Raw genomic sequence first — 59,312 nt, 5'->3', positions numbered from 1 at the left:
TATTTTTTCAGAATTTTTCATTATTTTTTGCTAAAACAAATATTCATACATGATGTTAGATACGATGTTCCAACATCCTAGCACGATTTAGTGTACCCTGTTTATATGGCAAGATTTACGTGCGCTTTATCTATTTAAGGAATCCACGTCTATCTACTTGTCGGCCAAGACACGTGCTTTATGTCCAGAATCAGCTGTGCGATTTGTTCCTAAAGTAGTGACAACATTTTAGGAAACTTTGGATGTGTATTTGTTGTTTCTAAAGATGTGCCAACATTTTAGGAGACTTTGTTTATTTCCTAAAGATGCTCCAACACTTTAGGAAAGTTGTGATTTGGTGTGATCCTTGTGAGCAGATATTTTGATGGACCAACATTGTTTTTTGAAGCCCAATAAGAAGGTCAAGCCAGTACTGCTTCAGACTATATAAGGAAGGATGCAAAACTTAATTCTTCACCGAAGCCGTCATATAAAAAATAGAGTTTTTAAGGTTTTGAGTCTGTGTTAATTGTGAGCCTTTCTTGTGTCTCCTTGGTACAAGTTTAGGAATGTGTTTATTGAGTTGTATTTGTGAATCGCTCTAAAGCTTTTAAGCAAAGAGTAGGTTCTGTTTATTGGAGTGTGATCCTTCTTGTTTGTGTTCAAATAATTACAGGGGTTGTGATTGATTGAGCGAAAGTGAGATGGTATCTCAGATCTAGGAGTTCCTAGGTTGAAGTCAATACGGGTAGGTCCTAGGTCTTTAAGTTGTAAACTTGGAGTTTGCTGAGAACTTAGAATAAGGACTACACTAGTGGATTTCCTTCCTGGCTTGGTAGCCACCAGAGTAGGTGTGTTTGTCACCGAACTGCGTTAACAATTCACCTGTGCCATTTACTTTCTTGTCTTTTTCGTTTGCATCTTTTGTTTAATTCTGCTAGCACGATGTTCTAAACATTACATTCAACATTTGTATTTTGTGTCTAGTGTTGGAACATCATATAGAACATCTGGAAGCTAACGCGCCATAATTTCAAGTTTATTTTTTTGTAAAAAAAATAAATAAATAATATGAGTTTATTTTGGTTCCATAAACTAACGTACTAAGTTACACATCCATATACGATAAAATCGTAGTTTGATCAAACGATGTATGTAACTCCCGTGCAAAAACCAAAATATTACAATTGATACAGTTTTTACTTAGTTTAATGGCATTTAATCTGAGATCGAACTACTCGCATGATAGTTATACAATCACTAAATTAATTATATATAGGCTAAAGTGCACTTTTCCCCCCCTAATTTTCAAAACGTTGCGATTTTGGCCCCCCATGTATGAAAACCACAATTTTGGCCCCCTAAGTTTTAGCCCCTTTTACATTTTTGGTCCTTTTGGTCAATTTTGACCGGTCAAAGCCTACGTGGCATGCCACGTGTGTAATTATTTAATTAAAAAAAAATTTAAAAAACAATATAATTATTTTTTAAATTAAATAAATGAAAAATTAAATTAAAAAATTAAAAAATTCAGAAAACAAAAAATAATTATATTGTTTTTTTAATTAAATAATTACACACGTGGCATGCCACGTAGGCTTTGACCGGTCAAAATTGACTAAAAGGACCAAAAATGCAAAGGGGCTAAAACTTAAGGGGGCAAAATTGTGGTTTTCATACATGGGGGGCCAAAATCGCAACGTTTTGAAAGTTAGGGGGGAAAAGTGCACTTTAACCTTATATATAAATGATCATGATCGTTGCCATGAGATTAAAAAAAAGATCCAAAATTATAAACAACGGTGCTATATATCTCGCGAAACAAAAGTTTTTAGTGATATCTTATATTTCTTCACACTAACTCTATAGCAGTGCTACTCTCTTTCAACTGACATGGGGTGATTTTAAACCTAACAACATCACCCCTTTTTCCTCATAAAACTTAACCGATCCATGATACACTTTGCTTATGTGGGCAAATTTTGTAATAAAACTTAAACAATGTTACCTATTCTATTTGTTGGGCAAATTCTGCAATTTTGAAGCTTTGCTCTTTCTCTCTAAAGCTGGATTCTTCTTCTTCACGTTGTTTTGGTTCTGTAATTTCTGGAGTGGTTTTTTTCTTCTTTTTAAACAGCAAAATTTATTACGCCAAGTGAAAGAATCACTAAATCAAGGACTAAAGGGAAAGGAATACAAAGGTGCCGTATATATGCGAAACACCTAACTCAGGTAGGAACGTATATATGTGGAACCTCTACGAAATAAAAAACACAGCCCAACACCACTAGATGGCTAAGTGGCGCAACAGCACCCTAAAATCCAACAAAGATAGAACAGCACCATCAAATCCCATCCTACCAAAACATGGCTAAATGGAACCCCAAAAGGTAGGCAGCAAGGAACCGAAAAAACAGCAAGCAGTGCAAAAAGCAAAAAATTCCCCCACAGGCCAGAGAGCAGCTGCTACACGGGCACATAGCAGGCACCTGCAGCAGGTGAAACTGACCACACAGTAGCACCAAAAAACTCTTAAACTGAGCCAGCTGCACTTCCATCACACCACGCCCCCATCCCAAAGTTACCTTAGAAGGCAAGCCTTCAGATTCCACTTCCATTCATAAAGCATACAAATCGAAGATTTAATCCGATTCAACAGCCATCACCAAGACAAAACTTTAATCTTTTCTATAACTTCCCCAACGTTCCAAGTCAAGTTATTGAAAATTTTAGACTAAAGTGCAACTTTGGCCCCCCTATCTATCAAAAAGGTGCAATTTTGGCCCCCTAAGTTTGAAAACTACAATTTTGGTCCCCTATGTTTTAGTCTCTTTGCATATTTGGTCCTTTTGGTCAATTTTGACCGGTCAACGCCCATGTGGCATGCCACATGGGTAATTATTAAATTAAAAATAAATAAAAAAAATTATTTTTTAATTAAATAAATGAAAAATCTAATTAAAAACATTTAAAAAATCAGGAAAACTGAAAAATTAATAAAAAAATTGAAAAAAATTCTGAAAATATTAAAAAATTCTGGAAAAATGAAAAGTTATTTACTTCCTCCGCACCTTTATATAGGATTAGTTTACAAAAAAGTACAGGTATTAAGAAAAGTTATTGGAGTTATAAAGTTGTCTCAAATGTGTATGACTATTACTAGATTACCCTTAATTAAATACTTATATATTTAATATTAACTTTTCATATACCAAGACAAATTAGTAGTATTAATGGAAAAAGAGTAATCAATGCATCTAGGAATTTGTATGTGATCTTATATTTAAGGACAATTTTTTTTTTAAACTACTCCTACAAAAAGGGACGGAGGGAGTAATTTTTATTCAAGGATAAATGTATTTGATATTTTGCTTTATTAAAAAATTGACAAAAATATTAACAATTCATACTATTAATAATTAAAGGCTATTACTTTTTCCACCGTAGTTGTTTTTCGCGTGCTCTATTTTTTTTTACCCAAAATACTCTTTGTTCGAATTAAATAATTCGAATAATGTTTCGGCTTCTAGAATCCGAACTATGTAAAAACTGAAGGCAGACATAGAACTATGATGATGCTTGACCAGAGCTTGTAAAAATGTTGTTTGGATTGTAGAATCTGAATCTTTTATAAAACATCAACATATATAATCTCATATGTTTCAAACCCCTTAGAAGGCCATGTTGGAACAAAATGTGTTTAACAATGAACCTTAAAGAGTTTTGATGATAACAAGGTATTAAAAATTGTAAATTTGACTAGCTAATATTTGTTCAAGTGTACAGGACCATAGTTAAATTTTTACATCATTAATTGGTTCTGAATGAGCAAATAAAGAGCAAAAGAAATCAACAAAATTGAAGCTTAGGCGCTCCTGAAGGCAACTTGCTCCTGAAGAGAATAAGCGCTCCTGAAGTAAAGCCGCTCCTGAAGTTAGTAAAGTGCTTCTGAAGACAAGAGGTCCAGAAGCTGCATCATCAGAAACTGCGTTATCAAAAGCTGCATCATCAGAAGCTGTGTTATCAGAAACTGCCTCATCAGAAGCCATTTCACCAGAAGTCGAAGATCAACTGAATTTGAGAAATTCAAGGATTCAAGATTTGTTTCATGGATCGAAATTCATCAAAGGACAACAAAAGATCAGTGGAATTTTGCAACGGTCATTTCAAGGGTGTTTGAAGACATGTGCTTGCAATTTGGACGAAAGCGTTGACATTGTACGAACTGTACAACCACCTTCTCCACTACTCTGTTTTGTGTCCACGCTACAAGACAAGACAACAGCTCCAGAATACGGCTTCGCCTGCAAAGATGTTCCTTTGGATTAGGAATGGATTTCAAATTTGTTCTTCATAGGACAACAACCAAATCAGGCAAAAGATCATTGGTGAAAAATCAAGCTTCAACAACGACTCTTTGATGTGCTGGCAATTTCACAACGTCTCTTTCACACCTCTATATAAAGGAGTAAAGACTTAGAGAATTGGCAATGCTGAACGAAAGACTCACAACATTTTTACAAGTGTCAAACCTCTGCTGAAATTGTTCTGCATTCACTTAGAATTTATGTGTCTCAAGTTTCATCTTAGAAATTCTTAAGTTATTGAGTCTGTATCTGATTTGTATTGTGAGCACCTCTGATTGTATATCAAGTGTTCAACCTTAAACAATTTTCTGTGTAATTTTGTTTAGTTAGAAGTCTCTTGCAGTTGTGCTTGAGCAGGGAAGTCTCTTGATTGTGTTCTTGAGCATAGGAAGACTCTTGCAAAGTGTGGTTGAGCAAAGGAAGTCTCTTGCAGGTGTGCTTGAGCAATTGTAATCAGATATTACTCTTAGTGAAATCTCCTTGGAAGTGCAAGGGGGACTGGACTACTTCCGGTTTGTGGAAGGAACCAGTATAATTGCTTTGTGTCTTTCTTCTTCTCTCTCTGTTTTATTTCGCTGCATTTAGATTCTGATTACCACTTCAGAAGCTGTCTCACTTAGCTTCTGACCAGTGTATTCAGTTTGTAGGAGAAACGAAGAATTTTCCAAAACAAAATTCAACCCCCCTTCTTGTGTTTTTCTCACCTTCAGGCCATGTTAGAGGAAAATTGTTGTGAAAAATACACACATTTCAGATTCTAAAAGCCGAACGTTTACTACAATTTCGATTTTAAAATATAATCTGAACTGTGTAAGGATTGAAGGTTGATACCTTTGTTTTCACAAAACGACAAATCTAGATTGATTTAAATATGCATACAATCAAATTATAAGCAAATACTTTAAGGTAAACAATATGAAATAACACAAATTAAACATAGGATGTACAAAGTAGCACCAATATCCATAGGTTACATCCACATATTCAAACACAAATTAAAAACATCAATTGTACAAATGTTACATTCATAACATAAAACTATTGGGCACCCTTAACACACCTACGACGATAAATCCGCCCTCCCTGAACTCTTGCAGAATTGCTTCCAAACTCTCCCAAGATGTATTCCTGGGCTGCACCACACCACCACCCATTGATCCTAAGACATGGTCTATGATGTGCCCTAACTGTTCATTCATGTCTAGACATTAATTTTCTCCTTGCTCCTCGACAACAATCACATTAAAGGCCTCCAACTCATGTAACCTCGGGATATGAACATTCTCCGACAAAGGTATGGATGGTGTGATGTGAAATTGCCAAAAACCATCTCATGTATCTTGCATCAAGCTCTACACCAGTAGGAGCAAGCTGGCCCAAATCATGCGTTGTTAACACATGGTCAAAATAATGCACATAGTGTTGGCTGATCTGTTGTGTGGTCGTCTGAGGATTTGCATAGTCATGTGGATGCCTTTGGATGGTTTGGAGATAACCAAACTGGCGCAGTACCTGCTCCGGCATATATCAGATCCTTCGAGGTTCGTATCTGAGTCATCCATAGTAAATACTGATTCTCTCCAATAGACATATCTGATGGTGGTGCTCGTACGGGGTCATGGCAACATATCTAAGATCTATCTGATCTAGATGCGATTTTACAGGATCTACGACAACATGACTCTTTAAGGTAACATACATCATGGCATGTGGGTGACAATTCTCCATGTATCGATCCTAATAATATGATACACCGACTCCATGAAAGTGACGATATATTAAAGCTTGAAAAGTCAACAACATATAAGTATTCGTATAAGAACATCATGTCACGGTGGTCATAAGACTGCATTTTTAAGCTCTCTATATAAGTGGACAAGGGCAAACGATCCCCAAGCATAATCAGAAACCAGATCCAGGTCTCTGAAGTATTTCAGCTATGTCACATCCACACATGTGGCGCTCATGTCAGTGGAGAGAGTGACATCCACAAGGTAGAATAGATAGAAGCGGACTACCTGATCCCACTTCAGTCGCATCTCTACAACATCACCATCTTCCTCAGCTTCAGTTGCCTATTGAATATGTTTGTTAACATTCTCCCTCAACCAGCCAAAAAGTGATGAGCATTACTCGTCTTTCTCACCTGGTACTCAGCCTGGACCACATCAGCCCCCCAACACCTTCACCATCAAATCAACTGCATCAGACTTGGACAGAGGACCATTGTGGTCCTTGAGCGCCTGCTAATCGATGGGGAGATGCTGCAAAAATGACACATCATCAAGTGTCATTGTCATCTTCTCAATCAAAAGATGGAAGCTAGACGTCTCCTCGTGCCATCTTTCAACAAAAGCAAACAGCATGACGTGATCAAGAACAAAATAACTGACATTCTTTAGCCGTTGAAGACTAGTGGCTCGTAAGGCATCTTTGAATCATCGCTGTTGCATCTTAGCCAAATTTTCATTACCATGTATAGCTTGCAGTTTTTCCCATTGTTTACGCACCTTAAATGGTATGTCACTGCAAAAATTAAAAACAAAACATTAACGTCAGTTTAAATTAATTAAAAAAAACAGAGCATTCAGTTCACTTAAAATACATTACACAAAAAGATTAAAGTTATAGAATCTTAATAATCCATCTGACATTATCCTGCCTACGTGAACATGGTACACAGTGAGAACAAACAAGACACATGGGCCACCTGGATAGCCATCCAATGGTTGTGGCTCCACCTCTACCACCTCCTGCAGTTGCTCATCATCATCTGTGCTCTCAACATCCACCTTCTCCTCCCTCCATATGGTGCTTCTCGAGCTGGGGTTCAAGCTCGTTCACCTAAGATGATTCGGAGCCTTCAGTATGGCGATCCCTCCCCCTGCCCCTACACACTCTCCCTTGTGCTACATTCCTCTCCAACCACTCTTGTTTTACAGGTAGTCAAAGTGGCCCATATCTGAAACATACAAAATAATTGATTATATAGTTCTTGAAGAACTTAAAAAAAAAAAAAAGCAATTTTATTCTCTGAATTTTGAAAGAATTCAAAAGTGGCACATCCTTTTTTTTTTTTTTTTTTTTTTTTTTTCTACCAAAAAAAAAAAGAACTCAATTTTTATTCACCATGAATTTCTAAATAATTGAATAGCGATGCATCTTTGAATTGAATGATTACGCAAAGAATTGATTTGATTGTGTATAATTTCTGAAGAACTTCAACTCAATAGAGAGCTTAGCAAAATCAGAATTTCTTTCCGGTGAGATAAACTCATAATTTTATATGATACCAACTCATGAATTTCTAATGGAGTTATAATATGATTTTTATTATCTTACTTTGCATTTCAAATTTCTTAAACTGAAAAATACAATGGTCATATTTGGCTTCTTGACTTCAAATTTAGGTGTTCGCACTCACACTCAGTATCTAAAGTTGAATTAAATCTCTAAGATTAATTATGGGAATAGAAGTTTAATTCAAGTGAAGAAAGACCACAAACGGTTAGAGGAGGTTGATGACAACTCAGTAGCTCTAGATATACCAAGGAAGTTAGTTTGAGAAATAGTATCAATAGTTGTTACTTGTCATACAAGCTATTATACTATATGGGTTACTTAGCTTAGCTTACGATTTAACTTCCTTTTGTTAAAAACCTTGATCACTCATTCAATAAACAAAGGGGGGATCATTATCCATATTTTTGATTAATTAAATATGCTATACCATTTATAATAAACAAATTAAGCTCAGGTCAATTTTGTTCATCGATACTTGCTTTCATATAAATTCCACCATCCAAATATTATACATAAAGTAAAGTCCACAACAAAAATTATGATCATATCCATGTCGTGGGATATTTTGATTTTGGTCATGACATAATTTTATAAATTATAGTTGCCCTTTCATCCAGGCTGTAAGCATCTGAAGTGCAACATCAGGTTGATCCATAGGAACCATATGTCCAGCACCATATACCTATTGCACAACACATAAATATAAGTAACAAAAAATGGAATCAACTATGTCACACTTAAGAAAAATACACTTCTAATTTAGTTATAAATACTACTAACTATTGATAATTAACCTTTAGAAAATAGAGAGGTCCATAGGTATACAACATTCCTGCTTCCTTAATATCAATACCATCAACCAAAAATGGAACTCCTTTGAATTCTTTAAACTGCTTTTGGCCTGACCACTGTAAGAAACTAACCCAATTATAATTCCCTGACCAAACAAGAACAAAATAACAAACACATTAATTGGTGACATGTGATAATTTCCAAAATCAAATTGACTGATTTAAAAAACTACTAATTTTTACCGTCGATAATTTAGGGTTTGAATCTACGCACCAACATATCATGTATGATCAGTCTATTATAAGTGGGACAATAGATTTTCAAATCTAAATACTATCTTAAAATAATAACAATTTGTTTAACTAAAGTGACAATGTTAAATTAATTTGGTTTTGAAAGAAGACTCGCCGTGATAAAATTTAGACCCGCCAAAAAGGACAGAGTTAGAGTTAGGTCAGGACTATTTAACATTTAGTATAAAAAAAGAAAGATTATTACGGTAGAGAATTTAGGGTTTGAATCCTCGCACCAACATATCATGTTTGGTCAGTCTATATTATAAGTGGGACGAAAGATTTTCAATTTTCAAGACTATCTTAGGATAATTAGGGTTTTTTTAAACTAGATTGCCAATTTTAAAATAATTTGGTTTTGAAAGAAGACTCACCAAGCCAATTGCATATAAAATCAAATTCCCCAGCATATATAAGAACTTTGATACCATCCTCAAGTAGTGGAGGAATACCCAAATGAAAGCTTTTCATCAAATCTGCCCTCATAGCATCATACACTACTCTACTGCATGAAACAAACTTGTTTGCAACACCTATAACCCTAACTTCATGGTCATTTAGAAATTTCTCCAACTTTGAAAAGTCATAACACAATTCTCCCATACATTTCTTTCTAATGTCATACACCTGCATTTTACAATATACTTATTTATTAAACTCTATAAACATGGTTATTATATATGAATAATGGCTCAATATGAAAAAAGTTTTGTTGAGTTTTGATTACTAACATTAATGTTACCAGCAATGGACAAGATCTTATTTGGTATGGCTTCACATTTCTCAGTAGCTAACAAGCAATTTTGATCTCCTCCTTGAGTGTCTGATGAATCAAATTCACAAAAACTATCACAAATTCACAAGAAACAAGAACTAGAGATTTAAATTGTTTGTACTGGTCTCTGTTCGTCTTGTGCAGGGATCAGGTTTTTAATAAATTTTTGCCGATTCAAAAAAAAAAAAAAAAAGTAAAATAGGGATGTGATCGGTACCACAATTATATGTTGCTTCCGTACACCCTTCGTACAATTCATCATCGATATCCTTTCTTTGTTCCGATGTAATCAAATGATTATCCTCTGCAAATTGTGTGTAAAAAAGGTACTGAATTCTAGGGTTTGTAAGTCCATTACCAATAGCAATACCCTGTTATTGTATTAAGATCAAATCCATCAAAACATGCAAGACAATCGAAACAACTAATCATTCTTTTATAATCATAAACAATTCACATACCGGCACAAAACAACATTTTATTTAAATGTATGTTCATAAAATTGTAATATAAAATTGTTAGGAAAAAATGGAAGACCTTGAGGTTTATATGTATTTTTGGATTGCCTTTATTTTCTTGATGAATTCGGGATGCAAGAGCTGGAACATAGTGTCCTGCGTATGATTCTCCAGTAATATAAAAGTCATTCTTAAGAAACTCAGGGTGCTCCTCGAAAAAAGACTGTGATCATAAAAAAAACAAAAATAACTATGGTTAATTCTCATACTATATAATATAATTTATAGACAACATGTACTTCATCTTGTTGCAATTATTCTAAGAGTTGTGTTATTTGAACAATCATTTATACGACAACTTTTTAGACAACCAAACTTTTACAAAGGAAATTGGTACAAAAATCAAAACAATAAAGAGAGAAAGTAAAAACATAATGTGAATATGAGAGAGAAAGGTGTCAAAAAAAATTTCAAAAAATGGTTGTAGAGATATCATTTCTCTTATTCTAAATTTCTAATGTACCTGCAAGAAGACGTACAAATCATCGCTAACAACAGTTTCATTATGTGGAATATCGTTTCCATCATTAACGACGCTGAAACCGGTCCCAATGGGTTGGTCTACAAAAATAATATTTGATACCTACAAAATGAGAAAAAACAATTTTGGTGTAAACAGCACTACTAAAAATATTAAAATTAGTTCCTGATGAATCCTTCTTTAAAATACAAAATTATCATTGCTAAACAGATTGAACAAAGACGGATCCGCTTTCTTTGTTGAACTATTCGACCCTACGTAAATATATTCAATTGTCTCTGTATAGTTTTGATAGAGACAGAAGAGTATATTTACGTAGGGTCGAATAGGTTTTAATCACCTTGTCCCAGCCAAAATCATTCCAAACAAGAGACAAGTCATCGGCAATTTGAAAAGGACCGTTTTCATAAAACAAAGCTAGTTCACTGCCGCAACCGGGACCTCCAGTCAACCATATCACAACTGGGTCATCCTTAGGAGTGTCTCGTGATTCAAAGAAAAAATAGAACATCCTACAATTCAATCAAGAAAAAAAATGTAAAGTTCGATTCATAACCACATAGGGCAAAAATAGTTCAAAATTATGACGGTTATCTCAATGATTGGAATTAACTATCAAATCTTACCAAATTATGACAGTTATCTCTCAAACAATGAGAGTAATTACTAAATAAATACAGTTGAATGCATATTTTAATAATGGGTAATTACATAGGAGCTATCAAGAGTCGTACTTGTGGCCACAAACTTTTATTCTTTGTATATATATTCTCTATTTCTTAGAAGAAGAGATTCCGATAATCTAGATTTTGGTCAATGATAGTTCGACTTAAGATTAGAATTCGAGTTCCTAAAAATTGTTTAAGCAAACTATTAAAATTGAGGTTCGATGAAAGAAGATAGATAGATTTGTCTGTAACTAAAATTTAGGTTGCAAACTAACTCATCACAATGTGAAATTTGATTTTTAACAACTCTTTAAAAATGGTTTTATAAAAATATTCGCACTCTTGACATTGACATTAATTGCAAACGTTTTTGTACGAAATCATATTCGGACATTCAAACATTCAACTCCATGCATGCATGCACTTGGAACTGTTTGATCAAGATTGAACAAATCAAATTTTATGTTTAGAAATTAGACTGTAAAAAACTTGAAGTTTCGGTTTTAGTTTAAGGACCTACATCAGACCACAATTGCAGTGTAATTGTTGTGAATCACAAGAGAAAAGCACACACACAACATTGCAACGATAATAAATATTTTAGGTTACCTTGCACCTAGGGCACGAGGAATCGAATAGTATCCGAAATGGTGATTGAGATTTTCAGTTTCATTAGTATTATTAAAAAAGGAGAACTTCTTCTCTACAATCTTTCCAGGGACATAATCAAAAGATTGATTGCCATGTATTAGATTAACTGGATCCTTTGGGGACAAGTTAAAGCTTCTTACAAGCTTTTCAAATGTTGATGTTTTTGGAATCTGTTGATTATTATGTGTGGTACGAGAAGTTGCATATGAGGAAGAAAATAAAATGAACAACAACAAAAGAGACATAGAGGTTTTGGAGACTCCCATATTGTTGTTTGTGGAAAAAGTGAGGCAATGGCAATGTTTTTAAGCATTTTTATAAGGGTTTTAAGGTTACTTCATAAGTTTTCAGCTTTTTTGTGTTTGGAGAGTAATTTAAATTCGTTTTATTATAATTAATTTTAATTTAACTATGTCATGATATGTGCACGAGCATTCAATTTGGATTATGAAATTGATGATTTTGTCAACCTCTATAATTGGAAGGATATATTTTGTTTTAACAGGAATTGTCAACCTCTATAATTGGAAGGATATATATTTTTTTAACAGGAATAATTTAAAATATATCGGGTGCATTATACTATTGGGATATGTGTAGTTATATAAATTAAGGTGATGCTAACCAATCCAGAAGTCCTAGCTCAACTGGCAAAATGCCGAAATTGTTAGGCCGGATGCCATGACCGGGGTTCGAACCCCGGTACCTCCACTTGTGTGTGTGAGTTTATAATGGCTTTGTCATTTCGTCTATCTACAAAAAAAAAAAGGTGATGCTAACTAGCGTCTTGCTAAAAAAAAAAAAAAAGGTGATGCTAACCAACGTCTTGCTAATTTCGTCTATCTACCGTCTGTCTACCAAAAAAAAAAGGTGATGCTAACTAGCGTCTTGCTAAAAAAAAAAAAAGGTGATGCTAACCAGCGTCTTACTAAAAAAAACAGTGCTTTTTGGAGTTTATTAAAAAATTAGTGCTAACAAGTGTTATTTTTTTTTCTTGTCAAAAAAAAAAAACAAGTGTTATTTTTTAGGGTTTACTATTGAAAGATATATTTTACATTTTTAAGAGGTTGATTATGTAAGCTATAAGATATATTTATTATATTTTGTTTCTTAATAAATGTAATAATAACACTTGTTAGCTTGTTTCGTATTTAAAATATATGGAGAATGACGCATAACACATTGGTTAAAATAGTAAAAGAAGTAAATTTCCATGAGTTTTGTACTTTTTCTCACCTCCTCTTCTAAAAACTGAACCAATCATATCAAACTAAAAATATTTCATTCCCTCCCTTCCAAAATGCTCCAACTAAACGGACCATGAGATACTCGTTAACAAGATCCTTAAAAGCCGTTAAAAAAAAGACCATTGAAATATTTATTTGTTTCTTTTTTTTTTGTTGACAAATTTATTTGTTGCATAAAAAATGAGTAAACAATCACTTACCCGTTGAAATTGTAACTTTGTGCAAAAACCCTCTTGAAATTTTTGAAACATTAAAAATCTCTTGAAATTTGTCAAACGTCTGTCAAATACTCTCCTTTGTTAGTTTTCTTTGTCAGCCATGATGATGTGACAGCTATATGCGTAGTGGCACTAACAACGTCATAGGAGTTTTTGCTTCTTTTATTATTATTTTTTAATAAGAGATTCTTTTTAACTCACCTTATAATCCTATTAGCAAATACCCTTCTGAAATTTTACATTTATTTTCAAATTACCTCATGAAATTTTACACTTATGTTTAAATTACCTCCCTGAAATTGACAATAAATAGGCACATTGGTCCATAAATAAATAAAAAACTTAAATTGCTAAATACAACTTCAGTTCAACAATAATTCATAATCAAAATATGATAATTATAACAATAATGCTTAAATAAGTCTGCATAATTGAGAACAATGTCATCCAATTTGTGAGGCAAAAACGAGTTGAAGGTTAATTTCAACCACCCTACATTTTTGTTATGGAAATGAGAACACTTTTGATATGCTAACATAACAATGATAGTTGTAACAAAAGCAGCAATTGAAGCACGTTCAAGATTTTTATAAAGAATCAGCAATACTCTGTGACTTGCAAAGCTATACACTAACCACATATCATGCATGTTCCAAAGGGAGTGACATTCTTACCCCTTTTTCTATTGCTGGAATTTTGGGTCTTCTCACTTTCACTTGGGTGGAAGTGGAACCACTTACAGCATTTGGCAATAAGAAAACCTCAGACCTTGAGGATGTTCCTCAGCTAGATACTGGAGATAGTGTGGTTGGAGCTTGTCCAACTTTTAGAGAAAAACTTGAAGCTGATTGTGGTGCAGTCAATGATCACACTTAAGTTGGTTAACTCATTAATAATCTTAGGGTGGAAAGAGATTCTTTTCACTGTTTTTCTTGCATTGTTAAACAATTTTGCTTATGGTGGTCCTTGTCTTATTGACTTTTTGTTAAATACTTTGATGGAAAAAGGCTATATGAGAATCAAGGCTATGTTTTGGTTTCTGCATTTTTCTTTTCCAAGCTTGTAGAGTGCTTAACACAGAGGCATTGGTTCTTTAGGTTGCAGCCACTCAGACTTCGAACCCAAGCACTTGGACATACAATAAAGCCTTTAACACTTTCAGGTCAATCAAGACAGTGCCATGCTTATGGAGAAATAATCAATTTCATGACTGTTAATGCCAAACGAGTTGTAATAAATATTGGATTGCAACTATCATTGTCATGTTAGCATAACAAAAATCTTCTCATTTCTCATTTCCACTTCACAAATTGGATGACATTATTCTCAATGTACAGACATATTTAAGCATTATTCTCAAACTTAGTACAGTAGGCATAACTTTAAATATATTAATCTAAAAAAATTAGTGACTTTTTTACGCCTAAGACGATTAAGAGGTGATTTGTAATCTCTACCACAGGTCTGGAGTTCATTAAAATCGATCCTCAATCATGGATAAAGTTAGTATTGCGCTTAATCTTATAAACTTGAAAACTCGATAGCTTCATATACTTTCAAGAATTTCGTGTAATTTACATATTAGCTATGTTGCCATTGGTAATAAGTCACCTTTTCCAATACTAATATTACAAATGGGATACAAAGATGTCAACAACTCTCTTATAATATATATCAGGGCACAATGCAGAGGCTGCATTGCAAGACCAGAAAGTAGAACTTTTTATGACTGCGAAATTTAAATTAAAATCTATGTCTCGCTGTCATATGTTTTTTAAGTGACCTTTTTAGAAACTCGTTTATGACCTGACTTTAGCGAGTCTGGCCCTAATTTCTTCCATTTCTTCTTCATCATCAACACCCTCGGCTATAGCATCTTCCTGCAAATAATAATGCATTCCATAATTAGTGTGACTTGAGAGACGCAAAAAGAGCCTTGTTAACAGGAAATTGAACTGCACGTACCTCCTCTGCGGCACTTTGAGCAGGTTGCTTCACCTTTTGTTTCCTCACAGCTTCAGGAAGTTGTGCGGCTGTCTCACCAGCTAATTCAGTTAAGACTTTATCAACTTCTTCATCTATTTCATCTTCTATGTCCTCAGAATCTAATGCTGAGTCAACAGCATCGTTTACTATCTCCTCAATTACTCCTGCCTGAAACAGAATACATTACCAATAATTATCATGCAATTAACTTCTATGACTACGGGGAGAGGAGAGAGCAGGAGAAATGAAGTATGAAGGCATACCTTGGTCATTTCTTTGCTGAACTCTTGCATAGCAACAGCCATTTCAGGAGCCTTCATGAGGTTATTGACAAGCTTCATAACCTCGGCACTCTTTGATAGATGTCCCACAGTACGAGCAATTGCTGAAAAGGCAGCCAAAATTAGGAATTTCCAATGAACAGTTCTATTATCAAGTGATCAATACCTCAAATATCTCATGATGACCAATTGCAAAGGATTCTACAGATAAAACAATATATAATTGATTAATTTAAATATTACACTAACTTATCAATAAAACATGCACAACAGCAAGAATATATTTACACATGTATGATTCGTCATAATATAGTCATTGTACAAGGCCAAATAAATACTTGAGATAAGACAGCTGAACCAGACAATGCATGACTTAGCCAGTTACCCCCAAGCACCCTTTCCCCTCTCTTCCTGTTTTAATTTGGCCCTCACTTGACTTGTAAACCGCTCAGTAAAATTTTATCCCCAAAGTAAAACCTAAAAATGCACCACAAAGGAGGTGTCAATTAAAATGAAGTTTTATCTTTCATCATTTAAGTGTGATTTTCATACAAAGGATTACGAAAGTCGTTAAACAACTGATATCAAGAAAGAGAAAAGGATAGAAATATTCTTCTATTAGACACAATGAACCTTGCTAGTTATTTCGAGATCCCTAATCTCTACGTGACCACATACTTCCAATTTCCTCTCTAACTCTTACATACATTCTGTCGCCTCTGCTACCCACAACTATTACCTCCTGTTAAGTTTGTTATTTGGCTACAACTTCCCTGCCCCTTTGCTGACTTATTCTCTTCTTGACTGTGGAAGCCTATCAAAGGTTTCTTACCTACTAGTCAAGTTCAGTTATGCTTGGAAAATAGCCTTATAATTGTAAAACACCATACAGCAACCCTTGTCAATGTCATTCTATGGTGTTAATCTTGGATTGTGATGCAAAGAGCCAGACCCCAAAACCACTATAGCCGCCATTGTAAAGATTAAAAAATATCAAATCACATTAGCAGAACCGCTTTATCTTCTCAAAAGAAAAGAAAAACTAAAACCATCTAAAATGAAACAATTATGCCTGCAGACTAAACAATTCCTAGAGGTCGTGCTCATCATGTGTAGTTAGGAATCAAAATTGCTACTCAAAAACCATAAGCTTCTTACAAGCTATTCCCTGGAGCTTATAAAAATTAGCTATTAAAGCTTATGAGCCAATACTTTTATAAGCTCCCCCAAAAACATGCATAAGCACCAACACTAATATATACGCCTGAATAAGCTACTCATGGACCAACCCAAATGGACCTGTACAAGCTACTAATGGACTACTCATGGACCAACCCAAATGAACCCAGAATGCCTCGTGAATAAAATTCAGATTTGCAAGTTGCAAGCAACCTTTAGAATCTTTCCTAACTCGCTTTCTCTTTTTCATATGCCTCAGAAGTTCAGTCTTTAGAAGCAGATGCTCACCCATGACTAAGGAATGAATGCCTGGTAATATAAAAATATCCCCATTCCCCTTCCCCATATACGAGCTGGAGATTGGTACAAGCGTAAAAAAACGAAAGCATTCACAGATCCATCGGTCATGTTAAGTGCACACAGCCCCTCTAGGTTGGTCTCTTTTTGCTCTACCTCTTTTGCTAAGACCCTTTTCCTGTTCCTAGCTATAGCATGTTAAGATACCTATCCTAAAGATTGTGTGCCAAGAGTGGAACATTTATGTTGCATGCCATACAGACATCACAGTCAGTTCTTCCCTCAACCTCAAAAACCTATAAAAATCTGTAGACAGTTGCAGTTGAGTTTTCCCCATAACAAACATTTGATCATCAACAAATTCACTAATGTTGACAAGTTTACCTATTTAACTTAGGTTTTTTTTTTGTTAAGACCTATTCCACTTAGTCAACTGGAGGGAGTAAAGAAAAATTAAAGATATTCAATCAAGCCACAATTATCATACAACTGATATGAAGCACAAGAGCTAACTTGGACAGTTTTTAATTAAGAGTATGTTTGGTATCGCAGTGGGTACACCAAAATCACAGTGATCCACCGTGATTTGTCAAAAGTTGTGCATGTTTGATATCACAATGGGTTTGCTAGAATCACGGGGAGCCACTGTGATACCAAACATGCACAAAGCGTAGTTTTTGCAAAATCACAATGGCAATCCGTGATTCTGGCAAATCCACCATGATATCCAACACACACTAATAGGACAAATTAAGGCAAACAAAAAAATGCCAAAACCTACCGACACTTTCTCCAAGGTGCATTGATATTGAGTTCAGTTGTGCCTTATTTTCATGCAGACGGTTCACTGTTTTCCTAGATCTCACAAGTTCTGTAGCGAGTGCCTGTAAATTGAACAAATACCATGATAAGGATATTAGATTTTTATTTTGATGTTTCAAAATACCTACTTTATTCTATCGAACCTAGAAATCTAAACAAGAAGACTGCCTAAAACGTGATCCACCAGTACAAACCAAAAATAGCATTGGTTAAGAAGTTCTGACACACACAAACAAGACACGACACTAACACGCCAACCCCAGTAATAATTTGATAAGTGAAATATTTGAATATATCCACATGTGTCGGTGCCAATGTCTTGTCGGACACCGAATATGCCTTCAATTTGGTAGGACTGTGATCAGTCCTAACATGTATGGCATAATCCATAAAAACTTGTATTTACACTAACATCCAATTCCACCTTACATTTAGCATAAAGACAATACAATGGAATGAAGACAGACTGAAACTAACACCTGTTGTTTCAAAAGGCTAGCAGTTTGATTTCTCGTAACTCTTAAGTAAAACATCAGGTTCTAGTCATTCATAAATACACTATTGAGCAAAACAGCCCAAAATCAAGCTTTGTAGCATCGACAGTTCTAATCGAAGGTGTGCCTGGTGTCCGACATGTGTGCATATATGACACCGACACATCAACACATGTGATTACATTCAATTATGTCAACAACAATAACAACCAAGTCTTATCTCACTAGGTGGGATCAACTACATGGATCAACTAAGCCGTAATGTTCTATCATAAACCATATTTGGATCCAACTCATTAATCTCTAAATCATTCCTAATAGTTTCGCTTATAGTTTTTCTAGGTCTTCCTCTACCTCTACTGATTTGAGTACCCTCTATCTGATCTACTCTCCTTGCTACATAATCTACAAGTCTTCTCTCTACATGCCCAAACCACCTAAGCATAATTTCCACCATCTTTTCTACTATAGATACTACCCAAACTCTCTAATGTTGTCATTTCTAATTCTATCAGTGTGTGTCAGTGTCGTATCCGGTGTCTGTGACAGATCTCAAAATTAAATAAAAAAATTACCTTTGCAGAACCAATGTCATTCCTCTTAGCAGCTTCTTTAATAGCTTTCTGCACATTTTTCTCCTCTCTCTGAATATCTAAATCAAACAAATAAACACAAAAACCAATCATAACCACAAATAATCAGAAGAATCAAGTATCAATTAGGGTTTTAAGAGAGATCAAAAATGGTAATTACCGCGAATTTGACGTTCAATGTTTCGACACTCTTGTCGAAGCTTACGTTGCCAATCTCTTAATAACTGTTGCGGATTTGGTTTCGGTTTCAGAATGTTCATCACCTTCTCCATTTTTCACTGATCCCAAAACCCAAAAAATATATATGTACACAAAAAAAAAAAAAAAAGGAATTTTATTTGTTCAAAAAAAAAAAAAAAGGAATTTTTTTTTTTTGAAGATTGGAATGAATAAACGTTACCCAGAAAAAGGGTTGATTGAAAAGAAATTAGTTTTGGTTGAATCGAATCTATGAAGATCGGATACTACTGAAGCAATATAATTATCAAAGAACAATGATTCGATTTTTGGAACACACCCACCTTCAATATCCTCTCCTTTTTACCTTTCACGCGTATTCCCACGTATTTAGTTTTTATTTTTATTTTATTTTTTCATAAGGATTTGAGGAAAGGAAATAAAGTAGAAAATAAAAATGTACCAAAAATTCCTTCAAAAAATTGTACCAAAAATTCCTTCAAATATACAGGTATAGAAAATATAAGTGTTATGAAAATATTTGGGTTAAATATGTTTTTATCTCTATAAATATATCAACTTTTCGTTTTAGTCCCTCTAAAAAATTTCTTCGACTTTTAGTCCCTAAAAAAAAGTTATCTTTATTTTTGGTCTCTCCTTTTAAATAAACTTATATGTTTGACAAACTCATAATGCTTCTAGTTAATGCATCATGGGTTTGAGAGTAGGTGTTAGTTAATAAAATATTGAGTTTAAACTATTGAGCCTTTTTTTTGTCAAAGAAACTATTGAGCCTTTATATTACTAAGTTAGTAGTCCAATAGGTTTTATATATATTCTCTTATAACATTTTGTAATTTTAAGATATTGATATTTCAAGAAATCCTAACCGTCTTTGTTAGTATATTTGTTATTCTCTCTGATTATCTATATTGTTAACAATATTTACACAAGATGATTGAAAATTTCTAATTAAACATTTATATATAGTGTTTCTACAAGTGGTAATTCGCTAGGTAACGTGGTGCTCGCTAGTGAATCGAGCTTTCTTCAAAGAAGGGATAAGCCAATTGTCTTCTCATGTTTCCTGAAATCGCCCTAGTTCGCCTAGCGACCCGTTGCTCACCTAGAGAACGGACTTTGGCAAATATCCCTAGAACTCTCCATTTTGGCTTGCTTTCACTTCGCTGCAGCTCACTTGGCGAATCTGGTTTTTCCCAACTGCCTTTGAAATGCTCTGGCTTGAGTTCCAGCGAGTGTACTTGCATCGTGTTGTTCCGTTCTAATGTAATCATGTCAAAAACCTACAAAAAGGTGTGGGAAATAGAACGTAATGGCTTTCTGGCATAATTTATGATAAAACTATATTTGCATATATTGGGGTTTTTTTATACTAGATTACTTGCAAAACAAGTTAATAAGTGCTGAAGAAAATAATTGTAATTTGACGCTTATCACTGATGAATTGGAAGTCTGTTATCAGCCAAATCATTTCAAATGTCTCTATTACAAGGAGCAACTCGACGTTGACTGCTACCTCATCAATGTCAAACTTTGTAATCCTCAAAGCTTTGAAGGTTTCAATTCATCCGCAAAAGCTCCAATTATTAAAGAAATTATGAGACATCTTCCTATAATTCATTAGATTAAGTGCAACACAGATGGAGCTGCTTTGGGAAGTCGTGTCATCTCAGTTTATGGAGTTGTTTTCAGGAACAATCTTGCATATTTTATTGGTTGTTTTGCTTAAGGTTTAGGGGTTTCTAAATCCCTTATTGTAAAGCCTTTTATTGATAAGAATTGAAGAAAACTTTAGTTAGAAACTGAATCCATTTAGTCCTTTATGCTTTCATATATCTTGAATCAATTCCTTGGGAGGTGAGAAACAGATGGAGCAATCGTATGATGGTTTCCATATCCATGAACTTCATTGTGTCTCTCATATATAGAGTAGTCGTGCTGACAAATTGGCTAATATAGGGTTATCTCTTAACAATTTTGTCTTTTTTAACTATGTTCCTGTCGAAAACTGGGCAAATTATGTTAAAATCATTTTTAATTTACATTTACTAAAAGTTGACTTGATACTTGTTGACTTGATACTCCCTTCAATCTTTGAGGAATGAACGTATACACGTCCTCATCTAAGTCACGCCGAAGAAAAGCATTGTTCACATCTCTAACTGATGTTGATGGATGCCACTGCTATAAACCACAGTTCTGATTGTTGCCTTCTTGCCTTGATTTCCATATTATAACACGGTTAGTCTCGTTGTATTGAGATGAATATGGAGGAGACAGATGGGCCTGTGAGGAAGTGGGATGTATGATTTACGTGTAACTCTGTATTGTAGTTGTTCTTAATTACTGGTAAAAGTATGTATAGTGAGCAATATTGAGATTTATGTCAACATTTTATCAAACCACATAAAACAGAGTAACATCACTTTAGTAGTAAAATCACCCCATTAACAATTTTTGATAATTTAGCTTTGTGTTTTTTGCTGGCATTCATACTATAACCATATAATTTGTTTAATAAAAATGTTGACCTGGTGTTGGAGTTTGAGTAGGCTCAAATATCCCTACGTGCCTATACTATGAACGGTGTTGGAACCTGAAAGAGTGTATTTTGAGATAAAAAAAAAACTCGATTGCAGGTAACTGCGCACTATTTTGTTAGGCTGTGCTGTTTTGTTGTTTCTCCACAGATTGCAAGTGGGTTGGTGGTCTCAGCAGTTGTTGTAGGAGGGTCCATAATTGGGTGGTTACACTTCTGCCAATACGTGGATAGAGTGGTAATGTAGGTGATTAGCAAGGAGCTCTCTGGTTTTTCAATTGGGATGTCGGACATGCTTATGTTGTTACAAGTATCCTGTTCTGCGCATAATGTTGTCTTCTTCTGTAGGTTGCAGCGGCAGCTGTTCTGCGCATTCTTTTTGGTTGCAGAAGGGAGTTTTAAGGTGCGTTCAATTTTTTTACTATATATGGACCGAATATACATAGCTATGGACTGAAATCTTGTAGTTTTACATTAGATTTCAGCTTCATAGCTTACACAATTTCAGGATAGTTTTGGTTAGTTGTTTTTTTTTCTTTTTTGAGGGACCGTATTTTTGTTTATAGTTGTGTTGTGGTTGTTGTTTTTAGGAGAAACTCTTCCTTGGATACAAGCCCAACACATCAATTTTGGGCACAACCAATAAAACCATAACAACTCATTAAAGCTAGAGTTTTGTTCTTTTTTTTTTATTTTCTGATAAAAAATAATCTTTTATCGTTTTGGGATCATAACCCATCATCTCTCATCCATTTTACTCCATATGGTTTAATTTAAGTAACAAGCTAATTCAATGGCTCTTATTTTTTCCGATTTCTTTCTCCGATTGTATGATCCATCCATAAGTTGCAACAAGCTATTTCACTTGTTGGCCTCCCTTTCAGCATCAACTCATTTCCCTTTTCTCTATTTTGACTGTTCATCCTGTAAGAACTTCTTTTTCCTTTTTCATTCCTCTATATGTCACTTATTTATTGTGTGGAAATTATTTGTTTTATGATTTTGCAGAAGAAGCTCCATGTTATTCAATAAGTTACACTATTTTTTTAATAAATTTTTTTTTTTCATCTAAAGACGGTTCTAACATTTTAATGCATTTACATGTAGTTACTTGACTGATTGAAGGTTATCCTTATCAAATTTCTATGTAGAGAATTTATTTTGAAAGCTGTTTTGGATAGAACATGTTATTATGGATCAAATTAAAACGGTAGTACAGAGGCATTTTTAATATACATCAAATTTCTCAAGTTTTATGCAAGTTTAAATGATGACTTTGATTTGTTTATGATAGTTATCACTCAATGACTCACTTGCATTTATAATTATTTGTAGGATAAATATGGAGGATTCTGAATGTTAAGCAGTTGAAATTGACAGACAAGTCCAAATATATTTTTCTTCGTCAAGTTGTGCATAACAAAGATGAAGCTTCTAACTTATACCAAGAACATGGATGGCTTTTTAATGTAAGAAAAAGGAAGGAATTGTACTATGATAAGGGAAGCCGAGAGATTGTTATTGTTTCAAACAAGGGTTTAAGAACAATGAACCGGAAGGAGAAACTGTAGGTGAAGTTGCTTATCAAAAGGCTGATTCGAGGGCAAATTGTAAAGCAATGGTGCGATTTAATCTCCAAGTAGTGCTTTCCAAGATAGGCAAGAACATAAAAGAAGTTAGAAAGAAGTTGAAATGGGCTGCTGGTTTTTTGTATGCAGTAGAAGATTATAGCCTAATTTTGGTTCTAGTTATGCAGTACTTCTGATTTAAGAGAAGTTGAAAGCTCAAAATTGGTGGTTTTGCTTATGAATTGACCTGCTTCTACATTATGTTGTGAATAGCTTTTGTTTAGCATTTCTTTTGTCTTTTGATGTACAAATTATAGCTCATATTTTGCTTTTGTGCTCAAGTTCATGTATCAGTTTGTGCTACATTAAAATGAGCAACATGAACAAGCTAAATCTATATTTTGGTTGGAACATATTAAAACAGAGCTGTAATATATCAGTTTATATATCAATTTAGCTTTCTCTTAAACAAGTTAGTAGCTATTTTACTTGTTCTTGAAGCTTATAGCACATTATAGTTGTTGTGTCTTATTTCAACAAACCCAACAGTTCAACATCCCAAAATTAAACATTCTGATGCAAACATAATCAGTTAAAAACTTAACACATAAATAAACAACAAAAGCAACAACGGAACCACCATGATAAAACAAGATGCTTCCATTGATGGACAAAACTCTTCAAGAGAAACAAAGGGATCTAAAATTGATTCAAGCTTGATTCAATCTAACAATTACAAGAAATGGGCGTAACAATAAGGACCGCTACAGAGCACGGTCACGTGTCTAAAATAACAATTAGAGTACGGCTTTGCAACCGGCAAGGGCGGCAGGGGAAGTTTGATCGGAGTAGAGACAGGAGATATAAAGATCGGAGAGGAGAGAGATTAAGGAGAGGACAACATGCAGAGGTGAGAGTCGGAGGAGATGAAGGCGTCGTAGAGCCTGTGACAGAAGAAGAAGAGAGGGCTGAGTAGGTGGAGGGGGAGATGAGGATGGAGAGAGGAGTTTGGAATCAACGAGGGGGAGATATTGGGGATGTGCTTGAGAAGGTGGTGGCAACGGAAGATGATGAACTGGGGTCGGAGGAAAAATTGTGGAGATGATGAGTTGTTGTTGTTGCTACAGTGCTGCCGAAGGAGAGAGAGAAGGGTTACCAATTCAATTTTTATTTTTTTAATTTACTGCCACATGTCTGTGTTTTATTAGTTGTGCCCAAAGTTGATGTGTTGTATCCGTGACCAAGGAAGACTTTCTCTGTTTTTAGATGTTACGTAGGGAGAAACACTTGTGTGGACCATGACCAAGAATTTTGGTTTTGGTCACACACACAAGTTTTTTCCTTCTCTCTCTTCTCTTCTTTCTTCTCCATTTTCTCTCTCTTCTCTCTTCTCTCTCTTCTCTTTTTTCTCTTTGTGTGACCAAAGACCACTTGTGTGGACGAGGACCACACAAGATTTTCTCGTTACGTAGGTCTATATGCGGCATCCTTGTTCTTTTATCACCATCTTTAAAAGGAGTCCAAGAAGAGTAGGATGAAGTCAACTTTGTACTATAATATATAATTTCCAAGACTATTTTTGGTACTCATTCAATATAATTTAAATTTTTTTATGCATATAGAAGACCACACAAATACTGAGAAGGCTCCGTCAAGCATACAAATACAGAACAATAAAAATAACCATGAAGTTCATATACCAACCAAGCACCAACGTTTGACACACAGAAATTCATAAATGGCATATACAATTGTCTTGGTTTATTATCATATATTCAACATAACTTTCACCTTCCCTTGTAAAGCACTACAACATTCACCCTACTATAATACTTTTAAAGTTACAGATTCAATAAGGAACATGGTTAACCAACTACTTGATTAACCAACTACTGATTAACCAACTACAACATTCACCCTTGATTAACCAACTACTGATTTATTCCTCCAACCTAAAGAAGATTTTTCTTATAAATTATTATTTCCGTACTTGCACCTTTAATCCCTTCAAGTTCGTCAATCATCTGGGTACTTAAATCAAAGCAGACTAGTTTTCCATCTTCTTTTTTGAAGAATATATCACCGTTACTCCCCGCTCCAATAGGATACTGAATGTAGGACAGAGGTCCAATAGTAAAAAGTTTAGTCCATGATTCACTCACACCAAGTTCACCTAAAATTGATATGTGAAAGATAGTCATTTCTAAATACCATGAGATCGAAGCAATGGACCCATTTAATTTCACCAAGAATGCCTCGACAGACTGAAAATCAAAATTGGGATATGTGTCACTGGGTATTGCTAAAGGCATGATTGTTGTAAAAAACACATCATTGCTCAAGTCAAATGACACCAAGGAATGTTCAACATTATTTCTAGACAACCAATGACATATTCCATTTGTGTACAATAGACCTGGAAAACAGTAATCAGGCATATTGACATCAAGTTTTTCCCAAGTGTTACATCTTCGACTATAAATCTCCCAAACGGAGTCATAAGATACTTCTCTGATATCTTCCCATGACAGATTGAGATGAACAAGATTATAGTCTTCTAGTGGAAAGAAACTTATATACCTAATAATCTTGTAGTCATCTGTAGCTTGGTCATACCCAAATCCATGAAGACGAGTCACATTGTGCCGATAAGGTGGTACAGACAATATTGAACTGGGAGGAACTACATTGACTTCATCTCTAGCTGGATTCCACAGTACAATTGTATTGCGCCGAAAAAGGCAAAGAGTTCCGGTAGTATTTCCAGAATTCAAAATAAAAAAGACAGGGTCCTCCTCTTGAAATGGATTTGGCAAATCAAACTTGACTCTGTTCTCAAACCTCATACCCGAAAGTGAATGCACATAGCAATCAGTTCGAGGAATTTCAGGTGTATAAACAATTTGTTGTAGGAGGAGTGATGTATCATTGTAGCAAGGGTTAGGGATTGATATGAAATTAGAGCGGAATTTGGTCATGAAATTAGGGGTTTCAAATAAGAGATACCATGTTTTCTTTACGCATTTAAATCGGTTCAAAATTGTAAGTTGAAACCGTAAAAAATGTGAAGCTAAAACATTAAAGAAAGTGTAAGAAGAAGCACCAAAGATTAGTAGCTTCCAATACCGACACCGCTCTCCGCGACGGATCTCACTTCCCTGTGATCATCTAAATATCAATCACCATATATTTGTTTCGTTTTTCAATATGTAAATCTAAATCCCAAATAGAGGAATTCAAATATGAGATGAAGAAACGTGAAAGAGTAAACATAATTGGTAAAAAGAGAAAACTGAAAGCATAGTGAAGCTTTGGAATGACGATAGAACTCTTTTCCTTGCTGGGTTTTTTAGTGGTTCTTTATGCTGCTCTCTGTTCCTTACAAAGCAGAATTTGTTCACTATCTAGCAAAAAGGATTCCCGTTCATATTTGTAAAAAGAAGAATATCATAAATTGTTAGAGGCATGGTGTAGTAAATTTGCAAAACCCTTCCTGCCTATCAACTACATTAAAATTACAAAATACTACTTATCATATTATGTGTTCTCTTCATCATCCTTGTCTTTTCCTCATTAATAATACCCACAAAATGACAATTAAAACATTCAGATTTGGTTAGCTATTTCATATAATGTTAACCATTGAAGAATAATAACTGTAAAAAAATGTGTAAAACGAATAAAATAAAAGAAATAGCAAATATTAATGTAAAGCTAGGTACAGTTCAAACATATGAGCTCGTTTTTGGATGTGTAAGAACCGTAATTTGAACCTTCATTTAAGTTACTCAATGATATAGTGGTGTCCTTCATCTCATAAAGACTCTCACTTGTAGTGTAGTTGTTGCATCTAGCTTGTTGTTTACTGAGATAAATTTCTCAAGACATGACATTTTAATCTATGACAGAATGACATAGTGTGTAAGATGCCAGTCAGTTGAGTTTAAAAACGTTCATATATTTACAGTGGAAATTTTAGAGCTGAATTCCAATGCAGCATTAAACAATCTGTTCTAGGAACTTTTCTCTATATTCAAAACCACAAAGCATGCATGGTCATTTTTATTCATATAAAGAATAAGCTTGTATCAGACTTAACAATTAAAATGCTCGAATTGATAGAGATTTGAACTTGAGAAAATAAAACTTATTCAATAGTTGTTGTAAATTGTGATATAACCAAAAATGAGATCGGAAGCATGAAGAAAAATCAAAACTCAAAATAGTAGAAAATTATAACCAGTTAGCAAAGTTCCTTTATTCTAATCATGTCTACAATACTATAAGTATGTGGTAACAAACTGAAGTTCTATTTTGGAGCATTAATTGACTGTACACATTATTTTTAGAAAAGAGGATATTCAAAAAGAAGGAAAATGCAATTGAAACATTTAAATGATCTCAAATACCCTGCACCCCAACGACTTCATGAAACAGAAATAAGAAGAGAAGCAGTGCCAAAAACTCTGCAGATCCCAATATCAATCTCCTAACTTTAATATAATTCTTCATAGGACTTTCAATTGAATTTTTTTTCTTTCAAGCTACATAATCTTATTTCTTTCAATCTTCGCAGTATTGAATTGGCTACTGAAAAACCGCTTAAACCTGCAAAAATAGACAAAGTCTCAAATCTAGATCAATATATATGTCATAAAATGATCAAAAGACTCAGAGATGTGATTTTGCATAAATTTAATCAGATTCTTTAAGAACTATTGAATACGTAACATACTTCCTAAAGAAAAATAAACAAATATCAAGAGCGCACAAAAAATAAGCAAAAAAAATTACAGAAAGAAAATTAGAATCAACTTATTAACATGGATGCTTGAGTCTCATTTTAGCAATTGTTTTATTCATTTGTTTCTTCGTACTGTCCAGAAAAAATAACAGAGAGAAATTAAAAATAAAAAGAACACCAAATGTATTTTTGAGTGAGAGATGAGAGAAAGGAACAACAACCTTCACTTGTGCCCTTGTCTCCAGCAATACTCCACCCTCGCCGCTGCTAGCCCATGGAAAAGGACATATTGAAATCAAGCGAAGTATGGAGCTTATATTTCCGGCTCAGACACCATGCAAGCGGCGAAGGGCATGCCACGGACGTCGTTGCGTCAACGAAGAATTGATATTTTGAAGCTTAACTTGTCAATCTGTGTTCTGCAGCAACTACCTTGCATAAAATAAATCAGAAAAACAAATAACAGTGAGAGATATATAGAGAGATAGAGCAGAGAACAATGAACATGTGAGCACCACGACTATGATCAATTTCATATTGTTTGGAGGAGGAGCGGATTGAAATCCAGAATAGCATGGAAGGGTGGTAGATGGAAGGAGAGAAGAAGAAAGCATAATATCACTATACAATATTGTTGGGCATTTCAACCTGGTGGTGGGAATTGGATGGCAGAAAATTGAAATGTTCATTGGAAATCGGTGATGGATTCAATTAATGAGGTTTGTGATGCATGCATTGAAACAGTAGAAACAACATGGGAAATAGAACTCAGCCGCGCATTCAATAATATGGTTGGGGCTATTAGGATTCTGCAGAGTAATTGAATGGGATTAGTGCAATGCTGATTAGGATTAGTATCTTTGTTATTCTCTCTGATGATCTATGTTGTTAACAATATTTACAAAAGATGATTGAACATTTATATATAGTGTTTCAACAAGTGGTAATTCGCTAGGTGAAGTGGTGCTCGCTGGTGAGTCGTGTTTTCTTTAATGGGTGGAAACGTCAATTGTCTTCTGATATTTCCTGAAATCGCCCTAGTTTGCCCAGCGAACCGTTGCTCGCCTAGAGAACGGACTTTTGCAAATATCCCTATAACTCTCTGTTTTGGCTGCGGCTCGCTTAGCGAATCTGGTTTTTCCCAAATGTCTTTGAAATGTTATGGCTTCAGTTCCAGCGAGTATACTTGCATCGAGTTGTTCCGTTCTAGTGTAATCATGTCAAAAACCTACAAAAAGGTGTGGGAAATAGAATGTAATAACTTTCTGGCATAATTTGTGATAAAACTATATTTGCATATATATTGGGGTTTTTTTATACTAGATTACTAGCAAAATAAGTTGCCAAGTGTTGGGAAAAATAACTATAATTTGGCACTTATCACTCGTGAACAGGAAGTCTGTTATCAACCAAATCATTTCAAATGTCTCTATTACAGGGGAAACTCGAAGTTGACTGCTACCTCATCAATGTCAAACTTTGTAATCCTCATAGCCTTCAAGGTTTCAATTCATCCCCAAGAGCTCCTACTATTAAAGAAGTTATGAGGAATCTTCCTATAATTCATTAGATTAAGTGCAACGCAGATGGAACTGCTTTGGGAAGTCGTGTCATCTCAGTTTATGGATGTGTTTTCAGGAACAATCTTGCTTATTTTATTGGTTGTTTTGATGAAGGTTAGGGGTTTCTAACTCCCTTATTGTAAAGCCTAATATTGATGTCGTGCTGGCAAATTATCTAATATAGATGTCTTAACAACTCTGTCTTCTTTTACTATGCTCCTGTCGAACTAAGGGCAAATTATGTTAGGAATTGACTTAGTTACCTAGTTTTAGATTCTCTTTCTTTTGAGAGGGTTTTGGTGTTGTCCCCTCTCTCTTTTTTGTATCAATCTTTGTTTGGTAATATATTTCTTGTGAGCTAGCTCTCTCATACTCTTTTTTATAAAATCTCTAAATTATTAAAAGTTAAAATCATTTTTAATTTACATGTACTAAAAGTTAAGCTTTTTAACGTCACCTTAGGTCTATTTGACATAATATAAGAAGGATCATACCATTTCTTGTAACCTGAAACATCCACATAAGGAGGATCCATAGGTGTGTTGGTAGGTTTATACCCCAATAGACATGTTGCTTCTGTGAAAAAATATAGACAATATTGTCTCTGGCTGGCATAATGAGATTCCTTGTCTTGAATGTGGACATTTCAATTCCTAGGAAAAACTTCAAACTTCCTAGTTTTTTTTATTCCAAAGAGATCTTGTAGAGCTTCTTTGACAGCAATGAGGTCATCAAGTGAGTTTCTTGCAAGGAGTATATCGTCAGGTATTGTCACTTCTCCTAGTGAGAAGTGTGAGGCCAGAAGAAACTGGGATAACTTGTCATACCTTTTCCTTTTTGTCGGCTTCAAGCCGTAAAGTGATTTCACTAGCTTGAATACTTGTTGACTTTATACCCCCTTCAATCTTTGAGGAATGAACATATACACGTCCTCATCTAAGTCACGCCGAAGAAAAGCATTGTTCACATCTCTAACTGATGTTGATGGATGCCACTGCTATAAACCACAGTTCTGATTGTTGCCTTCTTGCCTTGATTTCCATAACACGGTTAGTCTCGTTGTATTGAGATGAATATGGAGGAGACAGATGGGCCTGTGAGGAAGTGGGATGTATGATTTACGTGTAACTCTGTATTGTAGTTGTTCTTAATTACTGGTAAAAGTATGTATAGTGAGCAATATTGAGATTTATGTCAACATTTTATCAAACCACATAGAACAGAGTAACATCACTTTAGTAGTAAAATCACCCCATTAACAATTTTTGATAATTTAGCTTTGTGTCTTTTGCTGCCATTCATACTATAACCATATAATTTGTTTAATAAAAATGTTGACCTGGTGTTGGAGTTTGAGTAGGCTCAAATATCCCTGCGTGCCTATACTATGAACGGTGTTGGAACCTGAAAGAGTGTATTTTGAGATAAAAAAAAAAACTCGATTGCAGGTAACTGCGCACTATTTTGTTAGGCTGTGCTGTTTTGTTGTTTCTCCACAGATTGCAAGTGGGTTGGTGGTCTCAGCAGTTGTTGTAGGAGGGTCCATAATTGGGTGGTTACACTTCTGCCAATACGTGGATAGAGTGGTAATGTAGGTGATTAGCAAGGAGCTCTCTGGTTTTTCAATTGGGATGTCGGACATGCTTATGTTGTTACAAGTATCCTGTTCTGCGCATACTGTTGTTGTCTTCTGTAGGTTGCAGCGCGGCTGCTGTTCTGCGCATTCTTTTTGGTTGCAGAAGGGAGTTTTAAGGTGCGTTCAATTTTTTTACTATATATGGACCGAATATACATAGCTATGGACTGAAATCTTGCAGTTTTACATTAGATTTCAGCTTCATAGCTTACACAATTTCAGGATAGTTTTGGTTAGTTGTTTTCTTTTTTTCTTTTTGAGGGACCGTATTTTTGTTTATAGTTGTGTTGTCGTGGTTGTTTTTAGATGTTACGTACGTCTATATGCGGCATCCTTGTTCTTTTATCACCATCTTTAAAAGGAGTCCAAGAAGAGTAGGATGAAGTCAACTTTGTACTATAATATATAATTTCCAAGACTATTTTTGGTACTCATTCAATATAATTTAAATTTTTTTATGCATATAGAAGACCACACAAATACTGAGAAGGCTCCGTCAAGCATACAAATACAGAACAATAAAAATAACCATGAAGTTCATATACCAACCAAGCACCAACGTTTGACACACAGAAATTCATAAATGGCATATACAATTGTCTTGGTTTATTATCATATATTCAACATAACTTTCACCTTCCCTTGTAAAGCACTACAACATTCACCCTACTATAATACTTTTAAAGTTACAGATTCAATAAGGAACATGGTTAACCAACTACTTGATTAACCAACTACTGATTAACCAACTACAACATTCACCCTTGATTAACCAACTACTGATTTATTCCTCCAACCTAAAGAAGATTTTTCTTATAAATTATTATTTCCGTACTTGCACCTTTAATCCCTTCAAGTTCGTCAATCATCTGGGTACTTAAATCAAAGCAGACTAGTTTTCCATCTTCTTTTTTGAAGAATATATCACCGTTACTCCCCGCTCCAATAGGATACTGAATGTAGGACAGAGGTCCAATAGTAAAAAGTTTAGTCCATGATTCACTCACACCAAGTTCACCTAAAATTGATATGTGAAAGATAGTCATTTCTAAATACCATGAGATCGAAGCAATGGACCCATTTAATTTCACCAAGAATGCCTCGACAGACTGAAAATCAAAATTGGGATATGTGTCACTGGGTATTGCTAAAGGCATGATTGTTGTAAAAAACACATCATTGCTCAAGTCAAATGACACCAAGGAATGTTCAACATTATTTCTAGACAACCAATGACATATTCCATTTGTGTACAATAGACCTGGAAAACAGTAATCAGGCATATTGACATCAAGTTTTTCCCAAGTGTTACATCTTCGACTATAAATCTCCCAAACGGAGTCATAAGATACTTCTCTGATATCTTCCCATGACAGATTGAGATGAACAAGATTATAGTCTTCTAGTGGAAAGAAACTTATATACCTAATAATCTTGTAGTCATCTGTAGCTTGGTCATACCCAAATCCATGAAGACGAGTCACATTGTGCCGATAAGGTGGTACAGACAATATTGAACTGGGAGGAACTACATTGACTTCATCTCTAGCTGGATTCCACAGTACAATTGTATTGCGCCGAAAAAGGCAAAGAGTTCCGGTAGTATTTCCAGAATTCAAAATAAAAAAGACAGGGTCCTCCTCTTGAAATGGATTTGGCAAATCAAACTTGACTCTGTTCTCAAACCTCATACCCGAAAGTGAATGCACATAGCAATCAGTTCGAGGAATTTCAGGTGTATAAACAATTTGTTGTAGGAGGAGTGATGTATCATTGTAGCAAGGGTTAGGGATTGATATGAAATTAGAGCGGAATTTGGTCATGAAATTAGGGGTTTCAAATAAGAGATACCATGTTTTCTTTACGCATTTAAATCGGTTCAAAGATTTTAAAGGAAGTTTTGACAAAACTGATAATGCAAGATCTTCAGGTATGTGGTTACTAACCTTTTGGTTTGCAGATTTCGTCATCTCTGAAAGCCTATCGTGCAAGTAGAAGCGGGAATTAATGGAGTTTCTGGATCCAAAGGAAAGGGGTTGGGTTATGAAGGAAGTGGCCACACGCTGCCTTCAATATTTATAATCGAAATATTGATGAATATTACCAAATTATTTGTTGACCAGATTCAGAATGTTAGGTAAAAAACTTAATTGAGATTGCAGTCAAACAAAAATGTTAATTGAAAATGTTCCTTCCAAAAAAGGATACTTAATTTTTGGGTGGATTCTAGGGTGAGGGTTCAATTAAGTCCCTCATCGGTGAAGCAATAAAAACTCGCTATTAGATTGAATCAATGGTATAGATTATTTGAAAATAAAAGAGAGAACGTCTATTTCTTTTCGCACACAATTTTTTCCATATCTATGTCCTCTCCAACTTCTTTTTTCTTTTCACGCATATCCTCTCCCGATTGAGAAGTTGCACTCTTGCAGATCTAGTGTGTGGTGAGAACCATTTTCATCAAATCAATCAAATAAGTATCCATTAACAAACAAATGAACAATTATACATGATTATAATCGAAAGCCCGGTTGCATAATCATCCAAATTCATTCAAATTAATTGCATCTTCTCTAGTGATGGTGGTAATGGTCGAAACTTAGTTGAAGCAATTGGTCCAATTTAAACCTATATTCTACCTTGGCTATTAAGCCCAATCAAAGTAAAAAATAAAAACAGAAAAACAAAATCATCATTCAATTGCACTATGGTAAGGCCAATTTTTATTGACTCTGATTATCATCGCGGTTTCATTCAACTTTCAATAAGCATCTGCATATTTGTGGTGAATTGAAAATGATGCAAATGGGAAAGAAATAAGGGTAGGGTTGTGTGTGGAATGGAATAAATGTTCTTATTTTTATTTTTAAATAATCTGGACCATTGATTCAATCTAATGATGAGTTTTTGGTGCTCCACCGGTAAGGGACTTGATTGAACCCTCATCCTAGAATCCACCTAATTTTTGACCCAAAAAAACCTAATTGAGAAGCAATTGTATTATGTAGCTTTATACGTACAATTCAAAAAAAATATTAACCATAAATTCTTATATTATGTAGCTTTTTTTGTGGTGGCCAGGGTTCGTATATTGTGTAACTACATAAATTGCAAACACACTTTATACTTAACTTTTACGCAAATTAAATTTTAAAATCGTTGAAAAATCATCTCTTTTAAAAAATTTAGGGAATGAGAAATTATTATTAATAATGTGACCGTTGACAAAAAAATTATTAATAACGATGCCATTAAACAATATTTTATAAAAAATAGTGAGAATAATGATCATTTTACAATTGTCTCTGGTGAAATTTGAACACTATCCTTTAAGGTTATAAAGTCAAGTTCAATGGTTGCTTGTATAGCTTGCGATCTCAACTACAAAATTAAATTAGTCGATCGTAGCAATTAATTTTAGAGTTTTCGTTGTATACTAATATAAAGTAAAGAAAAAAAATTAATTAGTGTCAAAAGCAAAAACTTGTTTTATGTAAAATTTTAAATTATATCTATATTATATAAATTTAGGACCTATTTCATGTCCCTTAATGGAAATAATTTTCTTCTCTTCTGTTCTTGACATGTGTCACCGCATTTCAATGTTTTAGAATTTCATTCTAGTCACGACATGTGGCACTCTAATATTGTTTTATTCTCAAGCATTTGCATTATTGTAACTTTGTGTATTAATTTTTCTAATTAATATATGGAACCATGTGTATCAATTATATTGTATTTTTTTTTTGGAACATCAGTTATATTGTATTATTATATTATTTGTATAATTGTGTAATGTAATGTTTTATGAGATTAATTGGAATAGACTGTCAGTGTAAAACAAGTTTACACTGTCAACCAATTAAAATCATCCAATTAAACAACTCACCATTAGTGCTAAAAAAAAGAAAAAAAATCATATAAAATCTTTATAATAAATGCATATCTCACATTTATTTTCTGGGCTTACTATTCTGATTTTGGCATTTGATTTAGCAGTTTACAATCTGCATTGCACGATTCTGCATCTTGTTTCACCCTTCCAAACCTAGTTTTCATAGAGGCTCAAGGAGATAATGATAAGTTGAAGAAAAAAAAAATCTTTAGCATCTCTATTGCCTCCAGCACCACCCACTCCAAGGCTGGTCCCTACATGCTACATAAGGTAGATTTATGCGATGACCCCCAATTTTTATATGGAAAATTAATTTTTCTGTTTACATTTTTTTTTATATTGCTCTTATTTATGCTCTTATTTTCCTGTAAGAATAAGGGTCATACCAAACGTAAATGTCCAGATTTAAATCAAACAATGTAGCTTAAAATATACATGTCCTATCTATCAATTTTATTTTTTCGATGTTAAATTGATTCTCTAACACCCTGCATTTTAGGTCTGATATTGTAAGCAATCAATTTTCAAACTCTAATTGCTGAAGCTTCTAGTTTGATTGACTAATAGGTAATAATTTTTCTTTTATTGTTACTAATAATAACCTTTTTAATGGAGCCTACAAAGACAATTATTCTCGCAATGTTGTTGCAGAAGTGCAATTTAAAATCATGAATGTAATGTAAGACAAAGTTTTAGTATACCCTTGTTCCCGCACCTCTCAGTGGAGTTCTCACCTTCGCGATTTCTCTACAACAATCTTTGTGGTTTCTTCTCCGGTGAGCTCCGCACTGTCCCTTCTCATTCATGGCGTGTTCTTGGCCGTGTATGGCTTCTCTCGACACACCGGTCCCTTCGAAGAAGATTATGCCAGATTCTGGGAAATCCTTTGCCCAGATTCTTTCCGGCACCTCCTCTGACGAGAATTTTCTAGCCAAACCTCCCCCTAAGGTGGCTATGGGCGATTCCGTTCGAATAAAGATTACACAGGATGCTTACGAATCCGGCCTAGCTGCGTGCAAATGCCACCTCCATGGACGGTTGACTCTGCATAAAGGGGATGCTCCGGTTACAACCCTAGCTTTGAAAACGAAACTCAACAATCTCTGGCCACAACTTCACAATTGGAGCTTAATTCCACTTGGTAAGGGTTATATGAAGTCTGGGTTTCTACGGTTCTACTGTTGGACAAAGGATTTCATCCCTAAGGCACAAGCACAAACACATGCACAAGTTTGGGTCAGATTATTGCATTTACCACAAGAGTAATGGAATAAACAAACCCTCTATGAGATTGCCTCAGGCTTGGGAACACCTCTCACTATAGATGAGGCAACTCAAAATAGGCGTTTCAGACTCTTTGCTAGGATTTTAGTTGATGTGAACATGGCTGAAAAACTGTTTGAATCAATTATAGTTGAAAGGGAAGGTTATGCTCTAACTGTGATGGTTTAATATGATAAGTACCCCCTATTTTGTACTCACTGCAGAACCCTAGGACATAACCTTCAGGCATGCTCCAAGATCACTGCAGACACTACTGTGTCAGGCTTTAAGTCCATCAGCAAAGTAGTCCACAAGGCTCAACAACATTCTGATGCTAACACCATGCAGAAAGCTGAGTGGATTGGCTCTAAAAGGAAAGAGGTTTTGGTTCACAAGCACAATGCTACTACCAACCTAAAGAAAGCTGAGTTGAATGTTTATGAAGTGATGCAGATTTCTGCTAACAATCATACTGATATAGCTGGTCAGGCACCTGATATCACTTGTAATAATTCTGACATGCTCAAGGCTCACTCATCTGCAGTTATTGACTTAGAGGAAGGTGAATATATTGATCATGTTACAACAGCAGATAAGGCCTTGAACAATGAATCAATTTTAGATGCACCATCACAACAAAATGTTGAACAAGTGCATCTCACTCTACACAATTCCTTTGAGTTGCTTGACAATGGTTCTGAGCATTTTACTGATGAGGCTGAAACAGTTGACATGGAACCTACTCCCACAAGACTGGATATGCAAACCGTTCAAAATCCATGTGTGGAGGACAATTCCCTAGGGAAGGAGAGCATGACTCAAAACATAAACACAGAGGATACTGGTATATTTGTAAAGAGGCCCTCTGAACCTATGATTTTGACTTCATGCAATCCTATGTTGGGCTCTGCAAATGGGAGGCTGTCTTTCCCCATTTCTGGACCTGCTTCCCTAGTGTCCCCTGTTTTGCAGCCAATACTTACTCCTATTACCACCACAGATGAACCAGTTAAGAAAGGAATATCCAAAGAGAAAGTAGGTTTGAATCAAACTGCACCTTCAGAGGCTCCTTGTCACTTGGTGAATAGGCCCTCTCAATCTGCAGCTTTCTCTCCTATAAAAATGGCCACTCCTATCACAATTTATGAAGAGTTAGGCCCAGATAAAGGTAAGATTCATGTTATTGGTGGCTCTAAAAATGTTACTGCTACAGCCAAGAAAAGTGTCCAAATTCTTAGTAAACTTTGGGGGGATGTGGTGGACTCTGACCACACAACAGATGGCACTCTGGACCCTGATTCTGACAGTGAAAAGATGAATATGCACCCTGTGGCTTTGCAGTTCTTGGAGGCACATTCAGATGCTCTTCATCAACCTAAGTCTGGCAGGAAATCTTGGAAGAGTAGCAGCTCTGCAACATGCACATGATCTGATGGTATCACAAGCAGTGAGTGCATCCAAACTCGTTCCAAAAAGGGTGTAATAAAAAGCAATCCCAAATATGTTTCTTAGTTTGTGCTACTAGCTAGTTGTTTGGCAGATTATTCTAGCTAGTTGATTTGCCTCTTTGAGTATATGTTGTTTGAGTTAAGATTTGTTTTAGTTGAGTCTGGTCGTAATTGACTTGCTTATTTGTTGTAATAAGGTTCAGGCCTCCTCCTGTTTTGCAATTTAATTTTTCTAGCTTTGATAAAAAAAAAAAACCTTTTTAATTTTGATAATAAATTGTCTTCATATTCTAATTGCAGACCTTTGATCAAGTCTGACCTCTCTCAAGTCTTTTAAAGTTGCAAAACTCAGCAAGTTACTTTCTGGTTTTTAGCACAAAACACATGAATATCATTGAAGCGGTTATGGAGGTTGAAGATTTGGAGTCAATTTGTTTGGATGCATTTGCTTAAGAGGTTGCTGGTCTTTGTGATGAATTGATATACATTGGTTAAGATTTCAAAAGCATTGTAGCTAACTAGCTAGCTCAAAGTTCTGATTTTTACTTCCTTTTATTCTTCGGAAGTTATGAACCATGTCAATGCATAATTTACTTGTGAGTATTGAGAAAGGCTATGGTATTGATATTTATATGAATTTTCTGCACAATTGTTCTTGTTTAGCAGTGTTGCTTTTAGTGTCATGAGGACCATGTTTTGGTTCATATGATTCCTTTTTATATTGGAGTGTTGTTTATTTTTATCATATGTTTAGTGTACTGATCTTGGATTTATAGAAGATACACGGAGGTTCCGCAAATATACGGAACACCATAAAACAACAAAAAAAACACCATAAAACTAGTTATCAAGTAGTGAGGCTGGAGTATACATGTAACAGACTACACGTATACCCCTGCCTCACACCCGAACACCCAAAAAAACCACCCCAAACCGTGCAATGCGGAAAGACAGTTGATGGACCAGATGCTGTCACAACCACAAAAGCCACACCAAACAATTGCTGACATATGGCTGTCAAGACCTTAGGGCCACACCACTTTCCTCTCAAGGCACGCATGAGGATTCCAACACCACTCGTAAAATAAACATGTCGGCACGAACATGCAATAGATGCAACATGCTTAGAGAGTGGTTTTACTAATATTTGTAATTATGTGCCAGTTTCATTGATATTTTTATTACATTATTAATACTCTATTTTGTTGATCAAAAGAAAGAAAGAAATGTGAAATCAAGGAATTTGATAACAAAGTAACTTCATTTCATTGATACTCCTTGTAACACCCCGTTCTCCCAACACGTAATATTAATTAACTTAATCAGAGTAAACCAAACAACGGAGTGTCACACTGCTAATCAAAATTCATAAATAGAAAATAACTATTTATTAAAAACCAACATTAAGAATATCTCAATAAACTGCAGCGGAATAATTCTTTTAGAAAATATAATTCAACATCAACATGGTTACAAACGCCTCAAGATCATAAAAATTATTTTCAACAACGATAAACTCCAACAACAAGTCTTTTCAAATATGATACATAAAAGAAATGAAGAAGACATTCGCAACGATCCCCATCCTAATATGTATCAGAGCCCTAGACACTTGAGCCAAACGATCCTACTACTCTTCCGTACCTGCGCGTTACCAACGTGAGGGCAACATTACAACAGAAGGGGTGAGAAACTTATCCAATAATAATATATAATTCATCAAATTAATGAAAACAACAAAGCATATCACAACAGGCATCATTAATAATATATATATATATATATATATATATATATATATATATAAAGAAATACATAAGCTACAACATAAACATATTCAACATCAAGGACAGCAACAACAACAATTTCGTTATCAGCAACGACACCGACCACTCGACCATGCAACAACGACGACAATGACTCAACAATGCGACAACGACAACAACTATGCATCATGCATGTGGTACCAATCTACGCGCGTTGAATGCTAAGCATTCCATGGCATAAGCCCCCAACAAATTGGATGGTTAAAGCATCCCAGGGCATAAGCCCCCAACAAGTTAATGATAAACATTCCAGGGCATAAGCCCCCAACGGGTCGAATGATGAACATTCCAGGGCATAAGCCCCCAACAGATGTGAGTATGCAAATGGACTCAACTTGTGTATATCAACATACATCTTCAACAACGACTACAACAACAACACATGTGCCTAAACAATTATGACACACTCCCCAACTTCGACATTAGACAATACAACAACTTCGACAATGGAAAGAAATCAAGATAGCATAATAGGAATTCATTTGATACAAGGATTCACATCATTCAATCTTCCATATATAATTTTTACCTCTTAAACAATTCTTAATAAATCAAGGGAACACATTAGAATGATCAGAATAGACTCCTGGTGCACGAAAACAAAATTCAGAAAATGGTAGTACAGGACCAGGACGCTAACAGGACGCTTTTGGGACGCTTTAGCGTCCTCAACAAAAAGGGGTAGGACGCTTTCGCGAGCGAAGCACACTTTCGCGTCCAAAATGTCGTAACTCAGGATGTGGACGCTTTCTGCACGCTAATGGGACGCTTTAGCGTCCTCAACAATTGGGTAGGACGCTTTCGCGACAGAGGGACGCTTTCGCGTCTTGCATCAGATTTCAGAAAAGTTTGCGATTTCATCATAGTTTCACCCAAAAATCCCATCTTTGATCCCTTAATCACCCAAATTGTTTTAGAAACATGTTTACAGGTTTAGTAGACAACATAGGGAGCAAAACAACATATAATCATGCAATTCAACAACAAGTTTCATTATAATTCATCATCTATCATAACTTCTCAAACCCTAAAACCAAGAACAACAAATTCATCAATTTTCAAATTATATATCATGATCATTGAAAGGAATCCCACCCTTACCTTAATTCAGCAAAATTTTACAACAAAACGGTTGGATTCTCTCTTCCTAGCTCTTCTCTTGGTCCTTCTCCTCTTTCTCTCCAAAAACTCAGTTTCTCTTATTTTTACGTGAAAACAATTTTTGTTTCTGACTTTCTTTCTTTTACTCCCAAAAATATCACTCCTTTCTTTTCTCACTTAACTCCCTTAATTCCTATTAATTTCTACTTAATTCCCATTAACCAAAAATAAATACTATTTCTATTCCTCATATTATTTCTATCAAATAATAACAAAATTCATTTAAATAATACACAACACCATAAATCATATAATAAAATAGCATCACACCATATATCACATAAAAATCATATAATATATATATTTCACATAAAATCACATATATATAGCAAATAAAGTCATATAAAAATATTCACACATCTATTAAAAATAATAGAATAAAAATGGGGCGTTACAACTCTCCCCAACTTAGAGAATTTCGTCCTCGAAATATTACCTCAAGCAAACAACTCAGGATATGACTCCTGCATCTTACTCTCCAACTCCCAAGTAAGACTTTCACTAGTTGCTCCTCCCCAAAAAACTCTCACAAGAGGTATCTCTTTGCCTCTCAACATCTTCACCTTGCGATCATCAATCCTCAAAGGTAAAGTCTCCACCGTAAGATTGTCTCTAACTTGCACATCATCTCTAGGAATAACATGTGAAGGATCCGCTACATACTTCCGAAGTTGCGTCACATGAAACACATCATGCAAGTTCGAAAGATGTGGTGGCAAACCAACTCTATAAGCCACCGTACCAACTCTCTCAGATATCTGATAAGGACCAATAAACTTTGGAGTCAACTTCTTGGACTTCAAAGCACAACCCACACCGGTCATAGGAGTGACTCTCAAGAACACATGGTCACCCTCTTGAAACTCAAGGTCTTTCCTACGCTTGTCATGATAACTCTTCTGTTGACTCTGCGACGCTTTCATATGCTCTCTTATCATCTTGACCTTCTCCGTAGTCTGCTGAACTATTTCAGGTCCCAACACAACACTTTCACCCGACTCAAACCAACATAAAGGAGTTCTACACCTCCGACCATATAAAGCTTCGAAAGGTGCCATACCAATACTCGAATGGTAACTATTGTTGTACGTGAACTCTATCAATGGTAGGTGACTGTCCAAATCTCCACCTTGCTCAAGTACACACACTCTCAACAAATCTTCTAATGATTGAATCGTCCTTTCCGACTGACCATCTGTTTGCGGATGATAAGCTGAACTCAACTTCAACTGAGAGCCCAAAGCTTCTTGCAAGCTCTTCCAAAATCTCGAAGTGAACCTCGGATCTCTATCCGACACAATACTCGACGGGACACCATGCAACTTCACAATATTATGAATATAAATCTCCGCCAACTGAGCTACTGAATAGGTGATATTAATCGAAATAAAATGTGCTGACTTAGTCAATCTATCGACAACAACCCAAATGGCATCATGCCCTCTTTGAGTGTTTGGTAAACTCGTCACAAAGTCCATGGAGATGCTATCCCATTTCCACTCCGGCACATCTAAAGGCGTCAACAAACCAGCAGGCTTCTGATGTTCAACTTTCGATTTCTGACAAGTCAAACAGGCATAAACAAATTGTGCGACATCACGCTTCAACCCAGACCACCAAACAGTTTCTTCAAGTCATGATACATCTTCGTAGCTCCCGGATGGATGCTCAAGCTACTTCTATGACTCTCTTCTAAAATCAACTTTTTCAATTCATCATTATCAGGGATACAAATCCTGCCTCGGAATCTCAACATTCCTTGATCATCAACCTGAAAATCACCATTTGTAGTCCGATTACTTGCAACCTTCAAGTCTACAAATTTCACATCAACTTCCTGCGCTTCTTTGATACTCTTCAAGAAATCATTATTAATCTTCAACATACCCAACTGCACACTCTGAGGTGCCAATTCACAAACAAGACTCAAGTCTCTAAACTGTTCCAGCAATTCCAATTCTTTTACCATCATAGCAGACATATGCAACGTCTTCCTGCTCAAAGCGTCTGCGACCACATTGGCTTTACCTGGTTGATAATTCAAACTGAAATCATAATCCTTCAGTAATTCTAGCCACCTTCTCTGCCTCATATTCATCTCATTTTGATCAAATAGATATTTCAGACTTTTATGATCGCTAAACACCTCAAATCTGGAGTCGTACAAATAGTGTCTCCAAATCTTCAACACAAAAACCACAGCAGCCAACTCTAAATCATGTGTAGGATAGTTCTTCTCATGTACTCTCAACTGTCTCGAAGCATAAGCCACTACCTTGCCATCTTGCATAAGCACACCACCTAAGCCCAACTTGGGCGCATCACAATACACAACAAAAGGTTTATCTGGCTTTGGTAAAATCAAAATTGGAGCCGTCGTTAATCTTCGCTTCATCTCATTGAAACTATTCTCACACTGAACATCCCACACAAAAGCTTTACCCTTACAGGTCAACTGAGTCAATGGAAGTGCCAACTTCAAATCCTTCAATAAATCTTCTGTAATAACCAGCCAAACCAAGAAAACTTCTAATCTCCGTAATTGACTTAGGAGTCTCCCATTGTGATACCGCTTCAACCTTCGACGGGTCAACTGCAATACCACTACCAGAAATAATATGGCTAAGGAAACTTACTTCACTTAACCAGAACTCGCACTTTGACAACTTTGCATACAATTTCTTTTCTTTCAGCACCTGCAAAACAATCTTCAAATGCTCTCAATGCTCCTCTTTAGTCTTAGAATAAATCAAGATATCATCAATAAACACAACAACAAATTTATCCAAGAAAGCATGAAAAATTCTGTTCATATACTCCATAAACACACCAGGCGCATTAGTAACACCGAGAGGCATCACTTTATATTCATAGTGTCCATACCGTGTCCTAAAGGCCGTCTTCTGCATATCTTCATCCCTCACCTTAATCTGATGGTAACCTGACCTCAAATCAATTTTACTAAACACACGTGCACCCACTAGCTGATCCATCAAGTCATCAATTCTCGGAAGTGGATACCTATTCTTTATCGTCACTTTATTCAACTGACGGTAATCTATGCACAACCTCATGCTACCATCCTTCTTCTTTACCAACAATACCGGCGCTCCCCAAGGTGAGACACTCGGTCTTACAAACTTCTTATCAATCAATTCTTCTAACTGCTTCTTCAATTCTGCCAACTCGGAGGCTGACATACGGTAAGGAGCCATCGACACAGGCTTCGTACCCGGCACAAGATCAATCGAAAATTCAACCTCGCTCTCTGGTGGCACATCTGGAATCTTATCAGGAAAAACTTTAGGGAACTCATTCACAACGGGCAATCTATCAATTATCGACTGACTCTCTACAGACAAATACGTCATCAAGGAAAACATCAAGTCTCCATCATGTTCTAACTGCTTCAGCTGCTTGGTAGATAAAAATTCTGCTCCACTCTCTTCTTCAGCAGAAGAAAAGTACACCGTCTTCCTAAAACAATTAATATGCACATGGTTGTATTCCAACCAGTTCATACCAAGAATCACATCCATACCCGTCAACGGCAAACATACAAGATCAACTTCAAAATCCCTACCATACATGGATATAGGGCAACTCTGACAAACATTTCCACAACCATTTCCACAGGAATACAAGAATCACTTAACTCTGGAGTTTCAACAACCATTTCCACAGGCATACTTGACATAACTAAACCCAACTTATTTGCACAATCAACAACAATGAAACAATGTGTAGCACCAGTATCAATAATAGCAATTAAAGGAGTACCATTAAAGAAACAAGTACCTCTGATAAGTCGATCTTCATTAGCTGTTTGTGTACCGGCCAATGCAAACACAGTATAGTGTGGATAGAACTGAGCCAGCTCCACAAACTTGGTTGCATACTCTATCACCGACATGTTTCCTTGCTTCAGCTCGAGGAACTCAATCTCTTTTCTTCCACGAACATCCTCAGGGAAATATCTGTTTAGGAACTCCCTCCTAAACACAGCCCAAGTCACAACTGCATCACCTTGCTCTAATTCAAGTAAGAGACTCACCCACCAGTCATCAGCTTCCTCAGCTAGCATGTGCGTACCAAAACGCACCTTCTGATCATCAGTACATTGCATAACCCTGAAAACTCTTTCAACCTCTTTGAGCCATGTCTGTGCTCCATCAGGGTCGTACCTTCCTTTGAAAGTAGGACGATGATTCCTCAGAAAAGCCTCCAACATTCTTACGTCAGTGTTAACACCAGCACCAACATTTTGTTGTTGTCCTATAGCTTGGGCTACAGCTTCCAATGCAGCAGCCACCGCAGCATCGTTTCTTCCTGCCATTCTATTTCTCTTATAACAGATAATATTTGCAGCCTCCAGGTCTCTCCTCTACACAATACACAACAATTAGAACAACAAAGACAATATAATATTGTCACACAACACTACTAGGCTCGACACGACTCTACTAATTGGCCGGACGGACCGACCTGCTCTGATACCAATTGTAACACTCCGTTCTCCCAACACGTAATATTAATTAACTTAATCAGAGTAAACCAAACAATGGAGTGTCACACTGCTAATCAAAATTCATAAATAGAAAATAACTATTTATTAAAAACCAACATTAAGAATATCTCAATAAACTGCAGCGGAATAATTCTTTTAGAAAATATAATTCAACATCAACATGGTTCTTGGCACAAAGGCCTCAAGATCATAAAAATTATTTTCAACAACGATAAACTCCAACAAGAAGTCTTTTCAAATATGATACATAAAAGAAATGAAGAAGACATTCGCAACGATCCCCATCCTAATATGTATCAGAGCCCTAGACACTTGAGCCAAACGATCCTACTACTCTTCCGTACCTGCGCGTTACCAACGTGAGGGCAACATTACAACAGAAGGGGTGAGAAACTTATCCAATAATAATATATAATTCATCAAATTAATGAAAACAACAAAGCATATCACAACAGGCATCATTAATAATATATATATAAAGAAATACATAAGCTACAACATAAACATATTCAACATCAAGGACAGCAACAACAACAATTTCGTTATCAGCAACGACACCGACCACTCGACCATGCAGCAACGACGACAACAACTCAACAATGCGACAACGACAACAACTATGCATCATGCATGTGGTACCAATCTACGCGCGTTGAATGCTAAGCATTCCATGGCATAAGCCCCAACAAATTGGATGGTTAAAGCATCCCAGGGCATAAGCCCCCAATAAGTTAATGATAAACATTCCAGGGCTAAGCCCCCAACGGGTCGAATGATGAACATTCCAGGGCATAAGCCCCCAACAGATGTGAGTATGCAAATGGACTCAACTTGTGTATATCAACATACAACTTCAACAACGACTACAACAACAACACATGTGCCTAAACAATTATGACACACTCCCCAACTTCGACATTAGACAATACAACAACTTCGACAACGGAAAGAAATCAAGATAGCATAATAGGAATTCATTTGATACAAGGATTCACATAATTCAATCTTCCATATATAATTTCTACCTCTTAAACAATTCTTAATAAATCAAGGGAACACATTAGAATGATCAGAATAGACTCCTGGTGCACGAAAACAAAATTCAGAAAATGGTAGTACAGGACCAGGACGCTAACAAGACGCTTTTGGGACGCTTTAGCGTCCTCAACAAAAAGGGGTAGGACGCTTTCGCGAGCGAAGCACGCTTTCGCGTCCAAAATGTCGTAACTCAGGATGTGGACGCTTTCTGCACGCTAATGGGATGCTTTAGCGTCCTCAACAATTGGGTAGGACGCTTTCGCAACAGAGGGACGCTTTCGCGTCCTGCATCAGATTTCAGAAAAGTTTGCGATTTCATCATAGTTTCACCCAAAAATCCCATCATTGATCCCTTAATCACCCAAATTGTTTTAGAAACATGTTTACAGGTTTAGTAGACAACATAGGGAGCAAAACAACATATAATCATGCAATTCAACAACAAGTTTCATTATAATTCATCATCTATCATAACTTCTCAAACCCTAAAACCAAGAACAACAAATTCATCAATTTTCAAATTATATATCATGATCATTGAAAGGAATCCCACCCTTACCTTAATTCAGCAAAATTCTACAGAAAAACGGTTGGATTCTCTCTTCCTAGCTCTTCTCTTGGTCCTTCTCCTCTTTCTCTCCAAAAACTCAGTTTCTCTTATTTTTACGTGAAAACAATTTTTGTTTCTGACTTTCTTTCTTTTACTCCCAAAAATATCACTCCTTTCTTTTCTCACTTAACTCCCTTAATTCCTATTAATTTCTACTTAATTCCCATTAACCAAAAATAAATACTATTTCTATTCCTCATATTATTTCTATCAAATAATAACAAAATTCATTTAAATAATACACAACACCATAAATCATATAATAAAATAGCATCACACCATATATCACATAAAAATCATATAATATATATATTTCACATAAAATCACATATATATAGCAAATAAAGTCATATAAAAATATTCACACATCTATTAAAAATAATAGAATAAAAATGGGGCGTTACAACTCTCCCCAACTTAGAGAATTTCGTCCTCGAAATATTACCTCAAGCAAACAACTCAGGATATGACTCCTGCATCTTACTCTCCAACTCCCAAGTAAGACTTTCACTAGTTGCTCCTCCCCAAAAAACTCTCACAAGAGGTATCTCTTTGCCTCTCAACATCTTCACCTTGCGATCATCAATCCTCAAAGGTAAAGTCTCCACCGTAAGATTGTCTCTAACTTGCACATCATCTCTAGGAATAACATGTGAAGGATCCGCTACATACTTCCGAAGTTGCGTCACATGAAACACATCATGCAAGTTCGAAAGATGTGGTGGCAAACCAACTCTATAAGCCACCGTACCAACTCTCTCAGATATCTGATAAGGACCAATAAACTTTGGAGTCAACTTCTTGGACTTCAAAGCACAACCCACACCGGTCATAGGAGTGACTCTCAAGAACACATGGTCACCCTCTTGAAACTCAAGGTCTTTCCTACGCTTGTCATGATAACTCTTCTGTTGACTCTGCGACGCTTTCATATGCTCTCTTATCATCTTGACCTTCTCCGTAGTCTGCTGAACTATTTCAGGTCCCAACACAACACTTTCACCCGACTCAAACCAACATAAAGGAGTTCTACACCTCCGACCATATAAAGCTTCGAAAGGTGCCATACCAATACTCGAATGGTAACTATTGTTGTACGTGAACTCTATCAATGGTAGGTGACTGTCCAAATCTCCACCTTGCTCAAGTACACACACTCTCAACAAATCTTCTAATGATTGAATCGTCCTTTCCGACTGACCATCTGTTTGCGGATGATAAGCTGAACTCAACTTCAACTGAGAGCCCAAAGCTTCTTGCAAGCTCTTCCAAAATCTCGAAGTGAACCTCGGATCTCTATCCGACACAATACTCGACGGGACACCATGCAACTTCACAATATTATGAATATAAATCTCCGCCAACTGAGCTACTGAATAGGTGATATTAATCGAAATAAAATGTGCTGACTTAGTCAATCTATCGACAACAACCCAAATGGCATCATGCCCTCTTTGAGTGTTTGGTAAACTCGTCACAAAGTCCATGGAGATGCTATCCCATTTCCACTCCGGCACATCTAAAGGCGTCAACAAACCAGCAGGCTTCTGATGTTCAACTTTCGATTTCTGACAAGTCAAACAGGCATAAACAAATTGTGCGACATCACGCTTCAACCCAGACCACCAAACAGTTTCTTCAAGTCATGATACATCTTCGTAGCTCCCGGATGGATGCTCAAGCTACTTCTATGACTCTCTTCTAAAATCAACTTTTTCAATTCATCATTATCAGGGATACAAATCCTGCCTCGGAATCTCAACATTCCTTGATCATCAACCTGAAAATCACCATTTGTAGTCCGATTACTTGCAACCTTCAAGTCTACAAATTTCACATCAACTTCCTGCGCTTCTTTGATACTCTTCAAGAAATCATTATTAATCTTCAACATACCCAACTGCACACTCTGAGGTGCCAATTCACAAACAAGACTCAAGTCTCTAAACTGTTCCAGCAATTCCAATTCTTTTACCATCATAGCAGACATATGCAACGTCTTCCTGCTCAAAGCGTCTGCGACCACATTGGCTTTACCTGGTTGATAATTCAAACTGAAATCATAATCCTTCAGTAATTCTAGCCACCTTCTCTGCCTCATATTCATCTCATTTTGATCAAATAGATATTTCAGACTTTTATGATCGCTAAACACCTCAAATCTGGAGTCGTACAAATAGTGTCTCCAAATCTTCAACACAAAAACCACAGCAGCCAACTCTAAATCATGTGTAGGATAGTTCTTCTCATGTACTCTCAACTGTCTCGAAGCATAAGCCACTACCTTGCCATCTTGCATAAGCACACCACCTAAGCCCAACTTGGGCGCATCACAATACACAACAAAAGGTTTATCTGGCTTTGGTAAAATCAAAATTGGAGCCGTCGTTAATCTTCGCTTCATCTCATTGAAACTATTCTCACACTGAACATCCCACACAAAAGCTTTACCCTTACAGGTCAACTGAGTCAATGGAAGTGCCAACTTCAAATCCTTCAATAAATCTTCTGTAATAACCAGCCAAACCAAGAAAACTTCTAATCTCCGTAATTGACTTAGGAGTCTCCCATTGTGATACCGCTTCAACCTTCGACGGGTCAACTGCAATACCACTACCAGAAATAATATGGCTAAGGAAACTTACTTCACTTAACCAGAACTCGCACTTTGACAACTTTGCATACAATTTCTTTTCTTTCAGCACCTGCAAAACAATCTTCAAATGCTCTCAATGCTCCTCTTTAGTCTTAGAATAAATCAAGATATCATCAATAAACACAACAACAAATTTATCCAAGAAAGCATGAAAAATTCTGTTCATATACTCCATAAACACACCAGGCGCATTAGTAACACCGAGAGGCATCACTTTATATTCATAGTGTCCATACCGTGTCCTAAAGGCCGTCTTCTGCATATCTTCATCCCTCACCTTAATCTGATGGTAACCTGACCTCAAATCAATTTTACTAAACACACGTGCACCCACTAGCTGATCCATCAAGTCATCAATTCTCGGAAGTGGATACCTATTCTTTATCGTCACTTTATTCAACTGACGGTAATCTATGCACAACCTCATGCTACCATCCTTCTTCTTTACCAACAATACCGGCGCTCCCCAAGGTGAGACACTCGGTCTTACAAACTTCTTATCAATCAATTCTTCTAACTGCTTCTTCAATTCTGCCAACTCGGAGGCTGACATACGGTAAGGAGCCATCGACACAGGCTTCGTACCCGGCACAAGATCAATCGAAAATTCAACCTCGCTCTCTGGTGGCACATCTGGAATCTTATCAGGAAAAACTTTAGGGAACTCATTCACAACGGGCAATCTATCAATTATCGACTGACTCTCTACAGACAAATACGTCATCAAGGAAAACATCAAGTCTCCATCATGTTCTAACTGCTTCAGCTGCTTGGTAGATAAAAATTCTGCTCCACTCTCTTCTTCAGCAGAAGAAAAGTACACCGTCTTCCTAAAACAATTAATATGCACATGGTTGTATTCCAACCAGTTCATACCAAGAATCACATCCATACCCGTCAACGGCAAACATACAAGATCAACTTCAAAATCCCTACCATACATGGATATAGGGCAACTCTGACAAACATTTCCACAACCATTTCCACAGGAATACAAGAATCACTTAACTCTGGAGTTTCAACAACCATTTCCACAGGCATACTTGACATAACTAAACCCAACTTATTTGCACAATCAACAACAATGAAACAATGTGTAGCACCAGTATCAATAATAGCAATTAAAGGAGTACCATTAAAGAAACAAGTACCTCTGATAAGTCGATCTTCATTAGCTGTTTGTGTACCGGCCAATGCAAACACAGTATAGTGTGGATAGAACTGAGCCAGCTCCACAAACTTGGTTGCATACTCTATCACCGACATGTTTCCTTGCTTCAGCTCGAGGAACTCAATCTCTTTTCTTCCACGAACATCCTCAGGGAAATATCTGTTTAGGAACTCCCTCCTAAACACAGCCCAAGTCACAACTGCATCACCTTGCTCTAATTCAAGTAAGAGACTCACCCACCAGTCATCAGCTTCCTCAGCTAGCATGTGCGTACCAAAACGCACCTTCTGATCATCAGTACATTGCATAACCCTGAAAACTCTTTCAACCTCTTTGAGCCATGTCTGTGCTCCATCAGGGTCGTACCTTCCTTTGAAAGTAGGACGATGATTCCTCAGAAAAGCCTCCAACATTCTTACGTCAGTGTTAACACCAGCACCAACATTTTGTTGTTGTCCTATAGCTTGGGCTACAGCTTCCAATGCAGCAGCCACCGCAGCATCGTTTCTTCCTGCCATTCTATTTCTCTTATAACAGATAATATTTGCAGCCTCCAGGTCTCTCCTCTACACAATACACAACAATTAGAACAACAAAGACAATATAATATTGTCACACAACACTACTAGGCTCGACACGACTCTACTAATTGGCCGGACGGACCGACCTGCTCTGATACCAATTGTAACACTCCGTTCTCCCAACACGTAATATTAATTAACTTAATCAGAGTAAACCAAACAATGGAGTGTCACACTGCTAATCAAAATTCATAAATAGAAAATAACTATTTATTAAAAACCAACATTAAGAATATCTCAATAAACTGCAGCGGAATAATTCTTTTAGAAAATATAATTCAACATCAACATGGTTCTTGGCACAAAGGCCTCAAGATCATAAAAATTATTTTCAACAACGATAAACTCCAACAAGAAGTCTTTTCAAATATGATACATAAAAGAAATGAAGAAGACATTCGCAACGATCCCCATCCTAATATGTATCAGAGCCCTAGACACTTGAGCCAAACGATCCTACTACTCTTCCGTACCTGCGCGTTACCAACGTGAGGGCAACATTACAACAGAAGGGGTGAGAAACTTATCCAATAATAATATATAATTCATCAAATTAATGAAAACAACAAAGCATATCACAACAGGCATCATTAATAATATATATATAAAGAAATACATAAGCTACAACATAAACATATTCAACATCAAGGACAGCAACAACAACAATTTCGTTATCAGCAACGACACCGACCACTCGACCATGCAGCAACGACGACAACAACTCAACAATGCGACAACGACAACAACTATGCATCATGCATGTGGTACCAATCTACGCGCGTTGAATGCTAAGCATTCCATGGCATAAGCCCCAACAAATTGGATGGTTAAAGCATCCCAGGGCATAAGCCCCCAATAAGTTAATGATAAACATTCCAGGGCTAAGCCCCCAACGGGTCGAATGATGAACATTCCAGGGCATAAGCCCCCAACAGATGTGAGTATGCAAATGGACTCAACTTGTGTATATCAACATACAACTTCAACAACGACTACAACAACAACACATGTGCCTAAACAATTATGACACACTCCCCAACTTCGACATTAGACAATACAACAACTTCGACAACGGAAAGAAATCAAGATAGCATAATAGGAATTCATTTGATACAAGGATTCACATAATTCAATCTTCCATATATAATTTCTACCTCTTAAACAATTCTTAATAAATCAAGGGAACACATTAGAATGATCAGAATAGACTCCTGGTGCACGAAAACAAAATTCAGAAAATGGTAGTACAGGACCAGGACGCTAACAAGACGCTTTTGGGACGCTTTAGCGTCCTCAACAAAAAGGGGTAGGACGCTTTCGCGAGCGAAGCACGCTTTCGCGTCCAAAATGTCGTAACTCAGGATGTGGACGCTTTCTGCACGCTAATGGGATGCTTTAGCGTCCTCAACAATTGGGTAGGACGCTTTCGCAACAGAGGGACGCTTTCGCGTCCTGCATCAGATTTCAGAAAAGTTTGCGATTTCATCATAGTTTCACCCAAAAATCCCATCATTGATCCCTTAATCACCCAAATTGTTTTAGAAACATGTTTACAGGTTTAGTAGACAACATAGGGAGCAAAACAACATATAATCATGCAATTCAACAACAAGTTTCATTATAATTCATCATCTATCATAACTTCTCAAACCCTAAAACCAAGAACAACAAATTCATCAATTTTCAAATTATATATCATGATCATTGAAAGGAATCCCACCCTTACCTTAATTCAGCAAAATTCTACAGAAAAACGGTTGGATTCTCTCTTCCTAGCTCTTCTCTTGGTCCTTCTCCTCTTTCTCTCCAAAAACTCAGTTTCTCTTGTGTTTACGTGAAAACAGTTTTTGTTTCTGACTTTCTTTCTTTTACTCCCAAAAATATCACTCCTTTCTTTTCTCACTTAACTCCCTTAATTCCTATTAATTTCTACTTAATTCCCATTAACCAAAAATAAATACTATTTCTATATTATTTCTATTCCTCATATTATTTCTATCAAATAATAACAAAATTCATTTAAATAATACACAACTCCATAAATCATATAATAAAATAGCATCATACCATATATCACATAAAAATCATATAATATATATTTCACATAAAATCACATATATATATATAGCAAATAAAGTCATATAAAAATATTCACATCTATTAAAAATAATAGAATAAAAATGGGGCGTTACACTCCTCAATTTGAATATTTTACTTGTGTTCAACTTTACAACCACTCATACAACTAAAGTAAGATAAATCCTTAAACCTATAAATGATGAATTCCTTATACAAAACTCTCTAGGCGTGCCACCTGCACTAACTATGCTTGGATCCATTAGTTTTTTACATATGAATACACATTTTGCAGCTTTCAAATTTTAGAGTTTCCCTTCACTCCACATTTTAAGGGATTAATAACTGATAATAATAATAATAACGAGCGAGTAAGGCCTGGTCACTGCGACCCCCTTTGTGAGGAGGAAATAGACATGTATGTGAAGATGCGGACTACCTGCACCTGGACAGAAAGACCCTATGAGGTTTCACTGTTCCCTGGGATTGGCTGGCTTTCTCCAGCTGTTCAACGGCTGCTTCCCGTAGTTCCTTCCCTTGCAAGACAATGTCGAATGACTCTTGAAATTGGCATAATCATCCTTTGCAAGACAATTTTTGAATAATTCCTGAAATTGACATATTCATTCTCATGTCAGAAATTGAAAGAGTTAGGGGGATGTATTGGATTAGGATTCTAAGGGATTTTAAAAGACTTTTTAATTATGAAAAAGTCTTGTGGTATTCAATCAAGATTGTTTGCAATTTAAAAAAAGTGTTGTGGAATTCAATCAAGATTCTTCATCATTTTAAAAAATTCTTGAGGTATTCAATCAAAACTTTTCATCACTTAAAAAAAGTCTCATGATATTCAAAATCATTCAAATTTCAAAGGATTGTTTAATAAATTAGATTTTGATGGATTTAAATGTTTTTACTATCTCTTTCTTATCCCTTCTCCCTTCCCTCTCTCCTCTCTTTTCTCCCTCCTCTCTCTCCATTCTCTCTTTCGTCTCTCTCTCTCTCTCCTCCCTTCTCTCTCTCCCCTCTCCCCTCTCTCTCTCTCTCTCTCTCTCTCTCTCTCCCCTCTCTTTTCTCCCTCCTCTCTTCGGGTGTGGTTATCATGCATAAGCCATAACTTATGGCACCATGCATAAGTCTTGCATAAGTCCAGCCCATTAACACCTAGCCCAACAAAATTGTTTTCTACACCCCAGAAAAAACCAAACGCGTAACAACAAAACAAAACAAACTTCCATAAGTATGGAAGTTTCCATTGAGATTGGTTTCCAGCAAGAATAACATGAACAATATTTTCCACCAATTCATTTTTTGAGCTTTCACTACAAATCCTAAATGTGTTTCAATCCTTTCTTTTATTAGAAATTCAAAGACACTTTAATTTTAAATTGAAAGTAAAATTCTCAATTTTAAATTAGGTTTAAAATTAAATTCTTAATTAGCTAACCATATATTTCCATTATGTACTTGATTTTTTTAATGGTTATTGACCAAAGATCATTGTCTGTCATGTGATTTCAACTTTCAAGGATAATATTTCATCATTGAAAAAATTGATGAGCAACTGATAACGAAATCTAGGATGCAATGATGTTCGTGTTAATTTTGTGCACAAGCCTTTCGTAACTTTTAGGATTTTCCTTATAAACTAGTATAGTGACCCGTGCCAAGCACGGGAAATAAAAAAAATTTATGATCAAATGTATAAATTTTATATTATGTTATCTTAAAGTTATAAGTGTGGTTATAATTTAAATTTGACATGGAAAAAATATCATCTTAATTTTGTATATATTTTGAAATATCTAAACATTGCACATAACGATTAAAGTATTTGGATTTATACTTATACTAATTATTTGTAGTATAAGAGGTACTAATTGTTAAACTTAGCATATGTAATATTTTTGCAAAAATACGTCACGTACTGTATATTATTATTTGTTGACATAATGTATTTTATTAATCATAAAAACTAAAAAATTTGTATTTTTTTTATATAATAGTCAGTGTCAAATGTATACACCTATTCTGTGAATGCAAACGTTAATTTTTTTACGGGTGTGTATAAGTATAGTTTGGGCTACAGAAACGCCGATTGTTATTTGTTTTTATTTTTTACAAAATCAATTGTCTAATGTAAATATTGTATTTTAGGGTAACAACGATGTATAGTATGAAACATTTTTGTGTTAGTTAAATGACTAATTTTTGTGTTTTTGGGTGTTATTTTCAATTAAATAAGATACTGTTCTTTAAGAAAATAAATTATTTTATTAGAGGCCTACTTTTAATACAAGAGGCGGGTTTCCAACTTCATAGGAACGGCTCTGCGAACGTTAATTAAGTTGCTTATGAATTAGTAAAGGTAATCTCATATAATGCTAGCTCCCACCTCTATAGTGATGTACCGTCATATATTTGCTCCATTTTAAATAATGAAATGCATTGAATTTATTGCTTCCTTCAAAAAAGTTGATAATTTGAAATCAAGTTTCTTAAAGTTTTTATTTTTATTTTTAAAGTTGATAGGCATTGGAATAAAACTTTGATCGTTATAGTAAATCTTAATAGGGTAAATACAGACTTTGGTCCCTTAACTTATTTTTGCGTTTCATTTTGGTCCCTTAACTTTAAACTGTCTCAATTTGGTCCCTTAAATCTTACACCGTTTACTATTATGGTCCTCTCCGTTAGTTTTTTTGTAAAAACTGTTAACCTTTACCACATGTCAATTTTGATTGGTGATCAATGGTTGGATTTGAAAAGCACACACTAGCATATTGTGGACTCACATCATATGATCATTCTTATTATTATTATTATTATTATTATTATTATTATTATTATTATTATTATTATTATTACTAGACCATTGACCCGTGCTTCCGCACGGGTCATACAAAAAAAAATTATAGCGCAGATGTAAAAGGGATAATTTTACTTGAAACCAAAAAACAGTATAATTTAATTTATAAAATAAATTGTCAGAAACCTTTGTAACGCACCATATTAAACAATCTCTACGACATCAACCCTGTTACAGTAACATGACATAAAAATTTAATGACATAGTTTATTGAAAAAAGAAAATCCAACGTCTGTCAACATAAAAATAGTACCCAAATGCAATAAAATCATTACTACAAAACCAAGTGCTACACATTACGGAAAACTTCTCTGTAGACCACATTTGATGTCACATCAGTATCCTGACCGTCCTCGTCATTGATCAACATCTTTAAACCATCCCTCGAAGTAACCCTCGATACTGCGACGTACAATTGTCCATGTGAAAAAACAGGAGACGGTAGATAGACACCAACATTTTTCAAAGACTGACCCTGACTCTTGTTAATAGTCATTGCAAATGAGACGGACAACGGAAATTGCCTTCGTTTAAACTTGAATGGAATTCTAGTATCAGACGGTTGTAACGATAACCTTGGAATAAACACCTTTTCACCTATATTAGACCCAGATATTATTTCTGCCTCGAGCACAAATTTACCCATTTTTGTAATAATCAATCTTGTACCGTTACATAAACCCAAATTTTGATCTATGGTCCTCAATAACATCACAGGTACTCCTACTTTCAATCGAATCCTATGGTTTGGCAATCCGGAGGCAACAATGGTGTTGAGAAATTCAGGTGTGTGGATGTCGTCCAGTGCGTCACCGCCTAGGTTTTTATGATAAGGTGTATCATAACTCAAATAAATTTTCTCCTCACCAGGAATCAAGTCTAACACATAATCATTAACCTGATCAACAATTGTATTCTTTGGTGCCAATATTGCTCTACTTTGAAAATATTCTGCTTTACCAATGTTTTCTAACAAATTTGGGTAAGTGCTTTCAACAATAGATGCAATAGGATTACCTGAACTTGGAATAAGCAAGTCGGACGGGATTTTGACGGATATGTCGACATCATTGATTAGCCCAGTTGTACCATCCCCAATGCTTAAAACCCAGTCAGAAAACAACTTCCTCTCTTCAATGTCTGCTTCAGATGCTCCGCTTAGAACCCTCATATTTTTTGTAAGCGTAAGAACTTCACAGTACCTCCATAAATTAGATGAGTTAACTGTACCATAGACAATCTCTGGCCTGGTAGCTTTGGGCATGACCGGTAATATCTGCCTGAAATCTCCACCTAAGACAACAACCTTACCACCAAACGGTAAGTCCTTGTTTCTCTCATCTACGGTCTTTAGAACATCTCTCAAGGATCGATCAAGTGCTTCGAAACAATGCCTGTGCATCATTGGCGCTTCATCCCATATGATAAGTTTAGCCTTAATGACCAGCGATGCCAACGGTGTATTTGGGGTAACTCCACACATTGAAGTCTCGTCTATTATAAAAGGGAGACCGAATCTTGAATGTGCAGTTCTTCCACCGGGTATAAGCAAGGCAGCAATCCCACTGGATGCACATGCCAAAACAATCTCACCCTCAGACCTCAATGCAGCTGACAATGCCCTCCAAATAAATGTCTTTCCCGTACCACCATAACCATACAGGAAAAAAAACCCAGGCTTGTCTTCCCTGACTCTTGTAATGATTGTATCATATACATTACGTTGTTCCGAAGTCATGGTCGACATCAACTGACCATGTTCAGCAGCTAGTAAAGACTTATTATAATTCATTTCATCATAAATCAATCTATTTCCGACATCAGTTACCAACGATGCATCTGCTGTCGGCATTGGAGGAAAATCAGACAAACTCTTCCCAAAACTCTGCAACAACGTTTCTAGTCATATGATCATTCTTATTATTATTATTATTATTATTATTATTATTATTATTATTATTATTATTATTATTATTATTATTATTATTTCATTAAAAGAAAAAACATCAACTTCATCTTCATCACAATCAACAACAAAATCATCAACAACAATCCAAAATCCAGAAATTCATCATCATCACCACAATATCAGAAACAATCAACAACTACAATCATCAACAACAACAATCAATAACAAAATTAATTTTCAAAAATAAAAAAAATTCTAAAAATTCTAAAAAATTTGAAAAATTAATTTGATTCATCTCTAGTTGTTTATGTGTTGCTGCAACCTTCAACCATTGATTTGCGTGACACCAAACAATGCAATGATAATTATATGATCTTTGCATTAATAACAACAACACAATTTTGTGGTTATTAATATACCTATGTGCATGGTAAAATCACAAGTTTTCCCAAATTTATTGTTTGGTGCATATGTGCTAAATGTTCTGGGTTAATTCCAGCAACAATAATAATATGTATCCTGATGTTGTCTGCTTGTGGAATGAAGTGTTTAGCTGTTAATATCAATGTAGCCACAACTGCTTCTACCAACACTATTGCCATCATCCGTCCAAGCGCATTTCCACAACCCATTGGTATCACCTGTGATACCGCCACTTTGTTGTTTCTGCCGCTTCCCCTTTCTTTTCTAGTAATCCATTTTCGGATCCAGTATATTCAACAACACAGTGGGACAAACACTCAGTAGCAAAACCGGATCTAGCACCATCAAGCCACTTTGTTGTTTCTGCCGCTTCCCCTTTCTTTTTTTCCCTCTTACACTGCTGTGTTTGTTATTTGTTTTTGTTCATCTTTGTAAAAAAAAAATCGAAAATAAAATGTAGATCTAGGGAGTTTTACTTTGATTTTGAAAAAACTAAGGCTGAATTCGGACTGTACGTAAAAAAGGATATCTAGATCCGAAGTTATTTTTGAAAAGGGAGGCGTTTGGATTTTCCGGCGCGGTGGCGCCGCCCTGTTGGGCCAGCAGCCGCCGCGCCGGCGTTCAAGTAGCTCGCCGGAGTTGAGCTTGAAGATGAACTTTCATCTTC

At 35.7% G+C, this 59,312-nt stretch overlaps 5 protein-coding genes and 1 long non-coding RNA gene across 6 annotated transcripts; 1 reads left to right on the top strand and 5 right to left on the bottom strand.

The window, feature by feature from the left end:
• Positions 1-8,099: 8,099 nt before the first annotated feature.
• On the bottom strand, positions 8,100-12,093 carry LOC146930304 (serine carboxypeptidase-like). Its single transcript, XM_085701868.1, has 9 exons — positions 11,786-12,093; positions 10,849-11,020; positions 10,491-10,610; positions 10,047-10,190; positions 9,727-9,880; positions 9,466-9,557; positions 9,109-9,361; positions 8,444-8,586; positions 8,100-8,331 (listed from the first exon to the last, which is right to left on the bottom strand). Exons 1-9 carry the CDS (start codon positions 12,091-12,093, stop codon positions 8,245-8,247), a joined length of 1,473 nt encoding a protein of 490 aa, XP_085557994.1. The 3' UTR covers positions 8,100-8,244.
• A 2,720-nt stretch (positions 12,094-14,813) lies between these two features.
• On the bottom strand, positions 14,814-19,329 carry LOC146930303 (vacuolar protein sorting-associated protein 24 homolog 1). Its single transcript, XM_085701867.1, has 6 exons — positions 19,105-19,329; positions 18,927-19,003; positions 17,817-17,919; positions 15,542-15,663; positions 15,258-15,446; positions 14,814-15,172 (listed from the first exon to the last, which is right to left on the bottom strand). Exons 1-6 carry the CDS (start codon positions 19,214-19,216, stop codon positions 15,092-15,094), a joined length of 684 nt encoding a protein of 227 aa, XP_085557993.1. The 5' UTR covers positions 19,217-19,329; the 3' UTR covers positions 14,814-15,091.
• Positions 19,330-22,277: 2,948 nt separating this feature from the next.
• LOC146930302 (uncharacterized) lies at positions 22,278-23,749 on the top strand. Its single transcript, XR_015008324.1, has 2 exons — positions 22,278-22,607; positions 23,017-23,749. It is a non-coding gene; the product is annotated as an uncharacterized LOC146930302 (long non-coding RNA).
• Positions 23,750-24,923: 1,174 nt separating this feature from the next.
• Positions 24,924-26,276, bottom strand: LOC146930301 (F-box protein CPR1-like). Its single transcript, XM_085708295.1, has one exon. The coding sequence runs from the start codon at positions 26,225-26,227 to the stop codon at positions 25,202-25,204; it is 1,026 nt and encodes a 341-aa protein (XP_085564421.1). The 5' UTR covers positions 26,228-26,276; the 3' UTR covers positions 24,924-25,201.
• Positions 26,277-31,710: 5,434 nt separating this feature from the next.
• Positions 31,711-33,278, bottom strand: LOC146930300 (putative F-box protein At3g16210). Its single transcript, XM_085708294.1, has one exon. It carries the CDS (start codon positions 33,159-33,161, stop codon positions 31,989-31,991), a length of 1,173 nt encoding a protein of 390 aa, XP_085564420.1. The 5' UTR covers positions 33,162-33,278; the 3' UTR covers positions 31,711-31,988.
• Positions 33,279-41,060: 7,782 nt separating this feature from the next.
• Positions 41,061-41,707, bottom strand: LOC146930299 (uncharacterized). The gene has a single exon (XM_085708293.1). It carries the CDS (start codon positions 41,705-41,707, stop codon positions 41,222-41,224), a length of 486 nt encoding a protein of 161 aa, XP_085564419.1. The 3' UTR covers positions 41,061-41,221.
• Positions 41,708-59,312: the final 17,605 nt, after the last annotated feature.

The sequence above is a fragment of the Medicago sativa genome, chromosome 4 (assembly GCF_051527215.1).
Source record: "Medicago sativa cultivar Bolivia chromosome 4, Bolivia_mono, whole genome shotgun sequence".
In the NCBI taxonomy this organism is placed as follows: domain Eukaryota; kingdom Viridiplantae; phylum Streptophyta; class Magnoliopsida; order Fabales; family Fabaceae; genus Medicago; species Medicago sativa.
Note: the sequence above shows the minus strand (reverse complement) of the source record. Positions and strands in the feature narration are given on the sequence as shown.

What these genes read in the sequence shown, in the direction of transcription:
- LOC146930304 (XM_085701868.1), bottom strand. Translation starts at nt 12,093, where the DNA reads ATGGGAGTCTCCAAAACCTCTATGTCTCTTTTGTTGTTGTTCATTTTA. An exon ending in AAATACATATAAACCTCAAG is followed by an intron (nt 9,881 to 10,046) that starts GTCTTCCATTTT and finishes ATACAATAACAG; the next exon opens with GGTATTGCTATTGGTAATGG. An exon ending in CCATTGCTGGTAACATTAAT is followed by an intron (nt 9,362 to 9,465) that starts GTTAGTAATCAA and finishes TGTAAAATGCAG; the next exon opens with GTGTATGACATTAGAAAGAA.
- LOC146930303 (XM_085701867.1), bottom strand. Translation starts at nt 19,216, where the DNA reads ATGGAGAAGGTGATGAACATTCTGAAACCGAAACCAAATCCGCAACAG. An exon ending in TCAGCAAAGAAATGACCAAG is followed by an intron (nt 15,447 to 15,541) that starts GTATGCCTTCAT and finishes ATTCTGTTTCAG; the next exon opens with GCAGGAGTAATTGAGGAGAT. An exon ending in CTCAAAGTGCCGCAGAGGAG is followed by an intron (nt 15,173 to 15,257) that starts GTACGTGCAGTT and finishes TATTATTTGCAG; the next exon opens with GAAGATGCTATAGCCGAGGG.
- LOC146930301 (XM_085708295.1), bottom strand. Translation starts at nt 26,227, where the DNA reads ATGACCAAATTCCGCTCTAATTTCATATCAATCCCTAACCCTTGCTAC.
- LOC146930300 (XM_085708294.1), bottom strand. Translation starts at nt 33,161, where the DNA reads ATGACGAAATCTGCAAACCAAAAGGTTAGTAACCACATACCTGAAGAT.
- LOC146930299 (XM_085708293.1), bottom strand. Translation starts at nt 41,707, where the DNA reads ATGAAAGCGTCGCAGAGTCAACAGAAGAGTTATCATGACAAGCGTAGG.